This window comes from Lottia gigantea (genome assembly GCF_000327385.1).
Source record: "Lottia gigantea unplaced genomic scaffold LOTGIsca_2, whole genome shotgun sequence".
Lineage (NCBI taxonomy): Eukaryota > Metazoa > Mollusca > Gastropoda > Lottiidae > Lottia > Lottia gigantea.
In genome coordinates, this window is record NW_008708400.1 from 6,289,082 (window position 1) to 6,361,170 (window position 72,089).

The following is a 72,089-nucleotide window of genomic DNA, read 5'->3' on the forward strand; positions in this document are numbered from 1 at the left end:
ATATATATTATATCATATCTACCAACTTTCCTTATAACTCATAATGTGATTACTGGCAATATCTTCTTATTCTACTTTTACTTCATTCATAGTGCATCAAATCCTGTAATCTATTCCTTCATGAACGTACAATTTCGAAATGAAATCAAAAGACTTTTTACGAGAAAGAAAATTACAATATAAAGCAGAATGAAATGAAATGAAAATTAGACATTTACATCATTCCAAATGGAAAGACTGCATTATGTGATGTACACTAATTTTGGTTGAACTTTCGTCAGATGTTTAAAATGTGTGTAATTCTTCAACAGTGCTCACTATTCAAGGTTAACTCTGACAAACATCGCAGACAAGTTCATAAACAAAACTTGTTTTTCAACTCATCTAGTTTTAAAGTGCATGTTATATTCGTGACCTTTGAATTGAAAATATGAGATTAACAGAAGTTCATAAATTATCATTGATTTTTAGTCTAATTACCATACAGATTGTTAGTTTGGTTGAGACTCCATGTATTAAAATGAATGAAATTGACCCAAAGAAAATTTGTGAATTAAAATATCCAGATCTGTATTTGGAGAAAAAGTTTTGGCTTGTTGACAATGGAAATTAAGATAGTATGATAAGTGAATATTATGAGAGGCATGTTGTGCAATACTTAAAAATTGTCAACATTAAGATATAAGATTATAGTCAGTATAAATGAGAATATTATGCGAGGCATGGATAACGTACATTCCTTTTAATTCAGAAATGAAAAATTATCGGATTTTTGACTGAATATATCGTAGAGTAAATTGTTGTGTTTGTTAATAAATTGTTATTAATTTTATGATTGTTCATACATCTAATGTTAATCATTATACATAAACATTTACATTTTAAACTTTATTATTTGAAACATGTGAAGTTGGATCAACTCATACACTTGGTTAGCCCAGTGGGCTGGTTTAGAGGGGTTTCACTGTACTACATTAAGAAGCCAGTTTGACACTTGCTCACTAACCTGCATATAGGAGCAGCAGGGGCTCAGTGAGTTAAGACACTTGCTCACTAACCTGCATATAGGAGCAGCAGTGGCTCAGTGCGTTAGACACTATTGATTGCCAACCTGAAGGTCCTGAGAGTTCAATCCCAGCATAGGTTAGGATAATACCTTCAGATTTATCAACCTGGTTTCCCCTTGTCAGTGATGCAGGTAAGCGGGACTGGCATAGAACAATAAACCAAGGCCCTGTGTGCAACAGACGGTGCATGATAAAGACCCCTTGACAATTGGAAATTGAAAAAGAATAGTGTAAAGGTGCTGTCCTGGCAAAATTTCCCTCATTATACACTGCCTGGCCATGCCTGTCTTCATTAACTCATAAGGAGCAGAAAAGTTAATTTCATTTCATCGTAATTTAAAACAGAACTATAACCAATAAATACAGAGAAAAGTTAAGTAGGAGCCTTGAATTTTACCCCATCTTATCAACCATCTTCATACTATACCAGTTGACCGTGATAGAGTTTTGTCTTGTGCTATATCATTCAAAGTGTTCATCTATAAGTCATTAGCTTTGTGCATGTTCATTTTGAATAGAAATATGAATTCCATGTTGTCTTTAATTACTTCATTAATGTATAATATTAGATACAAAAGCATTTCTTGCATTTCGCCAAACATGAAACATGTAGTTATCTCTATCTTAAATGTCATAAGGCAAAATATTGTTAGACATCCAGATATGTTATTGATATTAGACATTTATTTCTGAATTTTCACATTAATTGATGACCTGACATTTACCTGCAAGATCAACTGAGCCATCAACACTCTACTTTTTCATCCAGGAGGATTAATCAGAATGGAATCAAACATAATGAATACATTAGTTTTCTAATTAAAAATGTCATTATTTAAACCTCAGTCTGTTATCTTCTGAGTAATTATAAATATTTGCCGTCAAAAAAGCAGACTAGTAAATCTTGTGAAAATCAACATTAAAATGACATTAATTTTGATTTTTTTTTTAGTCTGATGACGAATATATATGTCCTACTATTCTATTTATTAACTAATTAAATTATATTTAAATTTACTATTCCTCTGTGATTTGTTGGAGAAACAAAATGCATTTGTACATCCTGTTTTTCTGTACTTTATATTAGGCTACCAAAATTATACTTTTACTTCTCTGAATTGTTGGGCCAAAACTAACCAAAGGAGTGGAATCTCCATCTTTCTGTGCAATTCATGATATTTATGATTGTGGTTGTTGTTGAAATCACCACATCCTAATGATAAACAGAAATAGAGCTGATCATGGTACACTGTATGATAAGTGATAATTACACTAGCCACTATTTTATAATCAAAGAAGGTGTTAGTACCATAACAAGTGTGTATTGTCATTTATTATCAGGTTATTATCACAATGTCATCAAATCATAATAGACCAGCACCTACGCTTTTTTTAGCCTAGCCATATTAAAATAATAGTTGCCAGCACCCCCAAAGGCCGAGTTTAACCGCCATGTCTTACAACTCTAATAGATCTTACGAATTATCAACTACCAAACCAACAGCACAGAATCATCCAATTTGAATCAATCCAACTACCAACTATATACATGACTACCAACTACTACCTAGTTTGCGATATCAATATCTGCTAGAAGCTAACATTAACTTGTCATCTACCAACCAACCATCAATAGTTGTGATACCATGAGCCAGAGAAATGAAAAACAATATTGAATGGTTGAAGACTGATTTGATGAAATCCAGAAGCTTGCTACACCTCTAATATGCTAACAAGATACAATAATGCATACTTTTTGAACAGTTTCATGTTTAGTTATTGGAAGTATATTCAAATATTGATGAGGTGATCGACACACAAAATATTCTGATGGTATTAAAAAAGAAATAATTGAAAAAGGTTTTGGCATGAGTTGTTGATGGAAAAGAAAACATATCCTAAACCATTTGTATATTTAACTATATTCAATCCATATCAAGTTTCAATTGTTAAACCTTTGTACAGAATGATTCAGTCGTTAAATGGACAATAAGGCCAGACTGACCATACAACTAATCAACTGTTGTTGTTTTAAATCTGTAGACTAGAAATTAGGATTAGTTTCTATGGTGAAAGTAATCATTATCTATTGTAAGAGTAAAAACCTTTGATTCCATACAACTAGTGATTATTAATATAGGTAGTACAAACACAGATACTCCCTCTAACCTCAAAAGATGTGTTCATTTGAATCTTCAATAGAAGATGAATCTTGTGTATGCTCTGGAGTGGTATAATTCACTGTTTTAAGGGATCGATTCGCCATTTACCCTGATTGATTTGGGTCTTTATATGTAAATAGCCTTCAGAAATACTCAAAATGTGCAAGAATGATATGAATCTTTCAAAAATAAACTACAAATCACTATTTATTTTAATAGATGGCACAGTCAAGTCATTTTACCTTTCAAACGCGGATAATTCTGGACATACATGGATTTGAAGACTCAAATTTCTACGTTTAGCTGTGAACACTTATACTGATTAGCTCAGCTGATATCATCAAATTTCTGAGACTAAGCTAGACCAATAATCTGATACATTTTGAAAAAAAATAGTATAAAACTGCTAGCCTAACTGAATTGACTTGCAAAAAAAAAACCAGATGAATAAAGCGGGTAAAACAGTTTTTTTTCTACATCCCAAATAATCAATTTACACTATAAATTTAATTAATTTTATTTATATGCATCAGTAAAGTTAATCAAAATATATAAAATATAGGTATAATTTCTAATAACTTAACTTCAACTCTAATTATTATAGCTGAGTGATTGAGAAAAGCATTAAGAGCTTTCAGAAATGCATCATTGCATCTACAGCATATATAATTAGATGAAATATAGCCTCTATTAGACTTCTTTCCTTACATAATGAACCTACCAGTATCTGAATAATTTTATAATTAGAAACAATGTGGTTCCTACTGGGCTTTCTCCACAATTGGTTTATTAGAAAGCAAACATTTTAAAGAAAACTGGACAGCTTGTATCCTTATCTGAATGTCACAATGCTATTTGATATGTTTTGAGATATAGAATCTGACATCATGCTAAGTTATAAATATGTGAAGGCCAATATAATACAATTTCATCTAATCAAAATCTATTACCTACAATAATGCACTCGGCACAATGGTGTTGTTGAACACAACATTCTGATATTTCTAGCTCTATTCACTCAATATCAAATATCTAAAACAAACATTTACCATTATCATAGAACAATTATCAAATATACAAAATCACTTCTATATCAATTTACATTCAATTCTATATTCAGATTTTAATTCTATGATATATATCATCAATTTCCTTTTATATTTCAATCCAATATCACAGATGGAAGATTTCGACCAAAAATATCAAAAAATATAAAATAGTTTAAATTTAATTTTAAACTAAATTTGTACGATGAGTTCTGGGTTTGGGACAATATACTTTCTTTCAAGACTATCACAAGGTATGTCATAACAAGTTCTTGAAGATGAGCAGTAGGGCAGTCAGAGCATTTCAAGTTTGTTTGTTATTTTAGTAGTAATAGTAAATATGTACTGATAATATCGAAGAAGACAGGATCTCAAGTTTTTATCCTTGTAAAAAAAACAATTTTTTTTAATGCTTTCTCTGAAAGAGTGACATTAATTTTGTCCATTACATGTCATAGGTTTTCATGAAAGAAGACCATCAGTAACATGTCTACCTGTCATTCAGAATGCCAAATAGATCTGTTATTATTGGAGTGGTATAGGCAAATTAAATGATTTCCTTAGAATTTGGCTGTATAAGTGTTTACTTGCAATTGAAATTGTTAAAGCTAATCCTCATTGAAGCTAGGGTACAGGCAATATATTTGACTGGATAATAGAGCTGAGAGGGTTAATCTGCCATGATAGATATCCTATGCTGATCGACAAATAAAAACTTTAAATTCCTCATGACCTTAAACAAGTCTGGTAATGATATATTATTGTCTGTTAACCTACCATTTATCACTCTGACAACTTAAACCATAATCATAACCTTCATACAAACGCAAAATATTAATTTATTTAGTCTGCAAATCTTGGGACAGGTCAAATGACATCCAATCATAAGCCATTTAAATGCTTGTAGACATACATGTCAATTTGATATCTGTCATAAAAACTTCATTGGCTCAAATAGCATTAATGGCAGTTTAACTAGTCATGAATTTTTAAATTGTCAGAGCTATACAAGTCTGAAAGAATATCAAATGGAAATGGAAGCTATAAGTCAGTGTACCTTATACAGATACATACACCAAAAAAACCTCTTTACAATCCCTTTAATATGATAGATACAATGAGATACAATGATACTCTGCAAGGATAACAATTCTGTTTTTTGTCTTTTGTCAAATCTCTTGATTGAAACTGATCTTTCTCATTGAATTGCAAGGGCTGAATCCTGTATAATCCAATAACATCAATGAAATAATACAGATATTAATACTGACAGATATTTCCGGTTCTAATAAAACTAATGCCTATGTAAATAGAAGACAATAGGAAATGGAACGTGATATAAATTAAGCTCTGTATATCAAACCTGTACTTGCATTAATATCTACAGACAAATGGTAAACACAAATATCAATATCAATCCAAACAAACCTGTTTACAAATTTTCTAATTTTTTTTACAAAATAAATTGACTGAGACGTTACCTGGATTATATTAATTAAAGGAAAATACTTCATCAAAGTAAAAAAATACAGACTCAACTATTAGGGGGAGGGGTCCTATTTCATCAACAATCAAATTCAAAGTCAAGGGTATTAACTCATTTGAGTAGATCATATCAATTTATAATGTTGCCATGTGGGCATATAGAAATTGTTATTCAGAAGGTTTAAGGTGATGAATGTATAAAATTAGTGAAGATGAAAATGATTGGAATATAAAATAGGAACCTTAACCTTCTAATACAATCAAATTCTAAATTAACTTTCAGAACAATAAAATAAGAGTTACTTAAAGATATATAATAAAAACTTCACCTATCTGTGTCACTTCCTAAAATGATGGGTTTGATTCTAAATGACTTACAACTAACATCACTAAATTTCATTAGCCATTTCAAATCTAGTTAAATTTCAAAATTTGCCATACTACCCCAAAAAACGTTTGACCATGTTATGCAAATGAAGATGAAAGTGGAACTGTCAAAAGTGTCTATGTTTCTTCAAATCAAATTTAAAAGACAAAAAAAAATCTGGAACTGATCATGGACTGAATGACAATTGTCTGGTGAAGTGGCTACATTTACAGTTCCCAGCAACTGATTTTAATAAACTTGATTTTAAATTCTGATCATCTGAACTGTCAATTACTATAATCAATTCTGAATAAAGTTTTTGCCTAACTCGCTAGGCTATGAGAGCTGATATACAAGCAATACCACTCAGTGTAAAAATTAACTAATCAGGTTTTTGGTAGCAACTTTTATTATTTCAAATTAGATCATAACCTGCACACACAATTTTCTTCCCGTCTCTTCTATGATCAAACCTGATTTCATGGTTTATAAAAAGAACCTGCAGTGGTGGGATGGAAACAACGCTTCCTTGAGCACATTTTCTTTCAACTCACTGTCAACAGTACAAACTGGTGCCCGATATGCAACACACAGAGGGAGATCAATTTTATGATATCAGTGATCAACCTCAAGGGATACATGCTGAAACTGACTTGTAACCCTTGTGAATTTAAAATAAAACATGAAAAAAACTAATTAGAAGTTGTTTATCTGTAAAATGATCATACATGTATATATCTATATCAAGTTTCAGTACATATTATCAGCTTAAATTGGATATATGATCTAGTGGAACTGGATTAATCAAAAATATCATCAATAACAGGAAAATGACCACCTTTATTAAGCTTATGTTTTAAAAGAGTATGGCCTTCAAAATATTTGCCAGAAGATTTCAATTTCAGATTTTACTATCAGAATTAAAATCAAATGTCCTGTTTTAATGCATTGAAGAAAAGTATTTTGTGAAAGTTCTGACTGTTACTTTGTTAGGTTATTACTAACATTCTTGTGACAGATATTACTGATACATCAGTAATAACTGTCCATAAACATGTTTACACAGAATATCAACCAGTTCTTACAAATACAAATACCATAATGATTTAAAGAAGGGATCAAGAAAGAGGGGAAGTAACCCACAGGAAATAATCAAAGCCTAATATTTAGAGCTGTATTCTAATCAGATTGACAAACTAATTATTAATTATCTAACAATGAAAAGTTCTCGTCAACAAGTCCATTATCCTGTTCTGATTTAGCCTCACTGATATATACTAATGCTATAATATCATCAATAAATAGAGGCGTGTGGGACATCATATAGAATTGATATATAAATTGATAACAGTATTAATGAGCAGCTTATCGGTACTCAATATACCAAACAGGTTTAGTGGTCATCATTATGACCTATCAGGTAGCTTATTAGCTATTATAAAGGTCTCCTGATAGTCAGATATACATCTGTTCCCATGGGCTGTAAGCTTATATCTGAAGATAGCTAAGCGCTTCAATGACATGGATTAATTCTGATTCATCAGAGGAATAAAGAGATCTGCATCAACATTATGTCATCATCATTACATCATTTATCAATGTAAATTATAAATCACTCTGCAATAGAATTATATATGTTAGTGCATGATCATGTGATATTTGAAGAAATGTTATCCCAATGGAAGGAAGATTTTGTTGTATGAAATATGAATATATGACATTCAATAATATAGTCTTTATTCCATCAGACAAGTCATAAACAACCATTAACGATATAGTTTATTTTAGAACCAGTATTATTCTTAGTTCATCTGTACCAGAACAAGTAAAATCAACATCAAATGAAGCTTATACCAGACACATCATGATATCTTAAATTACATTACATTTTATTTTTAGGATAATAATGTTAGTACAATAAAACTGGACAATTGAAAAATGTGACCTTGAATGAAAAAGTCATTATTTAGTTCTACAGTTGGTTGACATATCAGTTTATTATGTGTTCAAAATCTGTTCGTAATCTGGAAATGAGCTTAACTTCAGATATCTGTACACTTTTTGGAATTAACATTTAACATCATATTCCATTATGTTTCAACACAAAAGCATTTATGTACTTTATACTTTCCCTGCTTCTACGCATTTATTGAATTATCTGAAAGGTAGTTTGAGCCATTGACATCAAGATAGTGGACCTAAGGTGATGAAAGCCTACATTTCAATAGAACAAGATGTCAAACCAACTAGATGTTGTACTTGAATTTTGAAAATCTTCTAGTCAGTTTAGAAACAAAACAACTTTGGTCGTAATTTTGACCATTGTAGTAGAGGCAGGTTTCACATGCGACACAAAGAAGACCATGCTAACTCTTTACGAAAAACCTGATGGTACTTTTCTTTGATAGGAGTCCACTACTATACTACCTTTGGTCCCAATAGTGTGATTCTTTGGATGGGATTTTTGATTTACAGAATTGTCTTGCTTGTATGGATTTTTTTTTTATCATTCAACAACTCGCAACAGTTTCTGTTTAGCTGAATCAGCTTTGGAATGGATGCTCATATCTTCTTGTTTGGCAGCTCATCATATCTGAAGAATCTATCTTGTCGAGTAATTGTGAAAAAGATATCATGAAATCTTTTCATTGTGATGAACAGAATTGTCTTGCTTGTACAGATATTTTTCTTTTTTGGATAAGGCTTAACTTGACATAGCAGCAGATGTACCTGTGTCGTGGGTCTATATTATATAATCGTATGGCAGTACAGACCTAGTGATGAAAACAAACCTATTTCTATATTTAGTCCAGGACTGTTTCTTTGACTTTTCTTCAGGTTACTTCAGACATTACCAATGTTCAGCTAAATGATATTTGCTTGAACGATTTACACATTCACAGGATATCCTTTTGTAAAGTTTTTAAGGAATTTAAAGGTCATGTGCTCAATTTCCTAGAAATTAGAAAAACCATGACAAATCCCCCAAAAACTGCTACTACTGAAAAATATAAATCGCTTTCACTAATAGCATGATAAGATTCAAAATTGCTTTGGGAATTCTAAGTAATAATCTTTCAAGATAAAATGCCAAAAATCAATCTAAACTTCCAACTTATGATATCTTTGGAATGAGAACTATAAGTTGGATTTCAATTCTGCTGATTGATACAGATTACTAAAAGCTCTATTAGGTGGTAAAGCACTTTAAACATCAAAGTTTCCTTCTTGAGAACCTTCTTAAAGAATCTTTAAAACCCCCTCATCTATTATTTCACAGAATACAAAATATCAGTGAAGGATAAACCTCACCAAAAGTGTTGAATTGTCCTCATACTCTCTCAAAGTGTCAATTTATTCTCCTAATTATCAATGAAATGATTAACAAAAATACTTGAAAAGCTCAGACTGTCTTTGAGCTCTAAAGACCACTAGTAGACTAATGATAAACTAAGACACATATCATTTTAATTACAGAAAATATATTTTGTATTCAATGAACTAGCTTTTTTTATTTAGGCCTAAAAATCATGAAAAGAAGATCAAAAGTCCCATTACTTTGAACCTGTTTGCACATGTTCTTTTCTTGTTAGTATTTTCTAGTTGAAATGATGAAGCAGACCTAAGAAATAAAAGGCGTAGGTGATGTTAATTAGCAGAGATTCAAAGCTTAAAGACTTTGATTGCCCAGATTGTAAAGGATTTAAAACAGTTTGTATGGGGATAAGTTCATTCTACTCCTTGATATACAGATCTACTTAATACAGGTTGTTCCCTTCATGTAAGTACAGACCTACTCAATAGAGGTTGTTCCCTTCATGTAAGTTCAGACTCAATAGAGGTTGTTCCCTTCATGTAAGTACAGACCTACTCAATAGAGGTTGTTACCCTAATTAAGTACAGACCTACTCAATAGAGGTTTTTACCTTATTCAAGTACAGACCTACTCAATAGAGGTTGTTACCTTATTTAAGTACAGACCTACTTAATAGAGGTTTTAACCTTATTCAAGTACAGACCTACTCAATAGAGGTTTTTACCTTATTCAAGTACAGACCTACTCAAAAGAGGTTTTACCTTATTCAAGTACAGACCTACTCAATAGAGGTTTTACCTTATTTAAGTACAGACCTACTCAATAGAGGTTTTTACCTTATTCAAGTACAGACCTACTCAATAGAGGTTTTTACCTTATTCAAGTACAGACCTACTCAATAGATGTTTTTACCTTATTTAAGTACAGACCTATTCAATAGATGTTTTTACCTTATTTAAGTACAGACCTACTCAATAGAGATTTTACCTTATTTAAGTACAGACCTACTCAATAGAGGTTTTTACCTTATTCAAGTACAGATCTACTCAAAAGAGGTTTTACCTTATTCAAGTACAGGCCTACTCAATAGAGGTTTTACCTTATTTAAGTACAGACCTACTCAATAGAGGTTTTTACCTTATTCAAGTACAGACCTACTCAATAGAGGTTTTTACCATATTCAAGTACAGACCTACTCAATAGATGTTTTTACCTTATTTAAGTACAGACCTATTCAATAGAGGTTTTACCTTATTTAAGTACAGACCTACTCAATAGAGATTTTACCTTATTTAAGTACAGACCTACTCAATAGAGGTTTTTACCTTATTTAAGTACAGACCTATTCAATAGATGTTTTTACCTTATTCAAATACAGACCTACTGAATAGAGGTTTTTACCTTATTCAAATACAGACCTACTCAATAGAGGTTTTTACCTTATTCAAATACAGACCTACTCAATAGAGGTTGTTACCCTAATTAAGTACAGACCTACTCAATAGAGGTTTTTACCTTATTCAAGTACAGACCTACTCAATAGATGTTGTTACCTTATTTAAGTACAGACCTACTCAATAGAGGTTTTACCTTATTCAAGTACAGACCTACTCAATAGAGGTTGTTACCCTAATTAAGTACAGTCCTTCTCAATAGAGGTTTTTTATCCTAATTAAGTACAGACCTTCTCAAAAGAGGTTTTCCCTTCTTGCAAGTTCGGGTCTATTTGATAGAGGTTGTTTCCTTATTAATACAGACCACCTTAATAGAAGTAGTTTCCCTTCTTGAAGGAAACCAAATTACACAAGCAGTCCTTGTATCACAAGGGGCAACCAAGTATGTTCAATTTTACTCAGTATTAAACATGATAAAATGAATTCCGGTTTCTAAAAGCAATTGTTTGTTAGAAACATCACTAATGCCTGATAACTAATATAGATTGTGTGAGTGGAATATTATCTAATGACACGTAATGGAAAGATTAGTTATCTCTGTATTAGGGACATTAATTTACTAATCTAGCCCTAACTCAGAGTTACTATTAGTGTATGTAGTCAACAAGTTTATTTTATTTTGATTTATTCAACCTCTAAAGTCAAACCTTTATATTGTATACCTGATTCTTCACTATGTCAAGCTATTACAAACTGTGTCTAATACCATGACATCATTATGCACTTATCTTGTATTACGCTATTGATTGGATTGTATGCTAGTGACTACAGCAAATTAGAGTCCTTGACAGATAGACTGTAACCATTACGGCTTACACTCATGACATCTGATAAGTGACAAGTGAAAAATAACTTGATACAAGAAGGAAAGTTCCTCATGATGTCAAGGTCTTGGTTTGAAATTGTGAAGATGGTACACCTGATACCTAGACTCTTCGTGTTATAGTGGACAAATACATCAAAATCAAATTAATAATTACTATAAGCTAGTGAAAGAAAGAAACAACAGTATTTTACAAGGATAACTAATAATTAAGGATTCTTTCTACCAGCTGGCCTTGGCCAAACCACTTGGCATTGATCTTTCCCGGCTTATCCATACCCATTTACAGTTGTGTCAACTGGAATAATGAGTGAAGCGAAGGTCATCTGACTTTCACATATCGAACCCCACAGCCATCATTTGTTTAAATGACGTTGTGTAAAGAAATGTGCAACGCTCTAACCAACTTTGCTATAAAACCTAACTAAGAACCCTTAGTAAAGAAATAATTTAGGTGACAATATGCCTCAAGGTAATATAGCCTAGATTGAATTTATATGGAATTAGTTTTAATCTATTTCTGGTAAATATGGATGAAATATGTTACAATGACCACAAAAAAATCTCTAGGTGATTAGAAACCATACCAGAACAGATATATCTAATATATTTTATCAGCCTTGAATGACAACCATAACTTCAAATAAAAAGAAATCACACAATGTTCACAACTGACAATTAAAGGGATTCTACAGAGGTTTTCAAAATTTTTTTATGTGTCAGGGCCACTGATAGCATCAGTTTGCACCATTTCCACTTGCAATCAGATGACTGTGTTGCCTGCTACTCCACTAAAACTAAATCTAAGTGTTTGATATTATCACTAATTGCAAAGGGCGTTATGTGATAATGATAAAGATTAGTGACATCATCAAATACCTAGTTTTAGTGGAATGACAGGAATCACAAACGTCTAATTGAAAATTACAATGGTGCAGATTAATGAGCATATCAGTGTCCCCAATTGACACAAACAAATTTAGAAAACTCCTTACAATCCCTTAAATGTTCTATACTTGGCCATTCGATTGCACTTTTGAAATGATTGGCATAAAGTACTTTGAATTTGAAAATTCTCTCATATAGCTGTTTAAATTATCAAACTAAACCAACCAATACGACCCTTGCAGCTCAACCAAACTTTTCTTTTCCTAAATAAAGGATGTAATGAGAAAATTTAACAGGTATAAATACTCCTCCCTGATCAATACCTTTTAATAAATAATTATAGGTCAAACAGGGACTTCACTATAGAACAACGTAGATATTATTAAAACATCAATAGAACCATTTTATGAAAATAAGTTAAAAATCACATAATATATCTAATACTGAAAACTTAGGTTTCTGGAATGAAGAAATTGCAAAGTTTTAATCCGTTTAGAAACATAATGCCCTAAAAGCTTTAATATATCTTTCTTTAAGATAAAAGAATTCATTTCCATAAAAGGAATGTGTTTCCTGCTTTTAAGAATTCAGTTTTATTTCATCATAGGAAACAATAAAAATAGCCAACATAAATGGCTGAAATTTTTCATCATACTTACTACCACCAATAAGGTGTAGCGATATAAACTAATTCTGGCTATAGGAGATGATGGCCATGATGTCATAGAGGTGGGTTGTATATCACATAATACACAACTTTAACAGTTGTAAGAGTGGTTTCGTCCTAGTCATGTCTTGCATGTGTTCCATTTATAGCATATCATCACTAAGCTGATTTCTCCTATTGCTTAAGCAGAGTAAAGTATAAGTCTTTCCATTTAATACTTTGAAAACAAAAATCAATGATGTAAGCTTACCGATACTACAAGAAAACCATATCTTTTAACACCCCTATTCTAATTTCAATAGTTCCAATTTCTTTTTTGGGAGACAAAAATGTCTACATTTGAAGCATTTAATGGAAGAAATTCAAAAAGAGATTCTATTCTATTATTACCTTATTAGAGTACAGAGGATATTTCACACTGAAAATACTTCACAAGGATTTCACAGGCAGCATGCAGAGTAAGACTGGAAACTCCAAACAAATTGACAAAAGTGACAGAACTGTACACATCAAGATCCAAAACTAATCTGTCCAACAGGGAACACAAGTTACTAAAACTAAGATCAAGTTTGGCTATTCCCAAGAAGAGCAGAAAAGTGCTCACCCTAAGAATTAAGCCAATTAACAAGCCAAACTGTTATATAAAAAGATGTAATTAGTGTTGAACTGTGTTAGTAATAATAAGAATAGTGAATACTAATCAGTTTATAATTCTGTATAATTTGAACTTTTAAGTTATAAAGCTCATCTCAAATCTAAAATTAACTAGCTTATGCAACACCACTTATTATAAAAGTAATCAAATGATATAATATGAGCACATCTTTGAATATTTTTCTTTAAGCAAACTGCACAACTGACCTATTTAATATTTAGAACCATATAACACACAAACGCACAAGTTATTTCTGAATTTGTGAATGCTTACTACCAATAAAGGACATGTTTGAATTGTTATAGAGATGATAAAATAGGTATAAACAATTATAGTAGTCAATACTAATATAGGATAGTATAATAAACTGCACAAGTAACACCAATTAAATTACATCAAACATCAAAGTATCCAAAGTGATTTGTACCAAGGTGTTTTATCTTTGCTGTAAAATATTTCGGAAATAATGAAACAAACAGGATACAGAATAAGACCTGGCATATTCTATCATTAATATATTACACAAACAATAAAATCTAATAAAACAAAATTTATGATGTTATGATAAAATGATCAATTAGACTTCAAAGACATGATGATAAATCTTCTATAAAAATTAATATTGTTTTTGTCAATCATTTCACAAGCAAGGAATATGATCAATTACTCCCACAAATAAAATGAATTTTTTGCTTCTCTAGTGCAGGCTAATGAAACTGGCAATATTTTAAAATTTAAACAAGTTTTGCTTGGACTGTGGCATATGCCTTCTCTTTTAATTCATTAAAGTAATATTTGTCTCTTAGCAGTGTGCAATGATAGAATATTTGCCATGGCAGTGGCATAACCCTACTATTTTAATTAATAACAGTAATTATTATCTATATAAGTTAATTGTGTCCAGTTATCAATGTTTAAACATCAATTCTACAGTCATAAACTTCTTGTTGTTTTTAGATTTAACAAATTATTTCATTTATTTACTGAAAATCATTTTGTACTCTGGTATCCGCTTATATTAACAGGAAGTGTGCAATGACAAAAAAATTGCCAGGACAGTGGCATAAGCCTACTCTATTTTAGTAATTGTTATCTGTATAATTATGTCCAGTTATTTAATGTATTAAACAATATTTACAATTCTACTATCACTCCCTTCTATAAACCAGTCGTTCATTTAAAAAAAATAAAGCCATCATAAAAGTCATAAACTTCATCATTATTTAGTTAGTCACATGATCAATTTTGATTACACTCCAATAATGCTTTGATAAAAAAAATTTTGTCGTTTTCTCATTTCACAAATATCTCTTTTCATTAAAAATCATCTGTGATGATTAAAAACTAAATTGTTAATCCAAAATAATGTAGCAATAATTGATAGTAAACTGATGGTAATAGTTTTAGTTTTTCAGATTAAATAATAATAACTATCAATATATAAATAGTTTTGGTAGTGTCTTGATCAGATAAAACAATGAAAAGGAGAAAATGATTCAAATGAAGTACAACCCCAGAGACTTGAAGACAATGAATTATATTAATGATATGATTTTACGTGCTTGCTGACACACGAGAGAGAGAGATGAAATCAACTCTGTGATATCCTGTGTATACAAATTAAAACAAAGTACAGATTATAACATATAAAGTGGTTATTGTCATTGCAAAATTGTGACATTCTGTTTTTGAACAATTGTTTCAATTCAATAATTTTTAAATTAAATTTTATTATATCTGTCTTGCACAATTGTCCCACTGTTGATATTTACAATAATAGAATGTTGTATTTCATTTAATGTTAAAAAAAAACACATTGTTATGACTGTGTTGTACAGTATTGGTGTTCATTGTTGTGTTTTTGTATAATTGATTTTATTTAAAGACATTGGTATGTGTTGTGTTGTATTAAAGTTAATTTTTTGTGTGTTTTATAACCAATATCATATCTTATTTCAAGAGACATTGGTATGTGTTGTGTTGTATTAATGTTAATTTTTTGTGTGTTTTATAACCAATATCATATCGTATTTCAAGAGACATTGGTATGTGTTGTGTTATATTAATGTAAATTGTTTTGTGTTTTATAACAATTGATGTTATATTTTGTAGCAGTAGATGTTTTGTGTTGTGTTATACTAATGTAAATATTGTTGTGTTATATAACTAATATCATATTATGTATCAATAGATAATGTTTTGTGTTGTGTTATATTAATGTAAATAGTGTTGTGTTTTATAACCAATATCATATTATGTATCAATAGTTTATGTTATGTGTTGCATTAATGGTATTGTGTTGTATGATTTTTCATGTTACATTTTGTATTTTTAAAAAAATGGCGTTGTGTGTTGTTTCATATCACAATATGTTTGGTCTGTGTTGTGTTGTGTTGTGTTGTGTTGTGTTGTGTTGTGTTGTGTTGTGTTGTGTTGAGTTGTGTTGAGTTGCATTGCATCAAAATATGACTTGTGTATGTGTATGTGTAATATTGTATTGTATGAAAATGAAACAACCTACCTTTACAATAGGTCCCATTATTTCCACTAATAATAAACATTCAGCAGGAATATTGGTTAATTCACTTAGTTCCTTTTTTAATGTTTTATATTTCTCATCCATGTTTAATCTTAAACCATATTTAACAGGTACTGCACCATCTATTGTGTAAACTGTAAATAAGAACAAAATGTGCTTTACCTATTATGAATGAAGGTAATGCAATGAAAACAATTACCAAAAAACAGCATGGGTTGAGATCCTCAAGCAAGAAATACAATTTGACATGTTATTAAGATTAGGTTACTTAATGAAATGTTTTAGAAGAAAATTTAAAATAATCTAAGGATACCAATTAATGAATTATTCTAAATTCTTTTCTCACAGGGCAAAAGTAATTGAATGCAATTCTGATTTTTGAAAACTTACCAATGATTTCACAATGTATACACGAGTCCATGGGTAGAGGTAGAGAGAGGGTTGTAAATGGATCAAATCTCACACTAATATGACTACATTCTTGACATCGAACCTGTGATTTCAACTGGCCATGGAATAAATCCACTATTATGGATTGGTTACGTAATACATGATTTTCCCAAGCCTGAAATATAATATTATGCATATTTGAATATTTGTTCTTACAGTATTGTCTGCTTTGTCTTTTTATTGTTGGTAAAAATGGCGATGTTTTATTCTGTATTGTTTTCTCATAAACAAATATTGTTTTTTGAGGGTCAATCGTTATAAATATCGGATAAAGAATAAGGGTAGCTGATATTAAGTTCTATCAGGGATTATAAAAATAATAATAGATAGTGAAATCATCAAACACTAAGTTTAAATGGAGTTGCAGGAACCACAGACATGGAATGGAATGGTGCAAATTGATGATATCAATGTACCCTATACACGTTAAAAATTTAGAAAACTTCTTTACAATCCCTTTAAGGATATCTGTATATACCTTCAAAGGCATCGTATAAAGTCTAAGTGCAGAATAATTTAATTATTTCTTATATTTTTGCCTCAATGAAGAGTATTTTATTTTAATATATCTAGCAATGTTTAAAACCTGACTGCAGGATAATATAATTATGCAGAAAAATAAACGTTATTTAGAAATGTTCACTGAAAGCTTTTAAAATGATTATTCTGGTAATAAACTTTGTCTATAAAAACACACTTTAATCAAGGGTGTTTAAATTGGTTTAATATTGAATTAATTTTAGATGCACTCAACTTATTTAATTACCTTTCTGAGTAATTACATTACAGCTGACAATTTTTCTGAAAATCATAATTTAAAAGTAATTTTGACACAGCACTTGACACCAAATGATAGAAAATCTATTGTCTGACAAAGTAATAGCATGTTCTGTCTATAGAACTATTAAAATAATGTAAGGTTGTCTACATTAGGTTTTTATATTTTCTACAGGAGAACCTTTCTGAATCACGTTAACTCTAATCTTCTTTTATAACAAAGATTTATCAGGTACTTACAGGACATTTTACCCTTGTTACAGCAGACCAATTTGAATTTGATTTAATTAAAGGGGTTGTAAATCGTTTTTTTTTTAAAACTTTATAAGTAAATAGGGAGACCGACTGACAGCATTGATTTGCAACTATTAAGTCTAGTGTATGGTCAATAGCCTTCAATGACCTTAGCGTCCTTATGAGTATATCAACTTTTACGTAAACATAAAGAATTAGCTTAAAGGATCACGATTCATACAAAAATAATTGAACTGATTATTTCTATCTTATTCCCACAGCATCTTGTGATTAGTTTATCGAATCATTGGAATAATAATGATATTCTTGACATCAGAAAGATCACTCTAGTGTATTAGTTTTTATTCAATTTGCATAACATGCAGATCAAGATGTTTTCTCTTCTTCCTGTGGTGGACTTAACCTAAGTTAATGCTTGTTTAAACTATTTATACTCATATTATTTGGGACCAGCTTAGTGAAATATATTGCTTCAGTGAATCGATATAGAAAAAAAAAGCGAAAATACTGTTGCTACATCAATGGGGTTGCTCAGACCAGATTTCGCATATATCTTGGTATCTTTACAAAACTGAACCATGAGTCAATCGAGACATCTACAATGTCCCTGTGTCCCAAACTAATTTCATAAGGTTTTTATTTGTACAAAATCAGAGGATCCACACCATATGGATACCACAGAACACAACACATGGTTACATAGTCAAAAAAATATAATCTGCTAAAGAAGCACTATTACACTTCCTATAGCAGATTATAATTTTTCACAGTTTAACCACATTATAATGTTAGCATATAAAAATATGATTTTTGTCTAATATAAAAGAATAACTAACCTCTCGAGCAACAACAGCATCTGGTCTACCATCACTATCTTTTAACTCTACATATGGTTTATTATGTACTCTATAATAAATATATCAACAAATTTATAATTCATATTAACAGCATGCAATATAAACTGCAGTTTAGGGAGGGTTGTGACACAGTCAGTTAGAGCATTAGATAGTCATGAGGTTGAACAAATGGTGTTTCATTTCAGTCTGCATGTGAGTTATCCGTGAATAAGTCCTGTTTCCTGTTTATTCCAGTCAATACAGCTGTAAATAGGTATAGATAATCCAGGAAATATCAATGCCAAAAGGTTTTGCCAGGGACCAGCAGATGGAAAACTTCCTCATTTAGTTGTTGTCCTTGTAAAAAATGGTTGCTTCCTTCTTTATTTTCTTAGTAATCTGGAAGGGCACGGTTCATGGTTCAGCCAGTTAAAATATTCTGAATCATGTGATCTCATTGAACAGTAAGTGGTTAGATACTTCTTACACATACTTATGTATTGAAAGATTCCATGATATTCACAAATATGATATTAGTATAAAAAAGAAACACGTTGCGTACCTATTCAAGTCTTCATGTAAACCATCTAAAAGAAAACTAAGTAATTCCTGTGAGTCATGTTGTTGAAAGCCATTGAATCGGGGTGCATATTTCCCTATCGTCCACTGTAAAATCAAAAATTCAAGAATTAAATGATATTGAATGGTGTTTACATCTAATTATTCTGCACATGACTGGGCTAATGATGGGGTAACAATATGCAAAGTGACTTGGGAATAATTTTGTCTGGTCTGTGGCATTAACCCACTCTATTTGGATGAATTGTTTATTATTTACAGCCTGGCGTTCACAAGCATTTTAACAACATGCCATCAGTTACATGTCAACCCTATGAACTGCATCACTGAGTCAAAATGTCTATTGAAAGGGAGAAAACTAGAAATAATAATTAAACAGACCATAATAAATTACTAGCCATGAAGATTATCAGGTGAAATACAATTTATAAAACTGAAAGTGATTGGCTTTTATTTAGAGTGAAAAGTGGCCATTTTTCTTAGATCTTTATGGCAAGTAATTATGTTTGGCAAATCAGCATTGGTTAGCGTACAATCCATCCAAATCGCCGTTTCAAAAAAAACTTCCGTGATAAACGGTAATTGCATTATGATGTCAAAGTATTAAATGAAGTTCATAATAACTTAAAAGATGCTGACAGACAGAACCCTACATTACTCAAATTAGCATAAAATCTTAAAGTTGTTAAGATAAGTGAACATACCCTGAGTTTTAAAGGAGCTATAGTACGAGATGTTCCACTCCAGATATCTTTCACTAAATCACCATATCTCTGAGCAATATGACCCTTCATACCAATAGGATTATTTCTGTAAATATTTGTAGTAAAAGTTAGATATTTAATGACAATAATTTGTATATATCTTAATTTGCTGGATTAAGATTCAAATTTTTTATGCGCATTTTAGTTAAAAGGCAAAAAACTAGTCAAAATCCAAATTTTGCAAAACGTCTACAACATTGCAGGGCCATAGATAAACTTGAGCATCTTGACATCCTAAGTGTCTACAAAATATCTCAGATAACTGCGATCTACATAAACATATCCAAACAATATCCAAATCTTCTGGTTACTGTTGTTTAAACAATATTAATGGTCTGATTCTATTAAATTCACTTTGCTTCTAGAAAGCAGAGGGTAACAATGTAGAAACATTTCAAATTTCAGTATTAGATCTTTTCTAAATTGAAGTATTGATTACATATTGCTTTAAAATTGTTTTGAAACCTTTCTACACAAGAGATCTGATCTGATTGATTGTACAATAACTCACCTGTTTACACAATGAGATCTGATCTGATTGATTGTACAATAACTCACCTGTTTACACAATGAGATCTGATCTGATTGATTGTACAATAACTCACCTGTTTACACAATGAGATCTGATCTGATTGATTGTACAATAACTCACCTGTTTACACAATGAGATCTGATCTGATTGATTGTACAATAACTCACCTGTTTACACGATGAGATCTGATCTGATTGATTGTACAATAACTCACCTGTTTACACGATGAGATCTGATCTGATTGATTGTACAATAACTCACCTGTTTACACGATGAGATCTGATCTGATTGATTGTTCAATAACTCACCTGTTTACCCGATGAGATCTGATCTGATTGATTGTACAATAACTCACCTGTTTAATTCAAATAAATGTAAAGCTGTATTAAAGTATTGTGTTAAAGGCCAGGTATTAGATACACACTGTACAGCAGCATTCATAAAACACGTATTTCCTAAATTATTTAACCCTGTAGCTCCTCTTTCTGTCGGAACTGAAATAAAAAATATATCTTCATTATAGACTAGGTTAGGGTAAAATTTTAAATTTCAGTCCAGAAAAAAATCAATTTGAGCAATATCTATTTCAGTGCATTCATCTACAAATTTAATAATAATTTGTTTTAGAATAAACTACTGAGTTTTAAAACAAGATGGTATGAAAATGTCAAAGTAAAATATATTCTTGTAACCACATGCAGTCATTTTGCATCTTTCTTTAGACACAAGCAGCATTTCTGCACCCTGTGGGCTAATGAAGATAGCAATGCCATGCAGGGTGCAATGAGGGAAATTTTGCCATGACAGCGGCATTGGCCTGCTCTTTTTTGATTTCCAACTGTTGGGGGATCTTTAACATGCACAGACTGTAGCATGTGGGTCCTCGGTTTATTGTCCTATCCTAACGACTAGACGCTTTTTCTATGTCAGCCTCAAGATTCAAAAGAAAACCTACCATCGTCTTTTTTAAGAGATCTATTTTTAGCAAGTTGTGACATTTCCTCTGGCCATGTTAAATCTTTATTTCGCACTGAAAATAATAAACATAAACCTTTTATTTCACAGATTCAAAAAAAGTTATAAAATTTTCCCAGCAAGATATTGTATAAGATTTGAACGACATACAGATATTGTAGCGTAAAAATTCAAAACTATTTGGGTTATTTCACAAAAACTTACTGGAGATAATATGGAGACATGAAAATGCATTGGATAACAAAGCAAGATTTACGTTAAGTGTCCAATTGTTTGTGAAACAGAGCGAAATCAAAAAGAAGATTTTTGGTGCTCCAGTGAGATCAGATAATACAAAAAGATCAACAACCATGTGTTGAACGTCTAATAGAGTCATTATGGTAATTTTCATTAACAGTACATGAAATGAATTATTTAAATCATTTGAAATATTTGGTGCCATGGTAAATTACCTTCTATTAATAGTTGTTGATTTTCTTCTATTAAAGCCTCTTCAACTGTCATATTCTCATCTTCTAATAGTGCTAAATTTTGCTGAAATGGGAATGAAATTCTCACTTGTGAGGCAGGTTATGTTCATCCTCTGGAAGCGTTCTGAATCCATTTAAAATATTAAACATAACTTTGTAGCTATATTAAATCATATCCCTATATAATAGTAATGTTCAGTGGAAGTTATAGGTTGACTCTGGCTAGTTCTGTGTGGTATTGATATGAAGACATTCCAACACACAACCAGATGATGTAACCCAAACGTATACAAACCTCATCCTTAGAGCTGATTTTCCACAGTCGTATATCTTCTCTATTAAAGCGTAATTTTGTACATAAGAAGTCATATATTTGTAAAAGTGTATGTTTCCGACTGAAGGCTGCAGTATAGGCTAAATACCGTCGGGGAGCACTTGGATTTGCTGCAAAATCTACAATAATAATAATAATAAAATCATATCAGCTCTTAGAGATTAATTGGAAAAATCAGCCATGATTATTATTTACATTCTTCTAAGCAGATATGAAAGATTTTATGATCTATTTTTGCTATGTATTAAATTCTATAAAATCTTAATAGTGCTATGAAAGCTGAGAATAAACTCTATCAAATTATAAAGCAAAAAAGTCTCGCATGAATTCAGAAGACTGGACTAAAGAAAATTGGTTTTATTTGATTGTAGACAAACCTAACATAGCAATTTTAATCTGAACCCTTTTATCACTAGAAACATAATTTCGCTCAATATATGTTCAAGCGGTCTATGAAGTTTATTGTTCGATGGATAACAGTGCGACCAACAGGAATCTATGAGCTTATAGAAAGAAATAAAAGAGACTTACTCCATGCCATACCGCCTATACCAGCCATCATACCAGTAAATGTTGTGGGTGGGGGAGCACGTTGATTTTGTATTTGATGTCTGATTAATCTAACACAGATAGGATATAGTTCTAATTCAGTTTGTGAATCAGTTCCACTTGTTATCACCTGTCAATGATAATAATATACACAAATAGTTCAATAATATACACAAATAGTTCAATAAATAATATACACAAATAGTTCAATAATATACACGAATAGTTCAATAATATACACAAATAGTTCAATAACATACACGAATAGTTCAATAATATACACAAATAGTTCAACAAGCACACAAATAGTTCAATATTATATATTTTGTCATATGAAATTTGGTTTAGGTCGAACAACAATCAGTGATATTTCAATTAAACTTTCATAGACTTGGTCAATTTCAGCTAGCCCTTTACTTTCCCACCACTGTAACAATAACAGTCAATTAGCTCCCTGTGATTTAATATATAAATATAAACTTACAGTTCTAGGTAAAGCTGGGGATCCACCATACCAGCTAGATAAAGCTCTCCAGATTGATTCTGGTACCAGCTCAAAATCTTTACCACGTACCAACATCACATCTCTTTTTAAACGACCTCCCTCATTTGTTAATGTCATTACCTGGAACATAGTAATATACTGATGATAACGGAACTACAATATCAAACTATATGAGACAATACTACTTAAATGCCAATTTCTATATGCATACAGATAATGTAAACTTGAAAAACATTCCTTTTATCATACACTATATCATCCAGTCTATAAATGGGCATAGAAAAAAGGATGAAAGATTAATGTGAGAGATTGTTTACGAAACAGCTGTTAAAAAGGATCCTCATGAAGTTGTTATCCTTGTAAAAAATGTTATATTAATAACCACTTTTCTAACTAGGCAAGGTATACAGAGATGACAATTTCTTTACAATCAGAAACTTTATTGAAAGGTGGATTAGCCGCACCTCACAAGCAATACTGTGTAAAACAAGCACATTAAAGCACAAGTAATGAGGGCTGTGTGCAAAGGAGTTAAAAGATGAAATTTACCTTATGAGTGGCATTGACAATGAGAGAATTGTTATCAATAGCAGTAGGTTTTTGTGGGGGTCCAAAAGACGTCATGTTCTTTCTTCTTGTTTTTGGTGAGGGGCTTGGACTTCGATTTAATGTTGTACTATCCAATGGATTTAGACTATTTTTACGAGGACTTCTATTGGCTGAATTCATCCTAGGTAAGCTGTTATAATGAGGACTGGAATTACTAGCAGTGAGAGCAGATACACTATTAACTAATGGAACCTCACGATCACCAGAGCCAGACATTTTGGATGCATTTATCATAATCACAGAATCATCTTCCCACGCCAAGGCTCCACCTGACCCCCGACCTTTAATTATTTTGTGTCTTGGGGTCATGTTTCCTTCAGCACAATGATTTTCATTTAATGTCTGAAAAAGAAAAAATTGAAAGATGAATTTCTGTACTTTTGAGGCTGTACCTCTATTCTTTTCCTTTTGAAAGGAAGACCAAATTTAAGTTTATTTTTTTCATTATGAATTTGAAATCCATCCAAACCCAATTTTGCCTCATTTAAACCTGACTAATGATGACAGGCTGCAGACAAGCAGATTTGAAGTTTCTCCAGACATGGATGATTTACATTCCAATTTGTTGAACTAATGAAAATTATCAGCAACCAAAGACAACTAGATCATACATACATCACTATTGACATATTCCAACCAAGTTGTCCACCATTGCATACTAATTAAATACCAAATTTGACCGATTTTTAATGGTTTTCTAGATTCTCTTTCCAACCAACTCTGTATAATCTTTCCCTCTTCTTCCTTAGTTTGTGGTTTTAATCCTAATACAATATGGCAGATCTGGAAAGAAAGATATAAAGTTTCTAATTTTGTGGACAATTGTTACAAAAGTGCAATTGGTTTTCTCAGATTGATTCAGACTTAGCGAAGTTATTTAAAGCTGTACTATTTCAAGACATAAAAAAAAAGATGAGCCTTCATTCCGAGGATTCCAGTTCAATCTTCCTTCGGTTTAGCGAGTCACAATTTCTAAATTAGCTGACTATTTTCAGAACATGTACTGACCAGACAGGAAGGGCTAGTTGAACTAAACAATATAACAAGCACCTGTTCAAAACAGTTATGCTAAAAATTAATCTATTCCAATATCAAAAGGTGTAAAAGGATGCTATCAGTGTTAGATTACACATTAAAAACAATATAATAGAACTTACTTGACTCAACAATGCTAGAAAATCATCAGTTAAAGTATTGTTAACACTCCATACTAGATACTCTTCCATAGTGATATACCCATCCTAAAATAATACAAAGATCATATTTTAACATACGTTTAAAATTCCATATGCATATCAGTTCATAACTCTCCAAGTTTTTAACATTTAATGAATATAAAGTATCAAAATTTAAAAAATCTGACAACTGTAGCCCATTTTGAAGATATTTTCAGTATTTCACAGGCTCTAACTTTATCAATTTTTATAGAATCGTACCCAAATTCAAATTTGTCTCACATCTGGTATGCATATAGTCTTACACACAAATTGGGTTAAAAAAAATAACAAAATGAAAGTACCTTATCATTGTCATGACAAGACATGATTTCTCTAGAAACAGTTTCAGGATCCAGTGACGGTAAATCTTCTGCTTCCTGTAATCAAACAATTCAAACTAAGAGTATGCTTTAAAATTGTTCAACACAGTTATGCCCCTTTCTAAATGTTGGGCATTCCCCTTTTTAATACAACATCTCAGCATCAAATTAGTCACAGAGGTGTATCTTATCCAATTTCACACAATCCTACAGGGTTCAAAGTCTGAATAAAAAGGTAGCGTCTGCAACATTTATGAGCTTATTCTGATGAAGTTTATGCAGTGACAAACTACATTGAAACTTGAGAAATCACACTCATCTACTCAGAACAAACCTGTAACTCAATAGCATTCACATACAATTGTTAATAATTCTGACAAAACTTTAAATCTACAACAAATGTAAGGTTAAACTTACTAAAGCAGCAGGAGATTTATATTCTTTACGAATAACTTCTAGAGCTTGTAACATTTGATGTACATCATCTTTATTTAATTTACCATCATGATCCATATCAAATACTTTAAAACAAACTGAAAATATACAACATAGAGAATCAGCCATATGGAGAATAATGGCACCTCAACACCTGACAGAAGACGAATCTAACCTAGTAAAGACTAAGCCTTCACTCTGAACTCTACAGCATTCCAACTCAGCTCAGAAGTACTGACCAAAAGACACTTTGAACAAGGTCAGCCCCTTTTTTAAACGAATTCAAATAGCCAGATGATGGCTCACACTGGATATACATGTACTCTTCAAAGGTATCAAACATTATCCTTGTCTTAAACAGTATACTGTCCTTTGAGGTATAAAATTGAGTCTTACAACAAGATGATTAATGTAATCCTTTCAGTTTGAATAATGCAAAAAACCTTTTCAACCAATTTAAGAAGTTAGAAAATATCTAACTTACATTTTTGCCTCTCAGTTGATGGACCTCGACAACAAGCCGATATCCCACAAGCCATTTCTTTAAAATCAATATGATTATCACGATTTTCATCAAACGCCAAAAATAATCCTGAAAAAGAAAACAGTTCATTTCCACCATGTTATGAGTTTGAAAACAATCATTAGCAAGTTTCAAAATTGATGTAATATATAATAATAAGTCAAAAGTTTGGCTCGTTAATTTAGAACAACAATATGTTTCTATTTACCTTCACAAATTTTTTCCGGCAAAGGGGGTATCACAAAACTACGAAAAGTTTCAAGGTCAAATCGTCCTGATCTAGATTGTGCCTTGAGTGTCCAGTATCTTTTCTCTAGTTCACTTATATCTGTTTCTTCCACTGAAATAATACAAAAGGCCATGAAAACAAAATTAAAAAGAAACAGAAACCTAAAACATGTAAATAATGCAGGAATCAAAATGAAATAATGAAGAGTTAAATGCAATTCTTTTCTATTCTTGATTGGACTCCAAAGGAAGGGCAATATGCATTGTGCAATAGAGAACATAAGCTTAATCTCAGTCCATTTCCTCATGTCAAGTGATCTGTAATATGTAAATACAATGGCACTGTAGTATAAGTTAATTGTGCAACTGGGTGCACGTTCCATATTTCACTGACAGGGTGAACCATGTTGAGATGGTAATATCAATGTAGTGAATCATAAATCACCAGATCTATAGATTAACCAGCATTGACAAGACAGCACCTCATTTGCTGAGTACTGTAAAAGATAATATGACAACTTACAATGAGTGACACCTGCTAAAGTCTGATAAAATGTGGGAGTATCCATGTCGTTTGATAAAGATATTGCACTTGGTTCCATCAATAACCATTTTGTAATCACTGTGGCATCAGGATGATTCCTCAACCAGGAACAGAACTGATCATAATTTACTTGGTCACTCTGAAAAATATCAATGTCAATTCATATTGGTAAGTTAACTCACTTTATTTTTACTGACTCACTGACTGGATTTTGAAAGCACTCATACTGGTAACAAAAACTTGATCGGTACTTTCAGCGAAGCACTTTTTTTACGCCCTGTACCAAGATGGCTGTCTGTTTAGGTTCATATTTACCACAAAACATGTACGTATCTACAGCATAAATGATAATCACAAACAAAACCAAAAATTATAATTGGTCAAAGTCAGATATAAGTCACTATCCTGGTATATCAGAATTCTTACAATAATTCAGATTTTACTATTAAACAATTAAGCACTGTTTTTGAGACATTTAGATCACTAATAGATTGAAGCAATTACATGATGCTTCAGAGGTCAATGATTCCTGAAACTAATTTTATGTACTCTTCTTCAGAACTAAGAGAAGATATCAACACTAACTAAGACACGTCTATAAATACCTGATGTCTGATACTGAAATAGCATGGCAGACACATATTAGTCATTTGTCTACAGATGTCTAGTACTTAGTCAACTTCTCTAATATTCTTATGCTCATATATTGATTTAATATAATTGAAAAATTTCCTATTTATGCATTTCAGGTCTGTATCAGAAACACAAAATATGAGACCAAAAACCATATAATTAAACTGTAGCCACAATATCTTCATATTTCATCTTACAGATTGACATCATTAGGTACTTTTTTGTATCACAGAAGTGATATTTGATTGTATGTTAGCCAATCAATGGGTAGCCAGGATTTCCCTTGGAGTGGGGCTGAGCACCGAGTTACCCATTTTGGATTTAAAAGGGACCTAGTCGCAGTGGGGGTTCTCTGATCTAGTAAGCGGAGAATGCATCTAAAACGATTTTGGCAGTAAAAGAAGAATAATTTTTTTATTTTTTTCTGTCCCTAAATACGACACTGTATCTAATACAGCGTATCACAGCCCTCAATAGAAATACTGTTAACAATATGGCTGTATTTACTGAAGAAAAGTGCCTAATGATATCTAGTTATTAGACTTAAGTTCATTGTAAAGATGTATAAAGGTAAGGTTATATATAAACCACTGTCCAGTACAGTCCAGTCTTATCATGTGATTCCCTCAGGAGATCAGTTGAGACAGATTCATGTAACATCTCAACTAGCTCATTAGACAAGGCATCAAGCTAAATGAATGAAACCGAACATGTGATCAGGCAGAATTTAATTTTGGTTATTGGTACCTAGAACTCTAGACAGTATAAGCACTTATTAATGAGACAGTTGCCGCTCTTTCAAATTGTTAAAAGATGACTAGAATATTTCTCATTTATTCAATAGTATTTTTCTGTGGTAATGAAATGTGGTTTTCTAAGTCTATTGAATATTTCACTAGATATAAAACAGAAGAGTTATTGTTGTTGAAAAGGAAAAACTTGTTAAAAAAATTGGCCACTTGAAAAAAACACTTCATAATAGACAAATAAATCAAATGGAACTGAAAATGATAAACCTATGCAATTCTAGTGAAGATTAAAGTGAGAGTAATGATTTTCTTGAAAAACCAAATTTCACTTAAATCATTAATAAAAATCAATATTGGTCAACGGTCAATGGGAAACAGAACCTCATCTTTAAGGATTACTCCCGCTTTAAAGATAAACCATTACCTCTCTAAATAGGTCTGAAACAGCAGTCGATATTTGGCCTTCAGTTTCTAATATTCTTTTATCAGTCTCATCTTTCTGAACAAAACTAAAACTATCATCAGCATACACACCAAATATTACTACAATATCAAATATAATTCTTTCATAAATCTTGGTTTAAAGAAATATCAGTAAAATCCAAATCTAATCTTTTTAAGTTAAAGATGGTTATTTAGAATAGATCAAATTTTCCAACAACCTTTTAAATGGGTCTTGATAAAAAAAAATTCTACAGGTATCCTAACGGTTTATCTGGTTTTTAATACAAAAATTCCAACTATTCAGATACTATTTAGGGTAAACCTTAAAACAGGTTTAACAAATCTTTCATAACTTACATTTCATTTTTTCTTCTCTAGTTCCCCGTGTTAAAACAACAAGACCACAGAGTAAATCTTTAAAACTTAATCCTTTACTAGATCCACCAAACCCTTTAAATATTAACTGCAATATAAACAAATCAATAAATATTAACTTACTTGATATTATTTACTAGGCTACAACTTGCTTAACCATAATCTTAATTTCTTTGAGATGACTTATAATTTAAATGATTCAAACATAAAAAAGGAAAGGAGTCAATTAAATTTGAGGTGTAATAGGGGGGTTTCCTTTTATTAATGTTAGGAAATATCTCTTGATGTACACACATATCCTTGCTAGATTCTTATGAGAAACTATTTTTCAAAAGAAATTTAACTAAATAAGCTTATATTGCACAATAACAAATATTTTCACTGTTACAAAAGTGCGTAATACATACATTGTAGATATATATCAAAATATAAGAATAGAATTATATAATGTATTGTCAATTGAAAAATAGAATAGTTCATTAAAGGAGCAAGGGTGTCAAATTACATACATGGATTGATAAGAAATGATTAGAAAGCACTGAAGTAATATAAAGGTGACTTAATATTTAACCTGAAGTAGGAAATAGATTCTTATATATAGGTCAACTGCTTTGTTTTATATTGATGAGTATGTAAATATTGAAATATCTGCTGGACCTGACTGACACAAGACTCTCAGATGCTTCAAATAAAATATTGTTGCTTTCATCTTATTGAATGTTACAAAAGGGAATTCAATTGTCCTTTGCAGATCCCATGAAGACTATCTGAATTTTAACAACACACTTCTATCCAGGATTTGACATTGTCCTCGTAGAATATTACCTGAAGCAAATATGCTCTGTTGTCTAGTCATGAAGTCATAAAGTGGTGTAAATAGATCAAGTCCCCAAGCATTAGAAAGTGTTTATATATATCTCAGCTGCACTCATTTGTGTCACATGTTTCACGCTGCTGCGTTACAGACAATACTTTTCATTTGTCAAATTTTCTTCAAAATCTTATATGTTTTCAATCAAATTCAACTTCGTTATTAACAATAACGTGCCCAATGCATCTACATCTAATGAGCTTTCTAATGAGAAATTTTGACTTGTATCTCTTGGGGATGTTAAAACTAGCTGATTCTAATCCCAGAGAAGCTATTGACTTATCCAGAATAAAGATGTAATTTTTACCTGAGCCATTTTTGCAGGTACCCCATCCCACAATACCTCTCTTACAAACAATGTTTCTGTCATCCACCCATTTAATGTTGAGGCTCTTTTAAACGCTTCTTTCAGCCTTTTCCCTTCATTTTCTGACACTGCAAATCAAAACAAGCAATTCATTATCTATTTCTTTATCACAATGAAAACAATACACAATCTTAGTCCCTATCTTTTGAGAGGAATGTAACTAATCTTTACACTATGGTTGAAACCCTGAGTAGATGATATTACACAAGTTGAGGTAGGAATTTAAGGTTGTAATATTGCGGTTAAGCAATGTTACGAAAGCACAGGCACAGGCATGTAGGCGTAACCTCTAGTGATAGAGCAATGTTTGTGAAGTTAGTTTAAAAGAATGATATAGAATATTTGAAATGCAAATCCATTATCTTCCGAATTTGAAATATATAAGAAGAATACTGGTTCCAACAGGAACATTAATAACCATGGAAATCATAATAAACATTTTCACTGGTGAAACTGAGGAATTGTCCTATATTAAATGAAAAGGAAAATGGGTTAGGGTGATAAGTAAGAACATTTACACAATTAAAACAAATAACTTCATATTTGAAACAGATGTTTTTGTTTCGTGCTATTAAACACAGGGTAGTTTTTAATAAACATTCCAGTTTTTTCTTACATTTCAACTCTTATGATAAACCAATATTATTATATAAGCTTATTATTGCTAAATTGTGATATACACTTGAACCAATATCAGTGGGCCTTAAAATGAGTTGAAATGACATAAGATGCAAAAAAGAGTTCATCAACTAATAAAAAAAAAAAATACAGAAAATTTTAAATCAAATTACTATTTCAAACAGTATTCAAAATCTAATTTCTTTAACAGATGGTGACTTGCCCAGTAGAATACGTGACTTTCCCAGTAGACTACATGACTTGTTCTTAACTTGATCTTAAAATTTAAATCTTTAAAACTATGATAAAGAAAATTTGTATGTTTAAGCTTTTCATAAAATAGTGCAGTTTAATTCCATTCAATAGTGCCATGTTTTCCTAGCCTACAATAATGGCCTATATCCTATTAGATTTGTCTTGTTATACTAATGTCATGTTCATAAATAAGTCTTGTACATATTTAAGCGTATTCATGTATATGGTTGTTTCAAACCTAATCTTAGCCTATTGAGTCCCATATGACACATATTTATCTTTTAATACTTATATTGAACTAAACATACAGATATAAAAGACACTTGAAAATAAAATATTACATTTATTGACTACTGAATGAAGAATAAAACGTCTGAATTGAATAAGAAACTGACAGCTTAATTTCAATAATCTTTGATAAGTGACGTGTGCACTTCAAGTAATAATTGAAATCATATTCAAAAATACTTTTTAATTTCTCAGATAGATGTATTATAGACCCCTAACAATCAAGACAGATAAATAGAAGCCCACACGATCTATGGCCATTTTTTAGGCTATTATCTATCATTACTACATTATTAATAATAATGTGGCATAATATATTCCTATTCATATAATATTGGGGAACTCATGTCTGGCTTCAATTTACAATACAAATTGGAATGCAATCAAAGTTATTCAGAAATATTTGATTGATTGACAACGGAAAAATATCCATTAATAGATCTGACTTATCCTAATTTCGCAATTATAGTCGTGCCTGTCAAATTTCAGTTGTCAAAAAATGAAAATTTTTACACAGTTGTAAGCAATAACATTGGCTTCTGCACAAAAAATGCATACATACCGCGTTTAACGGCGTCGTCAAACGATATAACAGCAAGTTTCGAGTCTTTTCCACCCATTTTATTTACATCCGATTTATAACTACTCTAATAACGACATTTTTACACGAACACTATCCGTCAGCTTCTCTTTTCGTCGCCATATTTAATCACGCGATCTGGGGGTGAGATCTCGCGAGAATTGATATATCTTATGCATTTTTATCAAAACACAGAGGAAGAGAAAGATAATTCATCAAAGTCACAGCTTTTTCAATTTTTTGTATATAATTTCGCAAAGCTGAATGACTGACAACCTTCTATAGAAAGTTTACAAGAATCTGTTACTGGAGGATTGGGCTTAGAGACTTTCATTTTCTAAATCAAAGATTTTCTTGTCGACGGAAATCATGGAAGTTGAGATGAAACAGGAACCCTGCTATTCATCTGAGTTGGTGCTGCATGATGAAGAGGTTGAAATACCAATAGAAATTAAAACAGAACCAAAACTTACAATTGTTGACCAGTCAGGACGCGAAGTAACAGATCAGAGTTCCCCTAATTCAGATGAAACGCCAAAATCAAATGAAATTTTAGAGCAGAAAATGCACATGGTTATGTCTGAACCAAACACAGATTCAGCAGAAGTACCACTGACCTCAATTTCTGATATCGAAGAACTTCAAAGCCAGCAACAGTTTGTGATAGTCTCGGGTGAGGCAGCAGCACAAGACGCTCCCAAAATGGTCAATGCTGTAGCAGTTGAAACTGTGGAAGGGGGTTCAGCAGACTATTTACATCCTGCAAAATTCATTCGTTTACAAGGAGAGAATGGGCAGACCTACATGTTAGCTATTTCTGCTCCATCATCTGCTGATCTTTTAACAGATGAAGAAACCATTTCTGCAACTTCTTCAGAAACTGGAACACTTCTTAAAGGAGGGACAGGTAAATCACCTGAGAGGAAGATTAGCAAGCAGTCAAAAAACAGCTGCTCAAAAGAAGATGTCACTCAGGCATGGTTTACAACGAGAGATGACAAAAATAACTTACAAAGTCATGGTCACACATGGAAGCAAGGTCAATGGACAAAATCAGAAGTTGATTTACTCAAGAAGAATATTGAGGAGTATTGTGCAGAGCGTGGAATTGAAGATGCTACAGAAATAATATTTCAAATGAGTAAAGATGAACGTAAGGACTTTTATAGGACAATAGCTAAGGGTTTAGAGAGACCATTGTTTTCTGTGTACAGACGTGTGACTAGAATGTATGACCAGAAAAATCACGTTGGTCGTTATTCTCCTGAAGAAATGGAAAAACTACGTGATTTGAGAGTCACTTTTGGAAATGATTGGATTTCGATTGGAACAGCTTTAGGAAGAAGTGCTTCATCTGTGAAAGACAAATGTCGGTTAATGAAAGATAAGTGTAATTCTGGGAAATGGCTATTGGAGGAAGAAAAGCGTTTGACAGCAGCTGTACATGACCTGGCCAAAAAGAAACCAGGAGAACAAGTAACCAGTGGATTGTCTTGGGCTTTAGTTGCAGAACAAGTTGGTTCAAGATCTGAGAAACAGTGTCGAACTAAGTGGTTGAACTATTTAAATTGGAAAGAAGTGGGTGGTACTGAATGGACTAGACAAGATGATGTTCAGTTGATCCTCAGATTGTCTGATTTAGATGTTGAAAATGAATCAGACATTGATTGGAATGAACTGTGTCAAGGGTGGCCCAGTGCTCGATCACCCCAATGGCTGAGGGGAAAATGGTGGTCATTAAAAAGGCACATCAACAATTATCAAAATTTATCATTCTCACATGTTGTGAGTTATCTAAAATCAATTTACATTCAAATCAAACATGTTGGTACAGCTAGCAGTGTGGAGGATGTAGATGTTACAATGGCAGTACATGTACCAATAACTCTTCAATCAGCTACAGTTTCAGACCACACCGGTGCTACAGCGGAAGTATTTCAAGAATGGCCAACAGATGCCTCAGGATCCCTTGTTATCTCACATCCTCAAACAACTGTTACCAGTGCTCTGACATTCACAGGATCTTCTATACCCAGTGAGCAAATTATCGTGCAGACTTTGCCTCTCCATATTGAAAAGGTCCATGAAAATGTTTCTGTTCAAGTAAATCCACAGATTATAGTGAATTCTGACTCCACTGATGAAGAATGTCAAACTTATGCCAATATTATCAACCAGTCTTTAGAGCTACCCCTGAAAGTGGAACAAGATCTCAATTCTTTGTCTCAGAATCGTGATTTGGATGATGGAAGTCTTGACGGTGGGGTTGTTAAGTATGGAGCCCTGTCCTCAAATGAAACCTTTGAATCACAAACTGTTACAGATTCTGGCTTACCTTCAGAAGGTGTACAGGCTGATATAGGTCATAGTGTACAATCAGACATTGTTCAAAGTGAAGGGGAATCTTCTAATCTAGATTGGTGAATTGACAGAAATTTTGTCTATGACCAAGGCTAAATAAGCATCAGTCTTTTGACACCTTTCTGCTGATAAAATAACTCTTCTTACTTGTTGTCAAACTTATTGCCAACGTGGAACTTTGGTTTGGTATTTGGGTTAAGTTGATGAAATCCACATGGTGTGACCTACATTATATCAATCCCCACTCTGATTCTTTAAAATACACGTACTGTAGTATTATGAGGTCATCTGAAGGGTTGAGTTGAAAAACCCAATTATAGAGAGTCGCCTGCCCTTAGTTCAGTCAGAAAAATAGTCTTGCTTTGTTGTTTCTACGGATGAGTTTTATATTGAAGGAGACTGAGTTTGAAAACTTAAAAGTCAAAAGCTGTAGTGTAAACTGAAGTCAGGGCCCGTGATATATATAATAAATTTGTTGTTATTAAGGATTGTAAAAAGAATATTGTAAATTTCATTTATTTATTTCTTCTATCACATTTGAAATCAGATTTTTTAAGATTTTTTTCTCTGTGTCCTTTTCTTCTTGACACACAAGATTGTTGCCACATTTTGTTAATAAAGTGATACAAAACAAACTACACAAGTTGGTTGGTAATTGGTAGATGACAAATTAATGCATGCTGAACGTTGAGGTAAAGCTGATTTTCCAGGCTTCAAAGAGCAAAAATACCCAAAATATAGCAGTCAAGGAAGTTTGTAGATGATACGGCCCTGGTTCTTGTGAATGAATTTAACTGTTGTCTGTACCTTAAAGTATAGTTATTTCCCCTTTTTTGTTTCAGGAATTGTATATTGATTACAACATAAAAATAACAAAATAAGACATCTAATCTTCCCTACATCAATCAATTCTGTAACTCTTGGAAATAAATTGTCAGCCCGTAATATATAATATACAATGAATAAAAAATGCATATTGCAAATTCTGGAATATATGTACCTTTCTCATAACGTCACTGGATAAAAGTTGATAGTTTGTTTATTGGAATAGACCTTGATAAATTGTGCAAAATCACCCTATCGTTTGTGGGGTGATTCGGGTATATGACATGTATGAATATATTCCGTACTAAGCAGAATATTTAACCGATATTGAATGCGATGACTGGGCAAACGTTTCCTATATTATCTATACACTTCTTCCTACAAACAAAACAATTCCGAGTTACATGATCGAATTTAAACCCTTTATCCAAAATATATTTAAATAAACAAGTCAAAACGGTTTGTTGTGTTTGTATATTATTATAGCCCACATTTACCAATAACATTATTAATCATTCTTCATTCAGTTATTGAGGTGTGAAAGTGGGAAGCTATAGTCACGGAAATCATAGACCTACATTTATAGGCAGTTTAAATCGTAAGTCTTTACTTTTATCGCAAAATAAAGTCTTGGGTATTGCATTGAACAGTTTATCGTATGTGGGGAAAGGTTTTAAGACCAATACATGTACAAGTAAAACATGTACCCACTGTAAACATGTAAAGAAGTGATAGATTATTTGGGTCAAGAACATCAGGTAGCCTAAGTATATTTCGCCCCTATACACAGGTATAAATAGGTTCATTTTCATATCTTTAGTTTAGACCGACAAGAAAAACTTAAAAGCAATTATCACTACCCTCGTCGCAAATTCGAGGAGAAAATTTCATATTCCAACCAGATAAATCTGGCCCTATCTGTTTCTATCCACATATCACGTTCGAGGAACGGGTAGGGCCATATATGTCGGCCTAATCATATCCCAGAAGTAGTCAAGATGTAGGAAGCCATAACACGGGTTGATATGGATGTGAATACTAGTTCTATACATATTATATTGTATGATCTTTCCAATAACGTCACAGTTTATTTTATTATCAATATACACTGTGTAACAAATAGTGTTATTACAACACAATATTATATAACGCTTGACCTTGAAATCATCGTCTAAGGTTCATTACAGTTCATCGTAAAGGTAAATTAAGGGCGCATAGCAAAGAATAGGGAGTTCATCTTATAGATATAACGACACAGATATAACGACCCTTAAAGGCTCTCTGTAAAGCTCTGTACTGGATTAGGGAAGGGTTTAACAAGCCATTTACATTGTTTTCCATACGCCTACGCCTACTGTAAAAGATCCCTCGACAGTTGAAAGTCAAAAAGGTTAACTAAGGGCCGTTGTCTAAAACAAAAATTCTGTCACTGTGTACAGCGTTTTATTGCCGTCTTCATAAATGCAGAAATAATTTCTCCAACAGTGTGATAGGACCTTTAACTGTACTATAGTTGTTTAAGTTATCTAATGAAGAACGATATCGACATGTAATTTCACGCATTATTAATTATCTTAGTTTTAGAGTCTAATTATGACACTCATCTATAACTTAACAATGTATATCATATTCCATGTGTGAAAGTTGTATTTAATTTGTAGTATAGGCTAGGTCTACTCAATAGTCAAACGCAATGATATTTGGCAATTTTCTATGTTGTAGAAAAGACTCCGAAAGGGAAACGCCTTTAGTGCACAGAGTTTGCTACAATATGAAAAAAACCAAACTCAAATATATTTGGCTATTGTGGTAGGAAAAGTCCTAAACACATGATGTGATTTCTTTTCGGTATCCCAGTAAAGTGAGGAAAAGTGCGTCTGAAAACTGATGACAAAAATAAAATAGAAAACTTCACCAGACTAACTGGTTTATGTAGAGGGAATCGCCCATGATCTTTATTTTTTTAACCTTGATAATAATTGTACGGTTCGGACAGGTGTGGAAACATGCCCTTTGATTGATAGAACAGCCTAATTATGAGTTATTGTTTTCTCATAAAAATGTTTCAAATCCACCGAGACTCTCTTAATCATATTCACCTTGATCGTAAATTTTTAACACGTTTCTATTCCCTTGTACGAGGGCTTGTCTTTCTATCAAGTTGTTGACAATTACATTTGGATTGTTTATTATTTTTAAAATCTGGATTTGTTTTTGTGTCAAGATATGTTAAGATTGTCTGTTAAACATTCTGAATGAATGAAGGATTTCAAAAAGACCAAATTACAGGTGAGGATAGAAAAAAACAACAATGCAGCTTCCACAGGCTCAGAGCTCATAGTGTCAAAAAGGGAGGAAAGAACTTTTGATAACTTCAAAAATTACCTTACAGTCGTATTCAATTCAGATATTTAATACAATGGAATTTCTCGAGCGAAATTTTAATTAGTTATACCCACATGTTCATGAAATATGTGTTACTAGGCCTACCGAGATAAATAATAGTTTATTTACTTAAGGGCATTTAAATGAATGTGACAATCATCTTGTCATGTCTGTAACTCGAACAGCTTTTAAATTTATATTTTATAGGAAAAACGTTTTTAGGCTACGTTGAATTGGAAACTTTAATACTAAAAACTAGTTTCTTATCATGATATATGTTGTGGTAGGTTTAAATCCCCTATCTGCCCACATCAATATCTTATTGAGATATCTATTTATATCGTGATATAGGACCTGATTCTAGCATCATTGTGATATCTCCTCCGTTTGTCTTGGAATACATGTTTCAAAAATTCAAATTGTTTCTGATCGTTATCTCATTCCACTCTTGAAATCTTTGTAGCATTTCGTCATTTTCTTAGTTATGTTAGTGAAATATATATATCTATTTATCGAATTTTTATATCTTTTCTTGATATCTTTATATCTACTGATGATATCCTTATATATAGATAATTAATATCTTCTCTTGAAAAACTTCATATGTTTTTGTATTAGCTTATCATCTACTCGTGGTATCTTTATATGTATTCGTGATTTCTTTATATCAATTCGTGATATCTTTATATCTACTGATGATATCCTTATTATATATACGATATCTTTATATCTACTAATGCTATCCTTATATATAGTAATTAAAGATTGATATGTCCGCTCGTGATATCTTTATGTCTTTTAGTGATATCTTTATGTCTCGTAATATCTCTATATTAACTTGTGATGTCTTTATATGCACTCGTGATATATTTTTATTTAGGCCACTCGTGATATATTTTTATCTAGGCTACTCGTGATATCTTTTTATCTTGGCAACTCGTGATATCTTGAGATCAACTTGCCAGTACTCGTGGCATCTTTATAAAAACTCGTAATAACATTACATAAACTAACGGTAGCTTTATATCTACATGTGTTATCTTTATATCTACTTGCGATATCTTTATTTAATTTTGTGATATCTTCATATCTACTATTGGTAGCTGTATATAAATATCAACGTGTGATAGCTTTATATCCACTCGTGATATCTTATCCACATTTGATATCTTTTTATCTACTCATAATATCTTTACATCTACGTGTGATATCTTTATATCTACTCGTGGTATCTTTATATCTTCTAATCAAAGCTTAATATGTACTTTTGAATTTTTTTATATCTATTCGTATTAGCTTTATATCTACCAGTGATATTGTTATATACTCGTAATATCTTTATATCTACTCGTGATAGCTTTATTAAATTCTGTCATATTGTTTAGTCATTTACTCGTATTTTTTTATACTCAATGCTATTTGCACTTTGTAACATTTAAACTAGTTGTAAGGAACACATACAAATCAAAACCTGTCAAAGCTTGTATTTCATTTCTGGAAAACCGGTTGGCACGAGCTGGTAAATGGCATATTTATCTACCCCTGTCGGTATATATTTCCCGTTAAATACAAAAAGATGAGGACTTCTGTTATTTCATTTAAAATACTTGGCATTATTTTAGATTACAATTACGTCAAATCGTAAATATCAACTAAAAAAATCCCCTTTTTCTGATTTGGATACGTCATGATAGATGGGCGGTACCAGATATCGAGCATGTAATTCATTGTATTGTATTTTATCAATTATATTAACTCTTTTCACAGCAATCTTCAATAAAAACGAAATTATGTACGATCGAGGTTGATTCATGGACTTATTTTTTGTAATTATGGTAATCAACACAATGGTCTGTGCAGTGACATAGCGTACTCTTTTTTCAATGTCCAACTGTCGAGGGATCTTTAACGTTTACAGCCTGTAGCACAGCATCTTCACAATGTCAAGTTATTACAAACTGCGTCTAATTTCCCGACTACAATAGTCACAATTCTTGTATCACGGAATGCTGCAATTTGATTGGATTGTACGCTCGAACATGCAACCAATCAGAGCAAAATCATATGGCTCATGGTTTACAGACTATCTGTCGAAGGCTCTGATTGAGTGTATTCGATGGCGTACAATCCAATCAAATCGTTACAAACTTCTGTGATACAGGAAATGTAACTTTTGCAGTCAATAAAGAAGATGCAGATTGTATTAGCTTGTCAATGTGAAGAGGGTTATTGCGCATCCCAAATACCAGACGCCCCTTTTTCGTGTCTGCTCTTCAAGCTTGCATCTCTTGGGAACCTGGTTAAAAATTACCTCCAAGCCTCTTAGTTTGAAGTGGAACCCGTCTTGAAGGAAATTTCTTTTTAAAATATCTGAAATAAAAAACCACGAACTAAAAAGAAAAATAAAATTGTTTATAAAAGCGCGACACAGTAAAAACCTTGAGTTCTGTGTGTGATATTAATTGTTTCTACATTTTCATAATTATTTCGTTTAGTTCAAACGAACTTCTGCTACAGATCAAATAAATACAAGAAACTTAAAGGTTACCAAATGGTGACCCATTAACTTTGTTGTGTCTCCAATTATCATGAAGTCGATTTCAAGAACAAACCAAATTGACACCAAAACGAAGTCTTGGTCACCTGTAGTCCGAATCATAGTGACTCCGTTCTGAACTGGTAATGTGATTGAACCAACGTAGACTCATATTCTATGTCGAATACATTGTTTTAAAACGACGAAAAAAACTTGCTGAACATCTTAAAAACAACAATGTAAAAATATGAATTGCGCATATCAGGTCATAGCCAGTTCTGAAGATTTGTCGACTGTATAATTTTAACACTTAATCAATAACTTCTTACCATGGAGAAGAGAAAATACCTTATGATAAATATAAATTTTAAGCATTTCATATGAGCTTGACAGCTTGTAGTATGAGATGGAAGGAGAAAAAAAAAATACTGCCATGAGTACTCTCAGACTTCCACTCTTGTCAGGGATTCCTTCTTTTCAGTGTACCCACCTGCAAACGGCTAATGGCTCTCTTAATACAATTAACTAAACCAATTCATTATTATTTGCAAAATGCAATTTTGATCTCTGAAGGTGAATTTTGTCGTGTGGGTGTTTAAGGTGAATTATAATAAACCGTCAATCATGAACTATGGTTCATAACATATATCTTTATTAAATACCCATACTGGTCAATGTTAATCGCATTAACAATTGCATGATCAGTTGTGTGCTATTTGTAGATCGCATTATACGACTACGAGCATAGTGTTTTGCATTATTACAAAGTTTGTGTCTTTAAAATCAATGGGTTAAACGTAAAGTGTCTTGGAAGTTATTTTATCTGTGGATGAATACCTTCACTTTTCAGGATGTGAAAGAAGAAAATGCCGCGTTGGAGTAAAGGAAGCTTGGATAAAACCGATCCCGACCGTAAACCTTCCATATACACCATTGGTAAAGACGCAGTTGATAACGACGGAACATGGGAATGTATCAATCTAGGCTACGAACCGGCCGTATCGGACGTCTTGTCGGATCAAACTTCAGTATACGCGATAGGTAAAGATGCTCGAGAAGAAGGAAAATATGAGCACATAAATGTAGGATTTGATTCCCCCGATTTAAACAATAGATCTCACCACCAACAACCATTGAGTAAAAGAAGGCGGCAGAATTCAGATATAGGGAATACCACGCGATGTTCAGACGAACAAAACTATTCTACCGATATCAAGCGAGCGTTGTCAGATAGTGCTAGCAAAATGTCACAACAGCAGAAAGGATTATTAGATAAATCACGCTACAATGATATTGAATGTGATCGCAACAAAATTCCACATCCAGAAACGGTGGAGAGAGAGACTTGGGGAAAAAAGATTGAATTTTTATTAGCCATCATTGGATTTGCTATAGATTTAGGAAATGTGTGGCGTTTTCCATTTATTTGTTTCAAAAACGGCGGAGGTAAGTTTCTTTTCCTTCATAACGTGTTTATCTTTTAAAATGTTTATATTGACGGAATAGATTAAGAGATTAAAGTTAATCTGCTTTGTGGGAATTATAAAGGTCTATATATAATTGATGATGTAACTATCTCATGTTAATCCATCTAAAAATGTAGCAGAAGAAGGCTATTTTTGTATAATACTGATTACCAATGTAAATAAATACCAAAGGTGCCTTTCTGTAATGTTTGGATACTTTAAAACTTAGGTGTATTTCCTCTGGTTAATGAGCACAGATTCTTCATTTACTTAGCCTTCCAAAATGGGAGTGTAATTAAGCGCAAGGGTTCATTGTTAGCTCGTTCGGAGAAGATACATTACTAATTGACAAAAACTATAGAAAACTATAAATATTCTGAAATGGGGACAATGAACGGGGGCAATATTTCCAATACCTAAAGCAAACATCTCTCTGCAGAGTTTCCGTTTCTATAGATCATTGGGTAGAAGGGATGGACGAGTAGGAGCCACAGAATTACCAAGGAGGTGTTTGGGGTGTGGGGCGCATAAGTATCAAGGGGGCTCAAATTTTTCCCCATGTAAAAGAAAATTTAAAAGTTGTTGGCCAAAGTCGGACCAGTTGCAACTCTGCCCCAACACATCCCATCACCCATCTATTTGCTCGGAACAAGAGGTGACATGATATTTCATTTGTCCTGCTTATTTTAGACTTGTTACGTTTTTAGATTAGACTTTTGTCTAACCTCTAATCAGAAATGAAATGGAGTTTTACGTCCTAATTTTTTTCAATGTGGCAATTTTAACACTGCACTCTCTTTGTCTAATTCAAGTTTCTCAGCAGTCTAGTTAATGAATGATAAGCACATCACTTAAACTATTAACATCAAAGAGATAAGTTGAATTATTATATTTAGAGTGACAAGAACAGCAGGTAGTTGTAAGTTCCACAGTGTATTGTATTATACCTCACAACAAGGCTAATATTGTCTCTAAAATTTAAAATTCAACATTGGTGTGAGAAAATGAAATGATAAGAATGAGCTCATTAGAAAGACAAAGAGTTTCGTGTCATGAAGAAAGACTTAATTCCTTGTGCAATACTTTCAAGACTTAAATCCAAACCAGTAGGTTTTGTCATCATAAATTTGCCTGAAAGTTTCAAAATATAGTCCATACATGAACTGTTGAACCAGACATGCTATTATTTGGGTCACTTTGTAGGTATGTACACCTGAAGGGTTCCCAGAGTTAGATATGATGTGAGTCAGTGCAGCTACACTACCGAAATGCCTTATCACCATATCTCAGTCCTTGTTTGAAGATCAGGGCCAAGAACTGACGTACAAATGACACATGTAACGTAGCAAGGTATTACTTCGCTTTAAGTAAATCCATACCGATGCCTACTTATATCAAGATTTTGAATTTGTTTTAGACTTGTCATCAGAGATCTTGACAGTGTGTGCTGACTCTGGTTTTTTCTTTTCAACATTTGACAAAAATAACAGGTTTGAGGTGGTAACACCTTACATAACGAAGTAGAAATAAGTGATATTTCTACTAAATACCAATCAAATATGGTACGCTTCATGGACACATACTGTTTTATATGGGAAAGTTTCTCCAGCGATAACATCGAACAAACTACAGGGAGACAAATTTTACCAGGATAGAGCTCACTCTTAATCGATGTCCAGTTTGTAAAGCAACTGATATTTTACCACGATAGCCAATAGACTAGGATCGTTGACAAAGAGAAACTGCCTCGATCTAGACAGGGATCGACCACGAGTTATAACTTGAAGACAGTACCCCTTTAAGCGAGAAATTAACTGTATGTATATTTGAACATGTCTGGAAGATTTTTTTATGCCTTGATCTAGACCGAAATTAGCCTCAAGATGTGTGTGAATAATTATAAGACAGTATACCTTTAAAACGAGAAATTAACTGTATGTATATTTGAACATGTCTGAAAGTATTTTAATGACTTTATTATATTCTAAGATGAATAAATTAGTAATAAAGTTATCTAACTACCGACATCTTTTACAATCTTTAATTATCATATCATACTCTATAACACACTCATAAATATTATTATCTTTTTCTAAATGCACCGTAAAGGGTTGCACGACTTCATTCATATCAAAATGCATTATGAAATCTCTTTAGTAGTCGTTATGATATATACAACGTGCGTATATAACGTTAATTAGAAGGGACGGAAAATAAATAACGTTCTATTTAAAGGGATATGACCTTCTAATTATTTCCTACAATTTATTGAAAAGTGAACGGCGACATAAGATCTAAGTGCTAAGCGGTAATGAGAAATGAAATAAAGGTGTCACCGATAAATAAAATAGAATAATTAGGTGGATATGTGGATACAATTGACAATTTTGTTGTGTGGCATACACAGTTGCGGCGCCAGTTGGGGTACTTGGGGGTGGGATGCATATGCCCCCATAGAAAAATGGTTTGCACCCCCACTTTATATTTAATAAATATACATTATGATTTTTATACGTTTCTGCCCCAAAACATGTGTTAGTAAATCATTTCATTTTTTCAAAAATGTTCTTGGGAGAAACCTCTCAGACGCTTCATGAGAGAGGCTTGCGACTATCATGATTCTGCAGAATTGCCAAATTTTAAATTTCAGCTGGACAGTCCAACCTCCCCTCCCCCATTTTGCCAATCTGCTCTCTATTTGTATTCGTACCCCCAGGAAGCTGGTGCCGCCACCGTGTATAAAATCTTGTCATCGTCAGGCAACGTACATTATTTGTCACCATTTCAATCAGTGATATTATATTCAATTGTGGAAAAACCACACGTCGAAATTTTATTTTGAAGAGTGATATGACTAACTTTCTACTGTATCCATTAGTATAACAAAAGTAATAAACTTGCAGTACATGTATTTGAAATTTATGCCTTACTTTCCCGCATCTTCAAGGCTATGATATCGTTATTGTATATATTTGATGGATCTTTCAAGATGTGTTATTTGTCACATTTGTAAAGTATTTGTTATAAGTAAGCTTTAAGAAAAATATAAATTCGAATCGTCAACTCTCTAGAGTATAATTAGTGCCAGACAAAATTTTAAATTGTGAATTTACAACACAGCTCACGTAACTTCTCTACAACTCAACTTTTTATTATCTGGAAACTTAAAACAAATTTGTTTTGTAACGTCAAGGATTCTCTTTACTGTAACATTTTCTAAAATAAATGTGACAGTAAAACTCTTACCCAGTTTTCTTCTTGAACTCAAAAAGGATTGATAGGGTCTGGTATGATATCGTCTCGTATACAGTTCGCAGGGTATATCAATGTATTTTAAAGTGGGTCTGGCATGATGAAAGGTTTCTTGCACTCGAGAAGCAGTACTTAAATACACATCCACAGTTAAGAATTGAAAAGTGATTTAAGATATTTCCTTTTATTTTCTTGTAGGTTATACATTACTCATATTAAATCTAACGACATTATTAAGAATGGTATGTTCACAATCTCAACCAATCAAATGGTCTGTTCAGTCAGAGTAAATCACCTGTATTGAAATCTTGAATATGAAATATGAGATGTAAAAGGGTTCTTTCCTCCCAGCACTGCATGTACTGTATGGGTTCATTAGGTGCAGTAAAATAGAATGCCAACTTTCATATCGATTTATATTTTTCTTTGAGTTGTCCTCTGAAACCAGTTTAATTTACAAAGGGCAATAAAGAATCTGTAGAAGAATTAAAATCATTATTCAAATCTCTATTCAAAATCCATTGAATATATTTCTTAAGTGATTTTAACACGAAAACAAATATGACCATAAGGCGATATGGAAACTCATTTCGTCCATTCAAATTGATAAGCGTTCAGGCTATATTATCTCGTGCATGCATATCACGAAAACAATATGTGGAAATACCAAAATTTAAAATTTTTCTTTCCAATGGATATTGGTACTGTGTTTTTACTTGTTCTTCCTACAACAGTTTTTATATGATTTCAAAAACGTCTGTATTTTCAGGACTGATTGAATTACCTCTAGTCTTTATATGGTGATAATATAAGGAAACACTAGTAGGTCTATTCAAATTTGATTAAAAACAATGCGTAGGAACAGCGTGGACGTGCAGTACAGTTTTGCCATTTTTCTATTTAAAGATTGCTTATAATGCATTTTTATTTCATAACATATTGAAAATGAGGAGACTGGGTGTACAAATAGGGGGCAGACTGATTCAATGTTGAGGCTGATTTAAAATGCAACAATTCTGTGGAGGCCTCACTGTCGCAAGCATGTACATCGTCGATGAATTGATGCATTTAGACACATACTTTGGAACAAAAACGTATAAAATTATATTTTTAATTTTTTTTTAATTTAAGTAGGGGTTGGGGTGCAGACCCTTTTTAAAGGGGCAAATGCACCCCCTCCCCACTCCATACCCCCACCGGTTGAGTAGTTCTCTGAAGACTAATATTCGAGTTAATAACTACAGGACTTGAGAATTTTTGAGTAAATTAGAAAAGCTTTCGGATTCCTTACTGTGAATTTTAGATTATTTTTAGGATTTTCGAGCATCTTACCACACCATCGCATCAAGAATACGGGTTTTAACATGGTTTTATTTACCCCGAGGAAGTATAACGAATGGGGGCGTGGTTTGGACACGATGCTTACCACACATGCTAGGCCGATTTGCTTATTAGAATTTTCTAGTTATCAATGACAGATAATTCGAAATACACAAATTTGCCATATGCTTATTCCGAATAAATCTCAATTTCGAGTGTCTTACTTGTAAAACTTGTATTTCAGCCTTCAGGTGCTCTTCGAATTGACTTACATCATTTCCTCCTAATTTCAATGAGAAACTTGAAGGAAATTGAAAACATAAACAAACTTGAAGGCTACAATATACTGGGTTTATATATAATGATGTAACAAATTGTGCAGGATATCATTTTAACAATCTTTCACTTGTCATGCCAAGTTGAAGTTTATATATTTGATAGACAGTATTTCAGTCTTCTGAAAATACATAAGGGAAGTAGTCATCTAAATATTTGTTTTCTTTGTTTTATGGCACTCAATTTGGGATACCATGCAAGTCGAAGTTTATATTTTGAAAGTACATCTAAAAGCAGGGCCGTTACTAGGGTCTTTTTTTCATATAAAGCAAAAAGCTTTTGGTAGACCACCTTTACCATAGACGTCCAATTAGCGATGTATTTTATTTTTGATTTATATTTTGAATTTTTCATACAAAATTTATTATTTTATACATATTTTTTGTCAAAATCGGCATCTGGCAATTGCCTCGCTTTTAATGATGAAATTACGCCCCTGAAAAGGATCATAAAAATTATAAATATTTGTTTTCTCAGTTGATAGCGCTTTCAGTCTTTCGGATATTCGTCAGAATATCACTTTTCACAATGAAAATTTGTCACCTGATTCAATTAGATTTAAACTGAATGATTTAGACTGTTATTAACTCTTTCCTGTGAAGATCGTACAGATGCCTTATTCTTGAAAATGTTAATAACGGTTTGCATATTTAGACTTCCAACATGTTTCTCTTCTATTGCTGACAAACCAATTGTTGGAGTTTAATCTGAATAAAGTACCTGGGATAGCTGAAGTTCAGCTCATTTATCTCAAGCAAATACGACCCTCTTCATATTTTTACATCTGTAGATGTTTTGGTCACATGACCTCATTTAACCCTAAAATCTTGTTACATTAGAATTGCCCCAACCCGAATATCGGAATTCGGAATATTCGCTATAACAACAAACATGCATTAGAGGATAAGCTAGGCTTGGCTTTAATTTTAAGAAGAGTGTAGTGCACTCAAAAAAAGTCCATTGCGGCCTCTGAAACAGTGATATATCGGGCAATAAAACATTATTTCAATCTGATAAAGTGTACGACAAATATAAGCTTTTATTATTCTGGCCTCTCCCTAAACGAAAAGGAGTTACATTGGAATCGAAAAACAAAACTATCATAAGAAGATAAGACTTTGGCGCCGGGAAATCTTTAAAAAGGTATTTATTATAATGCTTTTAAAGAACAAACAGCAACAAGAAAACTTAATATATGAAATGTGTTTGTACTGTTTAACAAATTTAACAATGCACCTTAAAACACTGGCCCCCGGAGCGACAACAATACAAACACACTCTGTACATTATTAATACATGGTCTTAATAGATATTCTCATAACCATTTTCATCTTTTAATCTCTCATTATTTATCAGTCAAGATTTAAAGGGATTGTAAAGAGTTTTTCAAAATTTTGTGTGCATCGAAAACACTGATAGCATCAATATGCACCAGTTTAATTTTCAGTCAGACGTCTGTGGTTCCTGCAATTTTATTACGGCAAGTGCGATAGCGACATCATAAAACGCTTTTTCGCAGGACGTCCGACTGAAAATTGAAATGGGGTGAATTGGTGCTAACAGTGTTCTTGATACACATAAAAAGCTTTGGAAATCTCTTCACAATCCCTTTAAGAATGGTATAAATGAGTAGTTTCGCGTTGAAATATCTTGTGTGGTTTCCAAATGAAATGTCAGAAAGAAATAATTTATTAAAGATAGTTTTCTTATTAACACTCCATAAAACGCCGCTTCTTCTGATTATTATCTTTATAATGATTGATAGCTCAGATATCATGTGAATTATCATCTTCACAATGTTAAGCTATTACCAACTGCGTCTAATACCTTGACTGCAGCAGCCACCTTTCTCGTATCATAAAATGCAGCGAAATTATTAAATTGGCGGTATTCCCAAATCCAGCGGATCCTTGCTTAATGTGATACAAGAAAAGAGCCCATTGAAGTCCAAATATTAACATTTTCACAATGTCAAGCTATAACAAACTACGTCTAATAGCATTGAGCTCTTTCCTTGTATCAACGGAAGTTTTTTAATTCAGCGATTTGATTGGATTGTACTTTAAGGAATACAACCAATCAGTCCCCAATACTGTAAACAAACGGTTTATAGTTTACGTACTATCTGACAAGGTCTTTGATTAACTGTAATTGGTAGTGTAGAATCCAATCAAATAGCTGCATTTACCAAACTTCCGCGATACTAGGAATGAGCAGAATGAAATCTGGGTATAAGATGTAGTTCGTAATATAATAGCTTGACATTGTGAAGATGATGAATTAATAATCAAGACATCATACTGTCTGTAATCATATTATATACTGTAATCAAATTTATTAACGTTATAAAGTTTAGTAGTGCCTGAATTATCAGGGCGTGGTCTAATTAAGAAGTGAGGGAGGGGGTAGGCAGTTTAGAAATAGTCCTGAAATATTTTGAAATGCAAGCTGATGTATGTCCCTCGGACACTGGTCCAGTTATGAACTGAAAGGTTCTTACTCTGGTCCAAGACATTTTGAGCGATGATGATTGGAGCGGGTGTCGCTAGTAGTTCACTCCCGAAGCACACCTGGTGCCAATCAACGGCCGAGCGGCCAATTACACCTTTTCCTGTGAGTGTAATTTAGTAGGTATAGTAATCATGGCGGTTTCTCTTGGTTTCAGTATGATACTTTTGTAAGTAACGTACGGGTAATGTTTGAAATCAGAGACGGCTCACCTGAAACGAAATATGGTGTCATTCTGGGATTTTGCTTATGAATTAAACCCCAGTGCTTAAGTGCACAAAGGCCCAGTTAAATTTGTTATTTTGGTATTTTTATTCGTGTATCGTATTCGTGATATCAGTAAGTTGTATCAATAGACGAGATAAAACCATGATAATGTAAGTGTAAAAACAATGAAGTTGAAACAAAAACTAGTATAAAAAAAATGTCTTATAAAAACTAAATAAAGAAAATAAGATAACCTGATTTAACAAGTTGCTGATGATTTATCTTCTTCAGACAATAGTTTCAAGGGATGATTCCCTCTATTTCGTTACGTTACCTCGGCTTCTGGAAGGCAGTAGAGGTTAAGAATTGTGAGGTATAGACTGAATTCTATCTGCATGTAAAATCTTCAGCAAGATACATAATGTTGCACAGCGTCTCAATTGTATCGCGTCCAAAATGTTTTGCTGCATCATTAACAAAAATTTTTTTCATCGCTCCCAACAGGAAACCCTGGTCAAAAGATTTTAATTTTTGCCCATGAGAAATATTTGTATGTCTTTTATATTTCAGGGGCCTTTTTGATACCCTATTTTATCATGTTAATATTTATTGGTATACCCTTGTTTTATATGGAACTGGCTTTAGGGCAATATCATAGAAGTGGTCCAATATCAATATGGTTACATATCTGTCCAATATTTTGTGGTAAGTATTTACACCTTGTGACATATCTGTACAATATTTTGTGGTAAGTATTTACACCTTGTGACATATCTGTACAGTATTTTGTGGTAAGCATAAAATTGGTTACATATTTGTCCAATATTTTGTGGTAAATATAAATAATGTTCCATATCTGTCCAATATTCTGTTGTAAGTATATAATTGGTTATATATCTGTCCAATATTCTGTTGTAAGTATATAATTGGTTATATATCTGTCCAATATTCTGTTGTAAGTAATAGAATTGGTTATATATCTGTCCAATATTCTGATGTAAGTATAGAAATGGTTATATATCTGTCCAATATTCTGATGTAAGTATAGAAATGGTTATATATCTGTCCAATATTCTAATGTAAGTATATAATTGGTTATATATCTGTCCAATATTCTGTTGTAAGTATATAATTGGTTATATATCTGTCCAATATTCTGTTGTAAGTATATAATTGGTTATATATCTGTCCAATATTCTGTTGTAATAATAGAATTGGTTATATATCTGTCCAATATTCTGATGTAAGTATAGAAATGGTTATATATCTGTCCAATATTCTGATGTAAGTATAGAAATGGTTATATATCTGTCCAATATTCTAATGTAAGTATAGAAATGGTTATATATCTGTCCAATATTCTGATGTAAGTATAGAAATGGTTATATATCTGTCCAATATTCTGATGTAAGTATAGAAATGGTTATATATCTGTCCAATATTCTGATGTAAGTATAGAAATGGTTATATATCTGTCCAATATTCTAATGTAAGTATAGAATTGGTTACATTGGTTCATTTTGCCACATTGCGCTTTGAGTTTGTTTCACCGTCATGATTTTGCAATTTATGAAAAGAATCACCCCTTCCTATTCCAAAATTATATCTGCTTTGTGCAGTCCTACCTCTATACCGTTGTTGTTCTCTGTTCTAAACTATATGAAAGCCTTTATTCTTCTTAAGATATTTTATATCTGTATTTTACAGGAATTGGTTACGGTATTTGTTTTATAGCCACATTTATCGGTTCATATTATAACACGGTTATAGCTTGGGCGGTGTATTATCTTATAGCATCGTTTACTGCCGAGGTTCCCTGGAAGTCTTGTAATAATTCCTGGAACACACCAAACTGTGTCTCATTACAAACTGCTGAAAACATCACCAATACCTCTTCATCTCCTGCAGAGGAATATTTCTTGTAAGTGTAATAGTAACATCAGAGCTGCCTCATTCTTCATTATTTTCGAATTCCCAAACCAACTGCTTATATATGATTGTCGCTTCATCTTGAAAGGACACATTCCTGTAATTCTTTTAATGAGTACCATTCTGACCAGTTAAAACTCTTTTATATTAGGATCAATGTTTAATTATTTACTTTTCTAATGCATATATGAGAAAATATATATAAAACATACCTATAAACAAAAATTGGTTAAGGGTTCGGAAACAAGGCCAAATGTATCCTTTTCCCATCAGATTTTGCTCGTTTTGGTCTTGAAAGCTAATGCAATGATACTGAAATCAGACGTTTGAAAAGGCGAACATTCCTAATTAATAATGAGAACTACAATTACATATTAAAATAATTTTTGGACAATACTAACCAACCATCTGGGCAAGACAATATGTGTCATGGGTTTGGTCCGCTCTCAGCGCATTCGGAAGTTTTGTCTGACCACTTCTACCATTTGGAATTGATTATTGTGGTTAAATCATATTCTTCTCCATATTTCAGGCGGGAAGTTTTGGCAATGCATAAATCAACTGGCATCAATGAGCTCGGGAACATAAAATGGGATTTATGTTTGTGTTTATTAGCTGTTTTTATCATTATTTATTTTTGTTTATGGAAAGGAATTAAAAGTTCGGGTAAGGTGAGTCTCTCGACTTTTTTGATATCTATAGAAACAACGAACACATCTTTATTTAAAGAGATTACAAAGAGGTTTTATTATTATTAAGGTGTATCGGTACACTGATAACATCAATATACACCATTCTAATTTTCCGTCAGACGTCTGAGCAATTCCACTAAAACTATAAGCGTTTTATAATCATCACTATCGCAATGGCCCTTAGATTTTTTTAGCAGCTTGTGCAAAATCCTCTTTACAATCCTTTTTAGTCGTCGATTCTTGTTTCCTTGTAAGATAGCATCTTTTTTGAAAGGATGAAAGTTTTTAGTTGTTATATTTGTCGATGAACCAAAAACGCTTTAAGAGCTATTTAGATAACATATATATTTTTGTCATCACTTTGAAGACATGCACGATCTGAATAAAATCAAGATGCAAAGAATAAACGCGATGCCTGATTCCTGGACAAAAAAGATTGGATAATTTCTTCCGGATAAGGCTTGTATAATAGAGATACGTAGGCGACGGTTGACAGTATAATAAAGACTTCGACTTGATAGATGTCCAATGATACCCACGGCTTGTCTTCAAAAACGATGATTAATCTAGTAGAATATAGGGCAGGTGGGGGAAATGGGACAAGGTTTGTGGCAATTGTTATCATTAAGAGCACAAATGATTAAAATGATTGACAATGATAATTTAAAAGAACTCTAATATGTGTGTTTGTGGTATGTTAAAGGTCCCTTGACATTCAGAGATCGATGAGTGGGCGAATGGCTGAAGCTGTCATGGAAAGATTTTTCTTGTCCGATACAAGGTGCTACAGGTGCTGAAAAGTGAAGATAGATCTGAAATCGCCACAATAAATGAAAGTTGCATTAATAAAATTGTTGCAAGAAGATTTCGTTATTGCCTAGTTTGGGATCAATTAAATACAGCAAACATCTTGAAATGTATAAAATAAAAAATAATCCTTCACATTGATCGTAATGTAAACACATATTCTGGAATTTGTTATATATCGTATGCTATCATACATACCCTTCAACCTTCACCAACCTTATTTCTTATTCGTTCTTATTACTACATGTATATTTTCAGGCTGTATGGGTAACAGCAATAGCACCATTTGTGATATTATTTGCCTTATTAATACGTGGTGTGACGCTACCAGGAGCTGAGATTGGTTTACTGTACTATATCAGACCAGATTTCACCAGACTTCTTACTGTTCAGGTAGGGATTATATTCTTAATTTAAAGATAGAGTTCATATTAAATAACTGAAGACGATTTTATGGTATGCTACTATGATGGCAATGTAAATTGTTGAAAGTTCGTGTACAGTAACACTTTTAAGTAACACCATAAAATTGAAGCTCGTTTTAAGGAAGAATTTGTATTTGCCAGAAGTAAAGAAAGGAAACTAACACAGAAAACCAATTTTGTTCAAGACGTCTTCACCACAGATCTTCTCTGGATCTAGATATTTTGCATATCTTGACGACGTTTTCAAAACAACAAATAAAAGCAATCCACTTTTGATACCAATGCCATTCTTTCTTCGGCACATTAAATCAGTGGTTATGTGCAGAAATACATTTTTGACCTACTATAGTTCTATATTTTGTGCATAAGGTTACTTTACACGACCATCAAGGGCAATAATTCCTATTGGCCAATTAAGATCATTGACCTTAGATTAAATGATCAAACTAACTAATTGATTGAATAGTATTTTGTATCATAATTAAATGATAATTTTTGAAACAACCTGTGGCAAACTGACCTTACGTTATACATAATAATATATACTCAACGTCTCAAATATTAACCTATAACAATAGGTCAAATCGTTAGCCTTACGATCTCCTTTATCCTCGGGCATTTACTATCAACATTATTTCAAAATGTCCACTAAATATTGTGAAATCCTTGTCATAATCATTAGTAATTGAGCAGAATTAAGCCACGACTGGAATTTTCTCAGAACTTTTCATGAGTTTGATCGATGAAGCGATTGATAGGGTACTAAATCAAAGAGAGATGATGAAATACGAAGACTAGACTCGAGACGTCTTTATGGTACCCATCTTTGAAACAATTTACTTTGTCCTATCAAATTCCTCTTTACTTTGATGTATTTATGCCTTAATAACCTAATCCAAATCTGAGATAACCATAACACTATAAACAGATCTTTTCGTATATATATATTTATTGTTTAGAGAGGTTCGAAAATGTATCTAAGAAAAAGAAAACTATTACACATTAGACATTAGACAAGTAAATAAGACAGATATTATGGATAAATACTTCTATTATATTAAAAGAATTAATCAAATAGTTTGCTTAATTTGACCCTAAAAAATAAGGACACCTATCTTCAATTATCTTTATCTTTGGATAATTTAGGTTCGAAGGATCCTCTTTACCAAAATCCCTCATCCATGATTATTTCAGATTAGATTACACATATAAACTGTGTAAAACGCAACTGGACTTTCACCAATTTACTATACTTCTCTAATAGAATCACTGTTATCGAATTCCAATCCATTGCTTATATTCTTTCAGGTTTGGTTGGATGCTGCAGCACAGGTTTTTTTCTCGCTGGGTCCAGGGTTTGGTACTTTGATAGCTTTATCCAGTTATAATAAATTTGATAATAATTGTTATTTGTAAGTAGTTTATCAGATGTAGTTTCCTCTAAATCTCTCGACAAGAAAGATTTGTTGAAAGATTTATTGTAGCAACAGTAACTTGGGCCCCGGGAGTTTGAAGGCCCGTGATCTTGTCTGAACGAGTCTCTGTGGTATCTGATGGTACCAATTGGGGACTTGCGCGGTGATAAGGTAACCCTATTCCTGTCCAGATCAAACACAGGGGGTTGACATGTGAGACTCTCAACCACAAAACCATACAGTAACCTAATAACGCATATTCAACAGTAGATCATAATATATGTAATGGCCCATCTTTCTTTCAGTGATGCTATAATAACATCTATTATCAACTGTTTTACCAGTCTCCTAGCCGGGGTGGCTGTTTTCTCGGTTATTGGTTATATGGCTTTAAAGCAAGGCAAAGCGATAGAAGACGTCGCTTTAAAGGGTATGTTTTCTTTGTTCTCATTACAATAAGTCCTACAGTGGAGTTTCGTCCAATGTTAATTTAACGGTCACTTCCGTATATCATGTCTGGGGAACTTGACGTAATCGCAGCTGTTATCATGTCTTGGGAACTTGACGTAATCACATCGGTATATCATGTCTGGCGAACTTGACGTAATCACAGCAGTTATCATGTCTGGGGAGATCTTGACGTAATCACATCGGTATATCATGTCTGGCGAACTTGACGTAATCACAGCTGTATATCATGTCTGGGGAACTTGACGTAATCACATCGGTACATCGTGTCTGGGGAACTTGACGCATCCGTATATCTTGTCTGGGAACTTGACAAAATCACGTTCGTATATCACGTCTGGGGAAGCAGATTTGTCGGGCTGTCCCCGTGATCATTTATCAACGGCACGACGATTAGATGTGGATAATTATCTTACTGTTACTATACTAAGGGAACATTGGCTTATCCATGTATAATATCTTTAACGTTGCAAAAGGAACATGGGGTTTACCCAGGACGTAGGCCTACATTTTTTTCACCCCTCGCCATCCCTATTCGACGTCCTTATATTCTTCTTTGCACTACGTGTTAACCATTGCCACTGTTCTAGCTCCTGCTGAAGGAGTAATGTTTCCAACACCCAATTTGAACTAATTATTGATAAGTCTTATACACACGTTTCAGGCCCAGGGTTAGTGTTTATTGTATATCCAGAAGCTTTGGCAACTATACCATGGTCTTCGTTCTGGTCTATATTATTCTTCTTGATGTTGCTGACTTTGGGATTGGACAGTTCGGTATGTATGTTTCTGTAGTCTTTGTACTTGCCTCGTTGTCTAGAAAAAATTATCAGAAATGTAAACCTTACTATCTACAGCAAAGCCTAGTAGATTGTTTGGTAGACATGTTACCGTCCCCTTTAAGTAAAAGCTGATATCACAGACTAAAATATAGCAAAGTCGAAAATGACTGCCATGATTATCTGTAGGTCTACCACTCCTAGATTTTGACTAAGATGTGTCCTTTTCTGTATCTTGCGTAGGTGTGTTTCTATATATTCAATCATTTGATATTACTTGTCCTAAGTTGTTTATACACTCATACCATATGCTGAGACCTTTGGATTCACTTTATAGATTTTTAAACGTTGAAATGACCGCTTAATATAATGACATTCTTATCTGTTGCAGTTTGGAGGTCTAGAATCTGTAATAACAGCTCTATCAGATGCTTACCCAAAACTGAATAAACGACGTGAGCTATTGGTACTCGCCGTTATTGTTTATTGCTTCGTTCTTGGACTACCAACTACAACATACGTACGTATATTTTAATGTTGTATATGGCAATCATTTATCTGTAAGGGCAAAGGCAATATTCGACGGTTCGTGATAAATAAGGCAAAGATCTTAAAATTCTTAGCAAACTTTCGTGCTTCCGACATCAATGTGAATTTACTTCTGATTTGCTGATATGCTTTCTGTATTTGTATGGGGTTCATGTGAAAAAATTATTAAAATTAAAATTATTAAATTAATTATTGACATAAAACAGTGAATCATGTTCTTTTGAAAAATAATAATATACAATGACGGTCCTTTTATGTTTTGTTTTTATTTCAGGGAGGTCAATATTACATGCAGATTATGGATACACACGGTGCTGCCATCTCCTTACTCTTTATTTGTTTCTGTGAGATTGTTGCTCTCAATTGGTTTTATGGTGAGATATAACATTGTATTCGAATTACCCTGAAAGTGGCTATGCACCAATGGAACATAAAATATCACTGTGTTCAGGGCAGTTCTGTTATCTATAGTTGGAAGTTCTGTATAATTCTGAAGCTTCATATTTGGCACACTTTTAAGTCTTCAACGCGTCTAAAACTTATTTCCATCTATATTTATTGATAAGGGATGCACTTAACGACGACGCTGACAGACAGACACTTCATTTGGGTTTTAACGCACATCGTCGAAACTATTGCTGCGATGCTATCGATAAGCTCAATAAATTATCTCCTCTATTTCAGGTGTAAGAAGATTTTCTGATGATGTTCAGGCTATGTTAGGGCACAGACCTGGTATATTCTGGAAGATATCTTGGTGTTTCATCAGTCCTATAAGTTTACTGGTTAGTATAATCTTATCTTGGTTCACGTTGAATTGCCTTAGCATTGGTTTTCTTAACTGGAGTATGCTCTAATAATTTAAAACCCGTTCTATCCCGGTTACCCTAATAAACTATGACCATACCTTTTTCACTATATTCTTTATGCAGGTGGACTAAATTGAAACGGAACGTATAATCATGCTTCTCTGTTCATTATCATTAAAGACCTTAAAAAGCTTTCCTTGGCCAGATCTAGCGCAAAACGTAGGACGTAAAACTCCATTGTATTTCTACTTTCAGTTAATATTTATACTATCAATAGTGGGATATGCTGGTATAAGTTTAGATGACTATACGTTCCCAATATGGTGTCAATATGTTGGCTGGGCTATAACATTCGCCTCTATTGTCTGTGTACCTATTTATATGGTGTACAGAGTCTGTATTACTCCTGGTTCCATCAAAACGGTACGCATTAATTTTTTTCTGGATAACGAACCGAACATACTTCCCTATATATACTCAACACTTCAAATGGAAAGCCGACAACAGCATAGCAACATATCAATTAAACAGGGATGCGATGGGTGGTGAACGGGCATCCAGTGCACTACACCCGTCTTGGTGCACTGCACCCGTCTTGGTGCACCACACCTGTGACTGTATAATGCGAATGCATTGCCACAGACACTACTAGAAGCGTCAAGTCTGATTCATGAGGCAATGAAAAGCCCATTTTTAAGATGGGTAACTCTAAAAACTTATATTTCTTTTTCAGAAATTAATAAAAAGCATCGAACCAATAGAGTCCACTCCCATTTCTAATGGAACTGACATTAAAATGGGGAAAGTATCCAATTCGTTATATAAACTGTGAACAAACTCTGTTTAAAGAGACAAAAGTGCCATATTTTTATAAACAGACATTATCATCGTCGTTTACCATCATGTTTAACCACATCGAGTGCTCGCCAACTAGAGAACTACGAGGTGTTGAACATCAGCACGATAATAATCAGCGATTAATGCTCAGCAATGATGTTATGTAGATTCTCCTATTGGTTGATCAATACATTTTTGAACTGAAAACATAATTATATCTATTAATGGCATTCAATGCAATACTTCGTTGACATTTTGTCACAGCAAAATTGATGTCAGGAAACTCATATCATCGTCAAGAATCATTCAAACGTTTCATTTTTAAACCAGGGCAATCAAAACAATATATCAGGACAGGACTTGATAATCCATTTCGTGCTTTCATTCACTACGCAACTTGTTAAAATTAACCCCTTCATAGGTCGTTGATGGGTGAAATGATCCAAAGTGAAAAAACTGACATGCGAAAACCCTTGGCGACTGCAGTTGCGACTCCATTTACCAATCTCCACCCAGCCCCACAGGCCCAAAATTGTTGTGGAAAAAGGCTTTTTTTCCATTCAAATGTAATAATATTGCAAGAAAAATCTTTCAAATTTGGTGGTGGTCCATCCTAATCCATTATTACAAGCAAAAATCTCACAGTTGTATTATATATTGTTGTAAATAATATTTAATTCAATCTTATTAAAATACAGTCGAAGATATTTCGCTGATCCATTGAGTTACCATTTATCTAATATTAGAATTGTGCTTTTGAGAGATGTTTTCTAAAATACTTTCACACTCAATAATTGTATCAAATTAAGTTCAAGCTAAACATTTCATTGACTAAGATAAACCTTACTTATTCAGTCAGTCGTAATAAAATCTCAGTAAACCTTCTATAATTATCAATAAAATAAACTACTATATGAATATCTTAACCTTCTATTAACAAATAAAAAAAACCTGATAGGTAAAGGATGTTTTGGATAATAACCCCATGATTGATTGTATATGACTATCTATATATTTTAATATATCATTATTATGTTATCGTATTGTTAAGAATATATCAAGAAGATTAAAAACTTTGTCGAATATAAAAATCAATTTATATTTAATTGTTGGGTTATCTCTTACAAATTGTAGTTTAGCAGAGACGCCTAGTTATACAAATCTAGCAAGCTGAAGAGCAAACCACTATCGCTACCACAGAATGGTAAATGTGTCTATAACGAACTGGAATGGTAGGCAGTATCGGTGGCAGGTTCTTTGAACTAGGGGTACAGGTACAGATCAAACTGACTGAATGTGTGTGCGTGTTTGTGTCGGGGGTGGGGTTCAACTGACGGTGTTAAAATTCACAATGATAGACGCAAACCTCCTCTGAACTTGTACTAACCAGGAAATAGTAGCAGAATAATACAATCGAGTCTCTGCACTCTTATATATATTTGGGGGACAAAATTGAATACTGTGAAATTTACTAAGATTGATGTGCAAACCTCCCTCCTTCACCCTCAATGGCATTCTTTAATTAGATGTTCCCATATCGCACACCTTTCAAGATGCCCAAATCCCGGGCAAAATTAACAAAAAAATTAACAAATTTCAATTAGTTGAAAATGTAAATGTTTGACAGCTTTTTTATATTTTTTCTGATAGCAATTTAATCGCAATTCTTTTAAGTATCTAACTTATCCCTCTATCTTCTTTTTTTCGGGAATACCCCAACTTTTTTTTATTAAACTCGTCCACTCACGCGTACTGTCTATCAATATGAATGCTGTATATGTATGTTTGTAAGAGCGCATTTGTAAAATTAGGTGATGATGTTCAGCATTGTGTTGGTATATATTTCTGACAATTGAAGGGGAACAAATCCAACAAGACAGTTCTAATAAAATCTCAGTGAACCTTCTATAATTTTCAACTTAACTGTTACTATGTTCATCTTAGTCTTCAGTGTAATAGATAAAAACCGATCTCGACTCAAGTTTCTCAAACTTCCTGTCAGCAAGGGTCACCTGATTTAAATTCCTGACCAAACCCTGAACCCAACCTCAGGCAAAAACAAATTTAAAGACACCAAATGATTAATAGAATGTGTTAAATTTGTAAAAACAATATACAATTCCATCTTAGTGTATATAATATATAAATAAATAATATTAACAATTCATTAACAAAGGACGGAATGACACAAACAATCTTAACAAAATATAGTATTACATTTCTTCAGCATGTGTTAATAAAATTATGGCTGGCGATGCATAGAAACAAATTAAAGTTGTCATGGGTGAAATGGACAAAAGAACGAAATATCAAAAATGGGTGATTTAACAAAAAATTTAAGATGATGGTAAACTAATGAAATGAAATGGAGTTTTACATCCTACTTTCATGTTGGGTGAACAAACGAGCACTGATGATGTCAAAATAATGTCTATATGTCTTAATGATGCTTATGCATTACGGAATGTGTTTAAACTAACTTCAATGTTTATAAAGCATCTGCTAAGTCACTCATATCATGATTGAAGAAATTTGACAAGTTTGTTACAGTGACTGGATACATTGTCATTAACATGATTACTATTGCTAGACATTGAGTTGGCTGTGCCAGGTCTAGAAAAGGCTGATACTGGACGGGAAGAACTAGCTGTACCAGGACGGGAGAGACTTCCACTGCTTATATTTCCTAACTTATTTATAGCATTCAATTCTATCATCTCCTGTAATGAAAAAAAGACTTGCAAGATACGGTATGCTTCAAAATTCTTTGAAATATTTTGTCAATCTAACATATTATCCTGGTAATCCTCCATTGCTCTTTGCCTGGTAATTTGTGGGTTACAAAAAACCCTGGCCGTGTGATGATTAAGTGAATCAACATAAAGAGCAATGGGCCACAATCCAAAAATGAACAAATTTGACCAAACCAATCAATTACTAATATTCCACTGGTTACAATAGTGACTGTTACAATTGGTTTACCTTTTTTAGTTCAGCTTGTAAACAAAGACTTCTCAAAGCCAGTAATGATGATATTTGAACATGAGGACTAATATCAGTTACAGCAACATGTAACAAACTAAAAGGAAAATAAACAGTATTTGGTTTCGATTTATTATCCCATTCGTTTTTTCGTTTTACATACCATTGACCAATAAGTTTGGTGAGTAAAATGGACATAGAAGTAAGAGTTTGTCCTGATTTATGTACCAATATTTGGCTAACTTGCAACACAGGATTTTGTACAAATCATGGTGACAATAATAGAATCGTTTTTTTAGAATTCTAGATTATGTTATAAATCTAGATTTAAACAACGGTTTTTGGCAGTTAGTAATTCAAATATTGATAAAATGATGACCAAATTACTAATGAACTTACTGTTGTATCATTTTCAGCTTTTTAATATCATTACATAATGCTGGAGAATGCATTCCTAAATTACCACATGCACCTAAAAATAAAAATTGAAATATGAATTAGGCTTACATTGACTTTTAGAAATAAAACACAACACATTTTCATCAATAAAATATCTTGACACTCCTCAACATGCAATATAACAGGTAGAAGTTTTTCAGGTAAGTCATTTATCGAATTTAAAATCTCTTAAGGTTCTATCTCAACTTGTAAATTATCCAGCAGTTTACTCAATGTAAAACCTTTTCAACAGTTATAAGGCCCATTTAAAGTACCTACTTGCAGCATTAGTTTTAGTTTTAGAAACTGGGTCTTGTAATAATGTAACTAATAATGGTATAGCTGGTTTTAATCTGGTATATAAATCACCATTATGATAACTGGCATTACCTACAGCATAACTAGCACCCTGAAAAATTTCATTTATCATTAAACTTGGTAAATGATGCATCTCTAGAAATGTTCTCTTCAGGACAATTTTTTTTTAATCAATCAAAAATTCCAAGAGAAAATCCATTTTATGTATTGTTAAAATTATTCTGACAACAAATTATTATGTTTCAATGTAAAATACCATGGTCAATCTAGCTTCTGATTGGTCTACTTACTTTTCTAACATTTGAATCTTCATCCTGAAGACATTTTACTAAACTGGAAAACACCTTTTCTCTACAAATATAAAGACATCTAGTGTAAAAAAATATGCGATATAGAATACAGATATACTGTTAAATTCCTAATTTATTATGATGAATATTTTCAGCTAAAATAAAATACAGTACTGAAATTTGTTTATGTGAAGGCTTTGTCTACCACTCGTGGAATTATAAGATATATAGCACAGAAGAGCAATCAGAATCTCAAAAATAAATCTCACCTTTGTTTTAAGACAGAATACATTTTGGAATCGTGTTTCATTACGTTTCCTAATAAACTACAGGTCCGAGATTTTACTGCTGATGAATTGTGAGTCAGAAGAGTAACTAATGGTTCATAATCTCCTATAAATAGACAAAAAATCATAAACTGTATATTTGTGTGTATATTGCGCAAAATGGGCTTGTCAACTAGCTGTGGTAATTAAAGACAGTGACAATTATCAGAATATTTCACCAGTACCAGGAATAAGTCGAATTCAAGATTTAAATCCAAAAAACAACAGAGTAAGAGCAAGATCAGATTCCTTCTTAAAAGAAATTTGCAATCTATTACCATCATTACTACAAGTTAAAAAACAAACTCAAGTTTCAGCTTTGTGAACAAAAAATAACAATGGCAGAATGGCATTAATTATTCTCATGCTGTTAAAAAAAAATTCAATCTTACCCTTTTGACCCTGAAATACAGCCATAACTAATGGAAGGTGGGCTGGTGAGGTACGAACTAGATGACTACAGATTGATATAATATCACATATAACTGATAGAGAGTTGGTTGGTTGTATACAACGACACAGGAATGATACACACTGAAATAGTCAAGACAGCATCATAGGAATGATACACACTGAAATAAGTCAAGACAGCATCATAGGAATAGTGTGTGGAAAGTCATAAATTTCATGCATGAATCAAACGCTTACCATTTCAAATCAAAATTTCATCAAATCCACAAGAAATTCAAGGAAACTTAATCTATTACAACTAATATGACTGGTGTTATTTGCAATTTGACTAACATGTAAGGATTTCATATAGTAAATGATGTTTTTTGGTATAAAATGCAGGCAATAACACACTTTAACAAGGGATGTGTACCTTAGATATAATTTTTTTTAAATTGATCAAGATATACAAACAATCTTGCTTATTCATGGATCTATAAGGTGGAGAAAGGTAGTATGTAAAATTATATATCATTATACTTACATTGTAATCATGCACAGCTTGAGCAAACTGTTCTACAAATATCACATTACCTAAAACTAATCTAGCTATTAAACCAATAGGTGTCTCTAGTAGTTCTTTATTTAAATATTCACAACTAGCAAACAATAATCGTGGTAAGATATTACACGTATATAAACAACTGAAAAAAATATAAACATGTGCGTCATATGGTGAAAAGAAAGTTCTACAAGATTCCAATTACACAAACCAAGATTTTTATCTGTGACATTGAACCTACTGTGTACACTATTGTCTATTTGCTTGTTTTTGCCACTGAATTTTGAAGATAAATACCATATAATTGCAAATATAGTGAGATCTCACTAAATCCTCAAGTAAATCAGGAAAAAATTGTGGTCATGGTCCAGATGAAAAATTGGTTTTTATCTTTATTTTGTTGTAATGACAAACTGTGTATAACAATGGTGACTTACTGCTGTATTTCAGCTAATAGTTCTTCATTAGTATCAACAGCAAATGGAAAACAACATAACTGAGTTACTTCTAGGATCATTTCAACTATAACTTCTTTACCATCTTCATTTAGACTGGAAATACAAGATACATAGACTTAATTATCAAGACATCAGATCAAGCTTTCATCATTATTACCGTCAATACTGTAGTGAATGTGTGTGATAATCTGGGAAGAACCATTACCAAGTACCAACTACAATTTGGAAATAGAAAACTAGACAAGTCAAAAATTAAGCACATAGACAAAACTCCCTATATGAAATCTTGGAAATCCAGTTCATGATGCCACCTACGACTGCATTTGTTTACTCAGTTTTACCCTTTTTGATGCCAAAAAAAATTTTTATTTGGTATATTCATTTTATCTGAGAGCAAGATCATGTATTAATAAAAGTGCATAGAAAACATCAAAGAAATCACATGTAAGGGCAAGAACTCCACAAATTGTACTTACCACTTGGACATGACTTGTAAGAATTCTCTATGTAGAAGATGTACTAGTGTTAACATGACAACACTATCGGCAGCAGCTAGATTTGGTATACATTGATACGTTTCTTTAGTAAACACAGTGACGGCCATTTGCAACACTGCCATGACACCTTGTGGTGATACTAGATTCCAATCAGGTGGACTAAAACCATCTATAGTTATCTTTCCTTCCCCTTCTATATCATGTATGGGTAGATTGGTGTCAGGATTACTAACTTTAATAGCCTGGGCTACACGATGCCACAGTGTCCCCCATATACCACTTTCTATATATAGTTGAGCTACTGGTACATCAGCCTTAAAATATACAGTGAGGTAAGGAGAGGTGCGCATTATATTCGCAATTATACATTTATATATTTTCAAGAATGGCGAACAACAGTTCAAATAGTTTTTTTTACCAATAAAAACCAGATCATGTTATTAGTTGGTTATCTTTAATAGGCCCAGTTTATCTCAAATTTCTCTTTTCCAAAGACAGACATGTCCTGTACTTATTTGAGGAAACACAATCAATCCTTATGGATGTCCAGATTAAGCATAAGGAAACATGCAAATATTCCTTATCTCCATTAATCAATCAATCTGATTAAAATAAGATCTGTATGTTTTTTTTTTTTTTTTAGTTACCACACTTGCCTTGTGTTGATATGACTATCTCTCGATTCCTCAAAAATAGCAATGAAATCTTTTATCCAACAGAGCATGTATTTCATTGAGGCAGCAGAAATCCCCCCGAAACATTCCGATTTTAATGAGATTGATTGTAAATTAGCAAAACTTCATAAACTATAACATACCTGAGATAAAAGTTCACACAATAATAATAATAAACCATCTAATACACCATAATCAAACGGACATCTTACACAGATCTATAATGACAATAATATGAGTGAGCTACAAAATATCACTTGACTATAATGCTAAAAGTGGAACTGAAGAATGTTGGATAAAGTGGAAACAGTAATATTAACTATTGTCATGAGCTACTAAAATTTGCTCACCAAGCTGATATGCTAAGAGAAAAGTGATATTAGATCAAGTGAATAAAATATACTGTACTAAGGATCAATAAATTGTTTAAATGTCTTAAAGATTACAATATCAAGAAGTATATGCCATCCAATGCAATTGTGGAAAGCTATCAAAACAAATATTCTCAGAGAGCTGTAATGACCCATCAAAAATGATCCTTTTCAAACTACTGGTGCCCTACATTAAATACATCAAATAAGGGGTCTAAGATTAGATGACTATTAATTCACCTCAGCTATGTCTGTAAAGACTGATAAACAAGCTTGTAACATATCTTCTGGTTGAACCTCAACAGATACGCCACAATATACCATCTGACTAAACAACAACGCTCCAGCAGCCTGAAATATATAACACATTATAATCATTGTAGTCTGAAATTATGTCAAGTAGAGTTACCTCCCATTATAGGTGAGCCTATCTTTATTTCTTAAGGCATTATTTCAATACAATACAATCATTGTAGTCTGAAATTATGATGAGTAGAGTTACCCCCCATTATAGGTGAGTCTATCTTTATTTCTTAAGACATTATTTTAATACAATACAATCATTGTAGTCTGAAATTATGATGAGTAGAGTTACCTCCTATTATAGGTGAGCCTATCTTTATTTCATGACACATTATTGAAATACATTATTACAATCATTGTAGTCTGAAATTATGATGTGTAGAGTTATGACCCATAAAAAGTGGGGCCTATTTCATTTTAAACAAATTTAAGGCTGGTTAAGACGAGGTTAGACCCAGAAAATTTACCAACTATCTTAAAATTCAAAATTTAGACAATGTGTACAAATTGCAATGGTTGTGTCTATCGTCTATCTTCAGACCATAAAATTATACAAATGTCAGTACTTACAGTGTGACTAGCTATTGTGGAATCTAAGAAAAAGGTCACCATCATCCCAGCAGCTTCTGATATTCTAAAAATAGGATAAAATTTCATAGTGTACAGTTTTTCTGTGGTGACTCCAGCTGCTATCTATGATCTGACAGATCTTTGGGATATTAACTGTTACATTAACATGTAAAGAAGATTTTTTCCTGATTCAGCAAAGAAATTAAATAAAGATACAATAAACTTTTTCATAAAGACTAAGGTAGGTAAATGGAACTTACATTGGTGGAAGAGACTGTATTTGTATTATAATAGTACTTAATATATGTAAAACTGTTTCTATGACTGTATTTACCTCCATATCAGCAACTTCTACCTAAAATACCAATATCAAAAAACGATTATTTTATTAAAAGATATTTTGAAAAATTCAATGTAAAAAAATATCTGACACAGCATTTAAATGCTTATCTTTCATATTAAAAATTCATATTTTTCATTAAAAACATACGTTTTCAAGTAAAAATTCATATTTTCCTAAAGGCAGGCAACAATTTCAACCACTACACATAGAGCTATATCATAGTATATTGGCACAAAGAAAATAGTTGGGGTGTATTTAATAGAGAAAAAAGAAAATGTACAGAAATCACCTACTTGACCCATCAATATTCCTAGTAATGATTCCATATGTTGTGGTGTATTAGAAATGAACAAACATAGATTCTTAGATACTTGACAACAAGCATAGATAATCTGAAATAAAAAATACAAACATACATTCATACAAGATGGAGCGGATGAAACAAACATATAAATATAGATCGGTATTTGATGATTTCCAACTTTCACTGGAATGGCATCAAATTTGAGAATCAATAATGTAGCCAGCAGATCACTTTTACATACTATAAGAAAGTATTTGTCAAAGAAACCTTAAGAAGATTTTCTAATAAAAAAGACCATTAAAGATCACAAAAATCATAATAAGCATTAATTACCTTTAAAATATTATTACAATTTGGTGGATGTCGTAATAAAATTATAAAATTATTGGCTGTGTCTGCTATTTCTTCTGTGGCCAGTTTATCTCCCAGGAATAATGCTACCTACAAAATATATCAAAGATAAAAACATAATAATATGATTTTGTTTCTGATCTTTATAGCTTGATGAAGACAGGCAATATTCTAGAGTGTGGTATTACAGAGAGTTGTCTGAATGGCTGACATACCAAAACTTGTTCAAGGTATCACTGTAAAAGGGACTTTAAAGATATAATCTTAGTTATTTGAATATTCCTACCCAAAGCTTTTTTAAGAATTGGAATCTGGTGTCTAGATTGGCTACCCTTAAATAGTCATCAATGCTATAACCAGACCTTCACTTAAAAGTCACAAACTTGCAGCCAACCATTACAGAAAATATTAACATACCTTTCTCTTGCCTTCTAATCCATGATCACCATTCATTGGTAAAGCTACCATAGCAGTTAAACAACCTATAGCCATCTCTATCATATGGTTAAACCTATCATTAGCTTTATTCATATCACCTTCTACCAGTTCTACAATAGAGCAGTCATAATATTATCACTCATTATTACCGTGTCTCTATAATACAGATTGCATATTATTTACGCTGAAAGAGATTTTTCAAGATTTATTCAGGAGGGGTGCGCATTATATCCACAATTATATGGTATATAGTACATAGAAAAATCAATGTTTGTACCAAGCTAGTAGATTATTAGAAGACATAGCATTGTTAGGAATAATTTTGAATTACCTGAGAGTCTTTTCACCACCAGAGGATCTGACTGAGTACACTGTAATAATGTTTCTAGAGCTATAGTATTTCTACTAGCTAGACTGGTATAATAACTATTAACTATATCTAACTTATCTCTCTCCATCACTTCACTAATATACATAATACACTGAAATACAGACCATTATGATAAACCACTAATATACATAATACACTGAAATACAGACCATTATGATAAACCACTAATATACATAATACACTGAAATACAGACCATTATGATAAACCTCTAATATACATAATACACTGAAATACAGCCCATTATGATAAACCACTAATATACATAATACACTGAAATACAGACCATTATGATAAACCACTAATATACATAATACACTGAAATACAGACCATTATGATAAACCACTAATATACATAATACACTGAAATACAGACCATTATGATAAACCACTAATATACATAATACACTGAAATACAGACCATTATGATAAACCACTAATATACATAATACACTGAAATACAGATCATTATGATAAACCACTAATGTACATAATACACTGAAATACAGACCATTATGATAAACCACTAATATACATAATACACTGAAATACAGATCATTATGATAAACCACTAATATACATAATACACTATAATACAGACCATTATGATAAACCTCTAATATACATAATACACTGAAATACAGACCATTATGATAAACCACTAATATACATAATACACTGAAATACAGACCATCGTGATAAACCACTAATATACATAATACACTGAAATACAGACCATTATGATAAACCTCTAATATACATAATACACTGAAATACAGACCATCGTGATAAACCTCTATTATTGTCAAATTCGTTTTGTGGCATTTGCTAATTTGTTTCGTTTTTCCAAATCTGTGTTATTAACCTGGAAACAGTATAGCCTACTGTTGTGTGATAAATCTGACTTACCAGATATGTCTGTTCTCTCAATCTAATATCTTCATCAACCGGTTGAAACATTAATTTAGGTACCAGATTCATAAACTGCTTCATAGAGTCCACATATTCTTCTATACTGTAATTACAAAACAACACAATAAACAACGATGCATGGGTGAGTCAAAGAGTAAAGTGCATGCTCCTGAAATTGGAGATTAAAGGGATTATATTATGTTTTCTAAACTGTATTGTGGACACTGATAGCATATTGTGATACTGATGTCATAAACTGTAATTTTTTTTGGAATAGCAAGAACCACAGATGTCTGACTGAAAATTGGAACAGTATGTACCCGATACACAACTAGAAAATTATAACAGATATAATTTTAGCACAAGAACTTTTTCTTACAGTTTCCAAATATGTTATGATGTAGGTTGCAGGAAACAAAGGATGTATGATCTTTACTTGAAGGTGAAACATAAATATTTTAAAATATAAGAATAGATGAATTGTTGTTGATTTCCTAATAAAATTCTGTTAACCCACACTGATGATTTCCCTCATGAGGATGGTGTAATTGTTACTATACTTACACTGGTTTCTCTAGCTGATCACTCCACCCTATCTCACCAGCAAAATAAGCATTAATAGCTATAACTATATCTATCATTATCTGTTGACACCATGGTTGCTGAAAATAAAACAAATACCTCAGCTGAAGATTTAAGATATTCGTTTCCTGAAGTAATGTGGCTTCTCCTTATATACACATTACTCTCTTAAATTTTGAAATCAGAATAAGATGCTTCTAACTCTATTTGCATCATTAACAAAAAAGAAACCAGGTTGAAATTTCCCAATATACTGTTTTGACCTTTATTGCAAGACATCTGAATTAGGCTCATTTTTGATTTCCAGTCATAGATAGATGTAAGCACAAACTGCATCTCTGACAGGGGGAAGCTGGGTTGAAAAGGCATTACCTATGCTGGGATTGGACTCTGGACCTTAATAAGGTTAATAAGTAAGCATATAACTCAATGAACCACTGAGGCCCAACATAACTAACTATAAATAAAGAGAATATAATAGTAGGTAATGCTAACCTGTTTAACTTTAGGTCTATCTAGTATATCTACCAATGTTTTTATCAATTGACTTGGTATAGTCATACATTTAGTAAAATTTACAATCTTACCAACTTCACTGAAATAACAAACAGTGATATTTTAACTGCACTTTTAATTAAACAAGACAATGGAGCTCTTTTAGAAAAAAATAGAAAAACTAGAAAGATTGAAAGCACTAATAATATATACTTTCCTAGATTGGTATCTTGCTATCATGACATTTGAAAGTAAAACAATTCCCTTTTATGATGTATATACATTGAGTTTGTTCTTGACACTACAAGTTGTTTTCAGAAACATAAAAGAGGTTTAATTTTGAAAGGCAAGGACCATAAATAATGTTTGTACTTTGATGAAAATAGATACCCTTACCATTTAATAGTAACCAAGTTGGTGATAATACGTAACAATGATCGTAGTCTAGCAGCTCCCTCTAGCATACCATCTAATACTTGTATCTTACTGGTCTTATACCGTGTTAATAACTTATTAATAAACTGTTTATCATCTAATAAACCTAGAGCTGTATCAGGGTCACCATCTTGATCTGTTGTATCTATTAAACCTTGCCATTCATCATCACTATCTACTTCCTAAATAATAACAGATACAAATATAAATATATGTTATAAACCTAAATCTGTGTCTACTAAACCTAGAGTCGTATATCTACTAAACTCAGGACTGTATCTAATAAACTTAGAGCTGTATCTAATAAACTTAGAGCTGTATCTAATAAACTTAGAGCTGTATCTAATAAACTTAGAATTTTCTAACCTTCATCACTAAAAACAATGTTGTAGGTTGGAAAGTAACCTGTAGTAAGGATATTCACAAATAAGATTAAAATAAATTACCTCTCCTTCTACATGTTCTCCTTCTAGTTTCACCTGATCTATGTTATTTTGACCAGCAGGCTCTGTACCAGGAGCAGGTGTTTTTTTAATAGTTCTCCTGCCCTCTATTTCTATACTAGGATATTCCTGGTGATAATCTTTACTAATTCTATCGGGTCTGGGCGTAGGTTCCACTTTCTATAAATTTAAATATGGAAATTAAGTCATTGTTTCATTTTGTATTAAAGATATCCAGATATTAGATATTAATAGTAGGTAGTAATGAGGTTATGACATCATAAGATGCTTATTTTAGTGGGATTGCATGAACCATGGACACTGAACTAAAAATTGGAATGGTGCAAATCAATGCTATCAGTGTCTCTGATACACATAAAAGATTTAGAAAACCTCATTACAATCCCTTCAATCTATATCACACCAAATACAGTGGTTATATGTTCTGAATTGTCCACAGAATTCAAAATATAATCTCTGATCAGCCATAATTAATAATACTGACCTTAGTATCATCTGCCCATTGTTCTGAATGTGGTCTATCAGGATGAATTGGCATTGGTTCAGGAGGATGAGATTTTGTTTCGTTACCCCAAGCTTCAGGTCTAGCACTGATTTCTTTCTTCTAAAATACAATATCAGATAATACTTTAAAAAATTTTAAGCCAAGGCAAAGAGAGCTGAAAATGTTTCAACAATTTAGAAGGATTGTAAAGAGGTTTTCTAAACTTTTCATGCGTTTGGGGACACTGATAGCATAA

The 72,089-nt window shown here is 32.4% G+C and overlaps 5 protein-coding genes across 5 annotated transcripts in view; 3 read left to right on the forward strand and 2 right to left on the reverse strand.

The window, feature by feature from the left end:
* The window catches only part of LOTGIDRAFT_153047 (hypothetical protein), a gene marked incomplete at both ends in the record, with an annotated part of 1,380 nt that extends 1,197 nt beyond the window's left edge, over positions 1 to 183 (forward strand). The window contains one exon of the mRNA XM_009053528.1: positions 1 to 183. This exon is cut by the window's left edge and continues 1,197 nt beyond it. Within this exon, the coding sequence (XP_009051776.1) occupies positions 1 to 183 (183 nt within the window).
* A 15,282-nt stretch (positions 184 to 15,465) lies between these two features.
* On the reverse strand, positions 15,466 to 32,591 carry LOTGIDRAFT_153048 (hypothetical protein; the record flags this gene model as incomplete). The annotated part of the gene is made up of 24 exons (XM_009053529.1): positions 15,466 to 15,537; positions 16,452 to 16,603; positions 16,860 to 17,034; positions 18,788 to 18,857; positions 19,350 to 19,453; positions 20,071 to 20,176; positions 21,018 to 21,156; positions 21,618 to 21,692; positions 22,090 to 22,171; positions 22,403 to 22,560; positions 22,973 to 23,120; positions 23,475 to 23,615; positions 24,045 to 24,446; positions 24,720 to 24,887; positions 25,262 to 25,345; positions 25,624 to 25,698; positions 26,059 to 26,174; positions 26,561 to 26,668; positions 26,808 to 26,939; positions 27,351 to 27,510; positions 29,178 to 29,296; positions 29,555 to 29,660; positions 30,751 to 30,878; positions 32,534 to 32,591. The coding sequence occupies 24 exons, from the start codon at positions 32,589 to 32,591 to the stop codon at positions 15,466 to 15,468; spliced, it is 3,078 nt and encodes a 1,025-aa protein (XP_009051777.1).
* A 764-nt stretch (positions 32,592 to 33,355) lies between these two features.
* On the forward strand, positions 33,356 to 34,327 carry LOTGIDRAFT_104060 (hypothetical protein; the record flags this gene model as incomplete). Its single annotated transcript, XM_009053530.1, has 1 exon — positions 33,356 to 34,327. A coding segment is annotated over one exon (972 nt), but the record flags the coding sequence as incomplete, so codon positions are not given.
* A 7,575-nt stretch (positions 34,328 to 41,902) lies between these two features.
* On the forward strand, positions 41,903 to 58,169 carry LOTGIDRAFT_104270 (hypothetical protein; the record flags this gene model as incomplete). The annotated part of the gene is made up of 12 exons (XM_009053531.1): positions 41,903 to 42,104; positions 50,318 to 50,452; positions 51,455 to 51,668; positions 52,209 to 52,347; positions 53,434 to 53,568; positions 54,909 to 55,012; positions 55,321 to 55,445; positions 56,148 to 56,260; positions 56,654 to 56,782; positions 57,086 to 57,185; positions 57,496 to 57,596; positions 57,876 to 58,169. The coding sequence occupies 12 exons, from the start codon at positions 41,903 to 41,905 to the stop codon at positions 58,167 to 58,169; spliced, it is 1,791 nt and encodes a 596-aa protein (XP_009051779.1).
* A 2,804-nt stretch (positions 58,170 to 60,973) lies between these two features.
* Positions 60,974 to 72,089, reverse strand: part of LOTGIDRAFT_153051 (hypothetical protein) — a gene marked incomplete at both ends in the record, with an annotated part of 13,992 nt that continues 2,876 nt past the window's right edge. The window contains 24 exons of the mRNA XM_009053532.1: positions 60,974 to 61,177; positions 61,440 to 61,536; positions 61,839 to 61,911; positions 62,157 to 62,286; positions 62,486 to 62,546; positions 62,755 to 62,878; positions 63,204 to 63,345; positions 63,746 to 63,905; positions 64,201 to 64,314; positions 64,698 to 65,032; positions 65,536 to 65,610; positions 66,004 to 66,114; positions 66,637 to 66,700; positions 66,897 to 66,991; positions 67,273 to 67,371; positions 67,617 to 67,724; positions 68,052 to 68,182; positions 68,404 to 68,554; positions 69,371 to 69,476; positions 69,938 to 70,035; positions 70,451 to 70,550; positions 70,847 to 71,067; positions 71,332 to 71,508; positions 71,834 to 71,953. Coding sequence (XP_009051780.1) covers positions 60,974 to 61,177; positions 61,440 to 61,536; positions 61,839 to 61,911; positions 62,157 to 62,286; positions 62,486 to 62,546; positions 62,755 to 62,878; positions 63,204 to 63,345; positions 63,746 to 63,905; positions 64,201 to 64,314; positions 64,698 to 65,032; positions 65,536 to 65,610; positions 66,004 to 66,114; positions 66,637 to 66,700; positions 66,897 to 66,991; positions 67,273 to 67,371; positions 67,617 to 67,724; positions 68,052 to 68,182; positions 68,404 to 68,554; positions 69,371 to 69,476; positions 69,938 to 70,035; positions 70,451 to 70,550; positions 70,847 to 71,067; positions 71,332 to 71,508; positions 71,834 to 71,953 — 3,096 coding nt within the window. The remainder of the gene's footprint in view (positions 61,178 to 61,439; positions 61,537 to 61,838; positions 61,912 to 62,156; positions 62,287 to 62,485; positions 62,547 to 62,754; positions 62,879 to 63,203; positions 63,346 to 63,745; positions 63,906 to 64,200; positions 64,315 to 64,697; positions 65,033 to 65,535; positions 65,611 to 66,003; positions 66,115 to 66,636; positions 66,701 to 66,896; positions 66,992 to 67,272; positions 67,372 to 67,616; positions 67,725 to 68,051; positions 68,183 to 68,403; positions 68,555 to 69,370; positions 69,477 to 69,937; positions 70,036 to 70,450; positions 70,551 to 70,846; positions 71,068 to 71,331; positions 71,509 to 71,833; positions 71,954 to 72,089) is intronic.